Consider the following 60,948-nt stretch of genomic DNA (forward strand, 5'->3'; position numbering starts at 1 on the left):
AGGCAGACATTTCCTGAACTTGTGGCTGTGTTAACCACTGACATGCCAAGTCTCATCAGTTTTCATAAATAAGTTTGAAATTAAGTTCTTCTGATGATGCACATGTTGCTGTATGAATAGTATTACATAACTCACGGAAATAGGATTTATATCTTTTGATGTACATTGCTGATTTTTTTTCATCTGGATAGATCCTAGTAATAATCCTATTTTACAAATTGCATCAAGCGCACAGAGTTGGTCCTTCAGGTACAGCTAAAAGGTTCTCTGCTAATAGGAAAACTACTCCATAAAATGTTTAATCTCAAAGGTATGAGATTAAGAAAATGCTTCTAAAGCTATGCATATGTACAGAAATGATAAAAAATTTTCACATTTGAAAATAAAATCTTATTTCCTTTATGAAAAGAAAATTGAAAACCGCCGTCTCTTATTAAAATTTGTTTTATTTTCAACATTAAAGTGTTAAAATCCTGACGGAACTTTAATAGGTGAATACTCTTTACTTTGCCTGGTATCATCAGTTCCCATATTTTCTTTCTGACTTATTCTAATTACAACATATAGTACAATATTTTGCATACTATTTCTACAATACCATAGTGTTTTCCTGATTTCTTTCTTATTTTGGTATACAAACTTGCAATCAGAAGTATTAAAATATATTTCCTTTAAAGGCACTGTGGTGATGTGGATGAAGTATTAAGTTTCTGGATGTGTATTAAGTTTGACCTCAAAATTAAAAACTTTGAGTAACAGTGTTACATCCTCAACTTTGAGGCATATTTCAGCTTTTACAACTTTTTAAAGAGGTGTTGAAAAGCTTCAAACACTCCGGAGTCAGATTCTGAACTCAGACTCAGAGATGTTTGATGTTTTTCTACCTGCCCTCTTTAAATCACACAAACATTTTCAATCACATGAAATCTGGTGACTGGCCAGGCTGCTCAGGTCAAACGCTTGGCTGTTTGCGAGGCACACATACCTGTGGTTAATAACTCCAACAAGTTCCAGTCTGGTTTCAGCAGCCCATAGAGCTGTCTCCCAAAACCCCATACTCCTCTTCAAATCCTTGTGGTCCAAAATGGTCTGGGTCTTGGAGTCCAACCAAAGCGCTTTTTCTGTAGTGCATGTTTTATAGCTGCCCCAGAAGCCCCTCTATCTGCCCTTATAAAGGCATGTTGGACGTGTTTTCCTTTAACAGGATGTTTCTCTTACTTGTCCTGATTAAGTTGCTAAAAACTCTTGATTCATTATTTTCTACCGCAGCCAGCCAGGTTTGAATGAATTGTACATTTCCTAAAAATTGTCTCAATAGTCTTGAAATGTTTTTTTTTTTTTAGTTTTGTATACTCACGGCTCTTCCATTATGATTGAATACCATCCTCTCCCGGCTGTTTTGGCTCTTCCTTTCACCTTCATGATTTCAACTCACCCAGCCTCTCTTCATGCATGGTATTCGTACACTACACGTTAACTTCATTGACATCTCAAGAAAATGTAATGTGACATTGGCCCAAAATTCACCTCTAAGGCTACGATAACCTTTCTAGGAATGGATTTGTCAAGGTTTAAGAATGCGTTTATGAACATTTTTAACCATTCTTGGACAAAAAGCCTGGCTCAGAGTCTTTACTTTAATATAACCCTAAAATGGAGGTCAGTAAGGTATTTTTAGGAGGGGTCCAATATTTGTAGTTGGCTGTCTGCTTCCTGGGACTGGATTCTATACTTATGTGGACAAAGAATGATTGAAACACCTGAAATCACAGATCTGCAGGGTTGAGCAAAAACTTTTCAGTGTATGTTATCAAAAGCACATAGGATCATAAATGAATTCCTTAGTTATATTTTAAATTCATTTTAGACAATTAGAGCTGTCAAGCAACTTCAGATTAACTGATTCAAAAAATTGTAAACAATTGTGGCATGGCAATGTTAACAAATTTGCTATATGCACCCCTTAATTCTAACAGATATTTAGATGAGTCCTGATGAGTCCCTAACATTTTAACAAAGTTAAATATTTCAGATTTTATTTGTAGACTTTGGGACTTTAATCAGCTTTATTCAACTGAGATTTTACAATCCCTTCTTACTTTTATCTTACAAATATCAAACAGATATCTTACAAAGAATTATGATGGCCATGTATTTTTGATTGTTGTACAAGATTTAAACCAGAGTTCTGATTGACGATGACATTTCAGAAATGTCAGAAAGGTTAAGGAGGACTTTTGGTGGTGTCCTGTATTGTACTGTCTCTGGTAAAGACTTTATTTCACAGGGAGCTGTGTCAAGGTTCTTCATGGCAGGTGGGGAAAACAATAGCAAATTGCAAAGTCTATGGTTGTATTTGGGCCAAAAACTGCATGTTTATGTAAACCTGCTTAACTCTATGAATGTTAAACCTTAACCAAGGCTGAGCCTTGAAAACCGAGGGATCATTTTCCAAAGCTTTTGTGATTGTGACTTTTTGGCTACTGTAGCGCTTATGATCTTAGCTTATCTAAGCAATATTGAGAAGATTAACTTGCTACACTCCATGTGCGAGGTTCTGATCTTTATCAATGAATGGAAACTATTCCCATGTTTACAGTTGAAACCAGGATGTTTCTGTTATACGTATAAGGAAAAGTCAGTAAAGTCTATATACTCTAGTTTATGTCAAAATTTATCTCCACAATACCTGCACAATGCAAAGCATTCCAATTTATGAATACCAAATACCTTAATATCAAGATATGTATGAGATCATCAAGGCAGATAGATATGACATGACTTTCATTTTGCACTGCTAAGCACTATTGAATTTTGTTTAGATCTTTCATATTTCTCTCTCAAGTTAGATCAGATGTTTTGAGGATTTTTATTTTAATTTTTTTTTATCTTAATGCCTTTTCTATAATCACCTAATCCTTTAGATGTCACAAGACTGAATGAGAGACAGGGTACAGCCTTCACAGGTCACCAGGACATGACTAACAACCTTGCATATAGACATTCATACCGAAAGGCAATTTTGAGTGAAGAATTAATGTAAGATTGATGTTTTTGGAGGAAGAGAACCCACTTGAATAGAGAGAACATGCAAACTCCATGAAGGAAGCCTTTTGGCCAGGATTTCAACCCAGGATCTTCTTGGATGCAAGAGTGGATACAATCGCCACCATGCAGCCTGGGTTCCAAATGTTGGGAATAAAAATATTCCAATGCCATTCTTCTTCTTTCTGGTGTTTTCTTCAGGGGAGCCTCCATCTCATCTGGTCCTTTGCTTCTTCAGCTGTTGTATCATCATGTCGTCCTTCAGTATATGTCTATGAATCGTTTCCGGGGTGGTCTTCTCATCCTGCTCCATTTTCAATATCCAATTTTCCAATGTATCCACTATCTCTTCTCAGAATATGTCCATTCCATCTCAACCTCTTCGACTTTATCTCCAAACCACCCAACCTTAACTCTCTCTGATCAGCTCATTTCTAATCCTATTCACTCATGTTACTCCCAGTGTTTATCTCAGGATCTTCAAATCTGCTACCCAAAGTTATGCAGCTCTGCTTCCTGTCTGACGATTACATTGGCACAAAAAGGATCCTAATTTAACTAGATTTTTGTTGTTTTTTTGTTTTGTTTTTTTCTGTCTGTCATACTTTATGAATTCCAAGTTAAATTAAACTCATGTTGCTTACAATTGTTGGCAGAGCTGCTCACTAATGCTGACAGTAAGGAATATATCTCAGCTAAGCAGGTGGTGTTTTGTTTCATGTTAGTCACAAATTTGTGAAATACATGCTGAAAACCTAATGAACAATGACCTAATCCTTTTGCCCCCAAGGTATAACAGCTTTGATTTAGTTTCTGAACACTATTGTGTCAGAAATGGATACTTTGTATGTCGCCAAGCATTGAAACAGCACCTGTGGACTTGGGATGATAATCCTCTATTTCTTTATATTTGCAAAGCCGGTGAGAGTCCCTACTGGAAGGTAAAACAAAAACTTGTATGCAAGCTTTTAAATGAATGAGGTCTCATTCATTTACAGACCGTAGTCTTAAACAGCAAGACTATGGTTAAAGTCTAGTTTTAACTATGCTTGAGCTTGAGCTTGAGCTGTTTTATCCTAAAGACTATAGTAATCTATGTAAGATACTCTAGCAATCTTAGAGTATGCAAACTTCAGAATTTGACTAACAATAAAAATCATTCTCTGAAAAACTCTGATTATTCTGCTATTATGCAAATAGAACTACCTTTGGTAAAGCTAAATGACATTATAATCTGCCTGAAATAAAAATGGTTATTGTTTTTATTATTATTATTATTTTATCTAAATATCTGTTAACTGGCATCTTCTATTTATTTCAAACATGTATTTAGATATATATCTAAATAAACGTCAAGGAAGTACAGATTTTAAACTTAAATAGTTGCATTTAGGTGGAAAACTATGTTTGGTTAGGGAATCATGCTTTGTTTATTTCTGGTCAAGCCCCTGTTGTTAGAAATTTAATCTAATAACAAATTAAATTTCCCAAATGGCTGTGAGGAGGTGAAGCATTCAGAAAATAATAACAATCTATTAAAACCTTATTTGTCTGCGCTGTTAATTTATGGCTCTTGAAATGCATTTTTATCTAAGAGAAGAAAAACATCAATACAATCAATTCAAGGCTGCAATTTTTCCCCATCTCAGTGTATTAACTTGATAAGTTATTTCAAGGTAAGCTTCACTTACTGCCAACAACAAAACCTTTCATTTTATGCAGATTTCAGCTACTTCTGACTGTTGTAGTTTATTTTAGAGCCATGTGGGGGGGGAAAAAAAAGATTCCCAAATAAAGCATGTTTGTTTTTCCCAACGCAACTTGTAGAAATTAGAGTAGAGGACAACCAAAACAACTGCCGACATGCCCAGGTCTGGTTTTCCAATTGTCATCACAGGATCTCCCAACAGCCATCGCCATCTTCAATTACTCTTTGAAGAAGATGAATTAATGAGCTACAACAATATTTAATTTCTTTCTCTAAGGATTATTAAAGTATTTTTTAATTCGAATTTGTGGAAAGAACAAAAAAATATATATTTGCATTTTTAAGTGCAATAAAATCACTTAATTTTCAAGCAATAAATAAAAAAGTTCATTATAAAAATATTTCAATAATAGAAGTATTTAGTAGAATGCCTGAAACTTTTCACTACTGTATGTAGTTAGTTCTTTATTATCAACAATTAATAACATAATTAATAGAGCAATGTATTATTTTAATGGAATGCACCTCTTTTAATTCAACTGAAATTTGCATAAATGAGTTATATATGAATTCTACAAAGGAAAATAATGTCATGAAATGTTTATGGATGAAGTTTTGAAATATTCTACATGAATTTGTGCTGGAGTCCGCAAAGTGTTATTGCTCCAAATTTTTTCTTGAATCCTTCCCTTTTTCTAAGGTTATGAGGCCAAAATTACACCTATTTGTCAAACCAAAAACCTTTAAGAAGCAGATCACAACAGAGTTCAATGGTAAAATGGTAGACGAAAATGTATTTTAAAATTCAGAAAATTCATTCTCGATAGATTTTGTTTTCGTTTGTCCTGCGTATCTTGACCCAAGTAAGCAAAACACATACACATTTGCTTAGTCAGGAGCCAGGGCATTATCTGTTTGCAAGAGTCCAAGCAGAATACACAAGATAAATGATGAAATAAATGGTGTGTTAGAATATTGTTTCTTTGTATTGCTCTTTTCCCTTCCTTTCTAAGAGGGAGAACAAATGGTTATACAAAAAATAGCTTAAAATAACCAAAAGAGGTGTCTGTAAGTATCTGAGAACTTTTATTTAATACAACTCTGCCTCTGTTCAGAATCCACTGCAGGTTCCCGAACAGAAAACCCAGAATCATTCTTTACTGTCAAATATCTAATAGGCTCCATTCTGGTGTTGGTGAAAACTAAATATGTCAAATTTGTTCACTTCCTTCTTTGGCAGAAAAAAAACAGAGTGCAGCTTATAGCAATGTTCACTAACACAATGAGAAATAAAAGGGTACTACAGTCACAAACACAAAGCACAGCAGCTACAGGTAGACCTACAGCTTTTCTGGTTATTTCCTTTCTGGTCCAACAACATGTCTTTGCAGATAAAGACCAAAGACCTATATATTCTATAAACAGAGGTGTTATCGCTACAGCACAACAGCCTTGATGGAAACTCCTGTTACAAAGCTCTACAGTCTTGACAGAGATGGCAATAATTATGTCAGAGTTGTTTATGTACTTGAGCTGGAGGCATCTTTTGTAGATCTTTCTGGACTTGAAATCCGTGCTTCAGTTCAGGATGTGTAAACAAAATCTATTTTACTTCTGCTCCAGTATTGTGGGGAAATAAAGCTCCTTATTGAGCCAACTAAAGAGAGTGGGAAACTTCATCTTTTCCAGGGCAGTTAAAGCACTGAGAAGAGTGCAGACACAAAGTTCACTGGTTTTCTTCAGATATGTCCCTTTTCATTTAAAAAAAACAAAAATTTTTACAGATATATATTTAATCACATGGTACATTATCACACATATCTGTGTTATATGTAGCATTGTTATACAGCTGGGTTAGTCCATGAAATTGTATTTTAATTTCATTTCAGCTTGCTTAAACACAATGTACAAATGTACACACTGGTGCCTGGCTGCAGAAGGTTGCCCACATATGTGGAGGCAGACTGTTTTGACACAGAAATTAAGAAAAAAAAACTGTGCCACTGTTCATGTTTAGAAGAAGGAATAATAGCCCATGTCAGTTTTCTTCTGTTTCTTCCATCTGCTTAAAGGGTCCTCAGCGAGTTTCCCTGCAGCGTTTAATGTCCGTAGAGGCAATGGAGGAGCAACAACAGAATGCTGAAGGCAGCCTGAAGCATTTGGTTGAGAGGTGGGGCCAAATTTGGGAGACTATTGGAGGGAAGAGTGTCATGGCCCACCAGTAGTTCATTTCCCAGAGCCTGAAACGGAGAAAAATGTAAATATGGTATAATGCTGAAGAGGACAAATGATACAAAATTCATATTTTGCATGTTTTTGTACTTCCGTTTGGGTCTTCGCTACTTCTAAAAACAGCCCAAGTGCTGTTTTTAGAAGCCAATTTTTGGAAAAAAGTGAGGTTTCAAAAACCTCTGGAATGTAACGTCACAAATCAGCAGGTACAGAAGCCCTTGGGAAGCCCAGCCGGTTACCTAGAAACCCCAGCAAAGCTCAACCCGTCACCTAGCAACCTAAGCAGAGCTCCACGACATTCGGTCAGCTGGTTTTACTGCACAGTACAATGGCTGTTGGAAAAGACAAGTGTGCTTTTGTTGATTTACCATCCAGAAGCCATTAATTTATACACGTTGTTCTTTTTCTGTATTGAAACAGAGTTGTACAACTACCTAATATGTTTTGCTTAATACTTTATTAGATAATTATATAAAGGTTCCATGAGCTCATAAGATTATAAAGAGTAAATAAACGAGATATTCATTGAGTAATTTTGCGTCAGCTTTTTTTTTTTTTTCTAAAATCCCACTTTTTCTTTCAACAAACATTTTTAGTACTGTGTAATGCAACCAAAAAAACTCACACCAGTGATGCTAAAGTTGCCGTCTGCTCCTGAGTCTTCAGTCATTCTAAAGTAAAGCATCATGTCCGAGTTTTTAATGAGTATAGACTGCATTTGACCAAGTGAAAATACAAACACTGAACAAAGTTAAAAAATATAATTTAAGCAAGATTTTTTAAGAGGTAGTCAAAGATTTAAGATTTATGACTTTTTTTCATTTGACAGAATTTAATTTTGAGGATTTTCTTAGATTTTTTTTTGGCAAGCATAGAAGCATAAAATACAGTTCATAGACTTGTCTGACCTGGAAATTAATATTTAAATGTAGAATATTTCAAAGCAAATGCAGATTATTTTATTACTTAAGTAAATCCAAGAAACATGGCTTTAAGCCATGCAACAGTGACTCTTGAGGATATTCAGAGATTAAACGTATGCTTTGTTCAACAGATAACTTAGCAGCAATAATTCATTGTGCATATTTTTGCTGTAACAGCCAGTATGAAAACAAATTCATGTAAATGCACTACATGCAATGCATTTGTTGAAATAGATTTATGCTTTGTCTAGACCCGTGAGCTCTAGATCAAAATCTAGAATTACTTTTCATTAATTCTAGATTTTGGTCATGACATAGTGAAGAGCTGCTGCGGTGAATGTGACAGAAAGCGTGTGCACACCTGTGTAGGTATTATAGGTTCCAGAATGTTCCCCATAGTTTCAGTGGTTTGTGGTTGGTAAGTGCTGCTCTGTCTGTCTCCTCCACTGTGGCTCGGTGTGCTGAGAGGAGTCTGCTGCTCTGATTCTCTTCCAAACATTTTCAAAGCATTTTCTGAAACAGAATATAATAAAACATCAGAGTTAATACATTGATTGCCTTATTTACTCTTCCCCTAAAAGTTTAATTCAATAATTTCACCTCCAAATTTTTCTGATTTTAATTGCCAAAACTTCTAGTTGCCAAAATAATTTTGGACAGGGTCAGCAGCAAAGAAAAACAGTAAGTACTCAGTCTTAAAGTGTATAGACTGCATCTGCATCTTCGCATTGATCTCATTAAGTGTTAAACCACTGGGACTGGCGAAATAATGCTGAGATCCCTCTTTCTCTCTCTTTTCCAGGCAGGGGGCCCGGGAAGAGAGTTGCCAAAGATTTACCATCGCAACGCAAGCAAGGAAAAAAAGACTCACATAGGTCAGAAAGAAGGACATTAATTATTTACACTTTAGGGAATAGGTCATGAGAGGTTGAAAACTAAAGCAACTAAGATGGAAAATTGAGGAGATTCAGCAGAAGAACAGAAAATGCCACTAATTTACAAAAAAAAAACTTTAAAAGTTCAATAATTAAATTCAAATTCACCTTTTTTGCTAACTATGACATCCTTTGAAAATAGTTTTTCAATTGTGATAGCTAATAAAATTCTAATTAAAAGTGTTATTGTCTGTCAAATGAATGTTTGTTTGATCTTATGACATTATGTGTTATTCACAAATTCATTTTAGGCCTTTTCTGATCAGTCTTTTCCTCCATGCTCTACAAGATTGTTAGTTACAGCTCAAGAACAAGTGAAAGGTCACAACAAAGAATATCACGATCCACTCCACCTCAGTAGGTAGCTATATAGCCGAAACCACAATACACTGTAAGAAGGAATACTGAACTGCTTGGTACAAAGCAACAAAAAAAAAAGAAAAAGACAAGACAAGTCTATTGGAGCTCACATCGCAGTCAAACATTTTCTTCTTCTGTCTTGCAACCATATCATTTTCAATTAGAAATGCAAACTCTGGATTGTTTTCTAGACTAAAAATAGTAAAATAGTTGTTGTTTCTTCACAGTGAAGAGAGATATTTATATCTTTCATCACAACTGTACGCTGATGGGTTCCCCTTTAGTTAATGTTTCCTAGTTACCTGCACTTGAATGAATAATGGCTGCATCACCTGATGATAAAATGAGGAAGGTAGTCAGATTACTTCAGTGACATAACAACGGTTCCGTCCTTCATGTGGACGTTGTATAGTTAAATCATAGGAGCACACATATAAGATGACCTTGATTACAGGACGCTGTTAGTCATCATGATTTTTTTTTATTTTTTTTTATAGCACATCAACTATCTGAGACTCCCAAAGGTTAACTGAGCTAATGGAAAAGGTATGGCTTAAATTGCAATATAAAGATTAAAAGCAGCCCGCAAAGTTATAATACAAGGCCATATTACATTTGTTCCTTTCAAACATGTAAAATGAGACCCCCTGTTTTGAACCTATTTCAATCATACGTATCTATTAAAGTTCTGCAGCTAAGCAGAAACAGATACATATGGAATGGACAAAATGTTGTTTTTACACTGAATGCCTTTCATTTGTGGCTCAGTTTGGAAATGAATTGCATCTCATTAGAGCACAAAATTCTTCAGCAATAAAACTTTTAACTGCACATTTATATTGATGGTACTGACACACACCACCTTCCTAAAGACTGATGTGGACAGAGTGTTCCCCAATTCCTGTACCTTCGAGGCACCAGCCAGGAAATAATCTGAATTTTAAAAAATGTGCCAGTGCTAAACAGCAATCAACAGTATAAAGTGAAATGACCAGCCATTTCCAGCCTGCAGTTTAGCAAAAATAGAAACCAGGGCTTAATCAGACAAGATGTCTTTGACTTAATAAATGAGGGTAAAATAATGGCCCATTTGTTACTGTAATCATAAGTATTCAAATCAAGAGCAACACCAGCTTTTTCCAGTTTTCAGACAGACAAAAGATAACAAACTAACTCAATGACTAAACTGAAAAAGAGTTGAAATCACCAGGGATACTCCTGTACTTTTTTTTTTTCAAATAAAAAAGTAAAATCAGTACACTTGGTTGGAAAAAATATGTAGTGACCTCACATTTGCAGGGCCACTTACTTGTAATTCATAGGATCCGACTCTGTGAACTCTCGGGTAGCATTATCAAGGTAAGCAGATAAGGGGGATACTAATAGCGAGGACAAACTGGGCATGTAAATGGAAAACAGAGAGCAAGCGCACGCTGATAATGCTCCTAAACCCACAAAATGCCTGATTTAAATATATCTCGTTTTGCTTCTGTTGAAGCCTGCTGGGAAACATCTGTCTAGCAGAATCCAAACAACTTCGTCCTATCACTTTTTGCAGCCACAAAGCGCTCTTTGATTTTCACATCAAGTCTATTTGAATCCTTCCTGTTTCAGCTTATCGGTATGATTCACTCTGATTAGTGATTGTGATTTTCCTGTTTCCTTCAAAAAACGAATTTGCTCTGCAGTGCCGATTATGCATTTAAAATAATATCAGACAAAAACAATCCCAATGAGCTGTATGTTAGCTTTTGTCTCTGTGTAGCTGCTTATCATACATAATAATATGTCCAGAAGCTATACAGCATAAACAAATTAAATGCTTCATGCAGCTTTAAGTTATTTCTTTGTAAAATTTGATTAGGATAAAAACAGCAGGTATTCCGTGTCAATAATAGATTGGATTCCATTTTGCTTTCAAACCTGCCTTAATTCTGTGTGATATAGATTGACTGACGAGTTGGAAACGTTTCTCAGAGATTTTGAGTCATGACGTGATAGCAGCACACAGCTACTGCAGAGTTGTAGCTGTACATCATTGACACAAATCTGCTGTTCCACCACATCACAAAGGTGTTCATTTGGATTAAGACTGGGCGACTGTGGAAACCACTGGAGCACAGTCAATTCATTGTCATGCTACAGAAATCAGTTTGAGCTTTGTGACATGGTGCATCATCCTGCCAGAAGATGAGCAGACAGTCATTACGAAGAAATGGAAGGTCAGCAACAACCCTAAGATTGCCGATGGTCCTCACTTGGCGCTAAGTGCAGCACACTTGTCCACTAAGTCACCCACATCAGTACACCTTAACCAACAGCCTGAAGCCATGTTCTCAGACCAGAACATGGCAGGATAGGTTCATGATTTCATGCTGCTTATACTAAATTCTGACCCTACGAGCTGAATGTTACAGCTTTCATCTTGGCAGTGTTTTTGTTGTCTTTCATAGTCAACTTTCGGTGAATCTGTTTGAATTGTAGCTTCAGTTTGCTGTTTCTGTCTGCCCATTCTCATATGAACAGTGGCAACAAAATATGACAAATTTGTTCAGATATCTCCTGCTTATTGGAAACTTTCTCCTGACCATGCTCTGAACAGCCAAGACATGGATAAATCTTTCAGCTACTTCAAGTTTCTGGAATACTCTGACCAGAACATGTCAAACTCACAATCATCATGCCATTAAAATAATCTCATTTCTTCCCCTGTCTTGATGCTCAGTTTGACTGAGGTCTTCCCCATGCCTTGATGCCTTGAATGCATTAAGTTGCTGCAAAGTGATTGATCTGAAACAGTAAGTGTTTAGTCTGGAATCACAACTTTGGACAGTTGAATTACAGAATTAAATATTTATTTTTACGATAAAGAAACATAAATACACTAGTGCAATAAGCATTAGTTTGTGTTGCAGTCAGTAAGAGATTTCTCTGAAAGAGAAGTTCAGAAACAATGAGAATCAAACTGTCAAAGCATTTTTTTTTTTCACAGATCCAGACCGATTCAATGAACTAAAGCTGCAGAGCATGTCTAATGTTGGCTTGTAAAGTTGTTCATCACTTTGTCCTTGAATTTGAATGATCTTTTTTCTACACCGTATAACTGTAGAAGATGCTGTGACTAACTAATGCCCTGATTGCCTGTAAAAACAATTAGTTGCTTAAAATATCTGGTTTGAATGATTTAGCTGAATAATGATATTTAATCAATGTTATGCAATATGTGAGTTAAGTGATAAACTTTATGTGTACAATACAGTCTTATGTTCTGTTTGTGCCATACAAAAGAATGGCACAAATTCTTCAATTAATGTGATTCTTTCCCATGATGTACATGTCAGTTTCTTCTTAGTTGGTGTGCAAAAAAGAATTAGAATTAAATTATTTCACATTTCTGAATAATAAAATTTAGATTTTGGCTAATTTAGCAGTTATTGTTGAAGGGCTAATTATGCAATGATCAGCAGCAGATGTCCAACAGGGTTGGAATAATAGTGTCTCTGTAATATTCTTTGTGGAAAAATGTCTGATTAACTCTGCACCAGCCACAAAAAGCTGGGTAAGTCATTCAATATGACTGCAGAGAGCTTACAATGGAGTTCCAGTGAAGCAAAGTTTGTGAGGAGAGCTTCAACTTCAGATTCAAGGCCTTCTGAGTGTGGAAAAACTCAAGCTTGTCAAATGTTTTATACTCATAAAGTTGTAGTTAAGAAACCTGCTGCATATTTAAATCAGTTCAGGGCTGTTTTACAACATTTTTCATCTTTCATCACTTTCATCACTTCACTTTCATCGACAAGGTGAAGTGCCATTCACTTTGTCGACTTTTGTGTCTAACTAGTTAAAGCCAAAGGGGTTTAACCACAGGGGCCCGAGGCCAGAAAATAAACGACAGGAGTCAGAACAAAACAGAAATAAAACAAGTGCTAAATTTCTACAATTCATAACAGAACTAAGCTGTTTAAGATTGAATGAAAATACTAAAAAAAATAAAAAAAATAAAAAAACAGGGATACATGACTAAAAGCAAATGGCTATAACGGGTCAGACATTAGGTCCACAATTCTGTATTCTAATGGTCTGATGAAATAATATAATATTACCGTAAATGTTATGTTTTCATTACTTGTAAGTGGAAAATAATCATAATTAATAGAAATAAAGGTTTCCAAACATCTATGTGTGTATAATTAATGCATTTTCCAGAAATATATAGGCTTTTCTGTAATATTCTAATCTATTGAATGGATCTGTAGTCTCATTTCTCACCAAAATAGAGACTTAAGTAGAATCTTAAAATGTTTTCACACCCCAATAATGTTTTTTTTTTTTTTTGTTTGTTTGTTTTTTTCCAATTTTATCATGTTACAAATACACATAACTACATTTATTATGACAGACAATACAAAGTAGCAGGCAAAAAGATCAAAATCTGAAAAGGCTGCCATGCATATGTACACAGCCCTCCAGAGTCAGTTCTTTGTACAGCCACTTTTTGCTGTGATCGCAGCTGCAAGGTATGTCTTACTTTCTACTGACTTTGAACATCTCCAGATGGAAATCTTTGCCTATGTTTCATTGTAAAATACCTCAGGCTCAGTCAAATCAGAAGGAAAACATCTGGGAGAATAATTTTAACCGAATTTAGGTCTGGACACTGTCAGAGTGTAGCCTTACTTTTTGTAAGACTTTCACATAAAGTCCCTATAAACCCACTGCAATTTTATGGTTGCGATGAAGAATGAAAAGGCTTCCAAAGAACTCTAGATAGATGCTAAAAGTGTTCAGTTGCTATGGACTCACGGAGACAGCTGTTGTCTGTGAAAAATCCCAGGAAGCGATCGCATTCATCCCTCGTGCTTCCACTGGGTGAGCAGGAGCACCATGGAGCCACGTTGGACGTGGAGTTGTCAACATAGTTGGGAGTTATGGTGCTTCCTGCAGACAGACAGCACCAGAGTTCGATTAGTATTAAATATTCATTATTCTCAGAATTGTTACACTGCATTCATACTGCTTTTTTTTTTTTTTTTTTTCTAAACATTAATGGACACTGCATTTCCTGTTCTGTTGTGAGGAGATAATACCATTGTAATATTAGAAGTCTGAGAGTGTCTGCACTGGTTTAACACTATAATTCTACCTTTTTAAGTCTTGGTTGTGTTTTTTATCAGCATTGTGGAGGTGGGTTTCCAATTGCTTTAGTACATACAAGGCAGAATTGAAAATGCCAAGTGAGTGTTTCTGCTCAGGGGCACTATTTAAAGTTATTGGAATGCATTAGGTCATTTCTAGTGTGGAAAATGAGGCAGTCGTTCTTTTCCTTTCACAGAGTCTTATAAAACAGATTACACCTTACATTATATAAAAGGCCTTTCAACATATATATTTTTATCTAGAGAGATGCTCACGGTGAACTTTTGTTTTGTTTTAGGTTTTTTTAATCAAGTCTCCCGCTCACTCCTAATGTGTTTTGTGTACATTAATTCCCCTTCAAGCAAGCTTCTGCTCATTCCTATCTGTTAGCCTCTTTCCATCTCTCACACAACATATGGTGCACACCTCCGTTCATACATCACCATTTTCTCCTGCAGCATTTCTTATATCGCTTCGTTTTGCACATGTTTTCCTTCTCTGAGTAACATCTGAAATGTCTGCCCACCTATAAGCCCTGTGTAGGCGAGGAGACACGCTCCATAGTTCCCCTCCTTGCAGCCACTGGCAGATGTTTTCGAGGGTTCGCAGTCAAACCGAAACTGTGCCAGACGAGACCTGCAAAAGCACAACATGGGCACAAGTTAGCAGGAACATGACAGAAACTTGTAAAGTCCGTACAGAATCTTTCCAGATTTTTTTTTTCTTGTAATGAATTATGTCGCTCTATCTTTAATTAACATGACATGAAAGATATATTGTTTGCAATGCTAAAGAGACTGAAACTACTGAACTGTAGACAGAAAGTGATAGAAAGAATAATATATTTCATCCCCCAGACCTGGGATCATTAGTAAAGCCCTGTGAGTGTAATGGGGCTGAGGAAAAATAATGGCCATGCACAGGAGATAGCAATGAGCAATAACTCTGATCCATCTGTTTCTCTGTCTGAACTAAATATTTAACAGGTTATTCCAACAGCCTTTCTCCGGGGTGGTTAATGCAATGGCGGCAGAAAGCTTTAAGGTAAAATAGTCATTCATTCTGCTGATTGAATTGCTCTTTATTCAGTTACCACTTACTGAAAACAGCTGGGAATTGCAATTCTATCACAGCCTAGAATGTATGCAAAACAATAAAATGCTCCAATTTTCCTCTGCTCTAACCTGCAAACATAGTCTGCATCACACATCTTCTTCTGTATAATGCAATTAGGCTTTTCCCCACTTTCATAGGAACAGCTGGGCACAATGGTCTGTCTCCGACGCTCCGCGCACGCTGTGTCCGTGCAGGGGCAGAAGAGAAGCTCGTGCGTGTAGTCGGCAGGAACCCGGTCAAAAAACCTGCGTAGGGCCTTGTTGCATTTAGGCCGGTTGCACAAGCCAGATTTGGCAGTAGGTTTGATGCAAGCGGAGACGTATTCAGTGCGCAGCTTCTGGCACAAGTCGTCCACGTTGCAAGCCTTGGCTGCATCCAGGCACCGATTCACAGTTGTCATGCCAACGTCCGAGTCTGTGGATGAAAGCAAGCTCAAAGTCAAGAAGTCAGCGGAAAAGTAATAGCAATATATCAAGAAAGTTTTGTGTTTATGTAAATAAGTACGACCTGTGGCAGCTACTCAAATTATTCATCATTTGTGCTGAGATATTTTCCTTGAATTAAATATATTCATCCGAACTTTCATTAACAAAAGAAAAACCACAGCCATCCAAGACTCTTGCAGATGGTGCTGAGACATACATGGGAGCACAATAAAATTATTTCAAAACGTTTCCCACCTTTGTTGTGAAATTTATTCTGCACAATGAATATACAGGATAAAAATAAGACAAGTATTGACACCCTTAACAAAACATAAACTAACACTGAAGGTAACTCAGAAGCACTTTCTCATTTATTTTCAGCAAGAGTTCCAAAAGAAATCTTGCTAAATTGCCGTCTTCCTTCAGTGCTTTGTCTGGGATTTTTCCCATTGAGTTTGATTTAATAAAAACTCAAGTTTACCATGCTTGTCCCCGTAAAAACTCCAGAGATTTTTTTTTTTTTAATGAAAACTCATATTTCATAGGAATTAATTGCTCCAGAAAGCTTGAAAAGGAACTTTTATTAAATTAAATCAAGAAGACAATGTGATGCAGACAAAACTGTTTTGCTGGATGAAAATTTTGTGTGAAACCATCAAAGTTATGTCTCAAATGGTAAAATCGCAGAGCATCTAAAATGTTCATATCAAACTTGACTTCAGTGTGAGGAATTTATTATCACACAAATAGTTGAGAAGGGCTCTGTATAAAAACTGGGCTGGATCTTCATAGCATCCATTTTTAGGGCTGTTTGAGGGTGGGAATAAGAACTGGCAGAGAATCCTTTTTCTTTGAGGATCCCAGACATTATTGTAAATGAAAATAAATGCATACTTATCTGTCTGCAATCTTTGTCTCTACCAGAAATGGAATGTCCAATATTCTCTATTTTTGTTTTGGTTTCATTAATATGTTGTGTGATTATATTGTTTAGAAAGCCCTAGGCTACAAAGGAAACAAAATATTTAAAATACTGCATGATTCAAAGTTTGTTGGTTATACCAAATTCCCCATTAGCATGCTGTAACACACAAAGATTATTATGGTTTTTTTCGAGTCTAGAATATAAAGGAGCTTTGTATCCAAAAATACTCACAATCCAAACAAATAACTTTGATTTTGGAAGCTATACAAATATTTACACATTTTCTTACATGACTGCAAGAGATCTTTGTTTGTCTTAGGCATGTTCCCAGGGAAGTCAGTGGATTATGTGCCTTATTCCCACAACAAAATGTCTTTGAAGGATGAAATGCCATAAACAACAGGGGGAAAGGTAATAAGAGGAAGCTAGCTAACCTGCTGTAATAGAAGCCAAGCGGACATAATCATAATCCCTCTGCACTGTCTCGTAGGGATAACTCTCCACAAGGTTGAGTCCTGAAAGAATAACAGATGGAATAATTAATGATCAGAGGACGAAGCAAAAATGTAGAAAATAAATATGTTTATATTTAGTCACTGAAATATCCCAAAGGATGAATTCATAAATTAATCATTAAACTTGGTCAGTCACTGTGTCTTTGATTTATTAAAACATTCTTTCTAAAAACAAAAAAACAAACAAAAAAAATACAGACCATGAATGATGGACTGATGAAGACTCCAGTAGATGCTGAGGCAGTTCTTTTCCTTCTTCATCCCTCGTTTGCACTGGCAGCCGCGTAATGGGCTGGACAGGAGGGCGGACACTGCGTTGGCACACTGGCTTCTGGCGCCGGGGCCCAGCTTCATGCTGCCGTTGCCGGCCACACACTGCCGCAGAGTACGTAGGCGCGGACTACAAGTCTCATCACTGGAGCACGAGTCTCCAGCCACCAAACAGTCAGTTCCAGCCAGTAAAACATCTATCAGAGCTGTTAGAGAGGAAAAGAAATCATCACAGAGAGCAAATGGATTAGGATATTTAAGGTCCGAAGTAAAACGATAAGATTAAACTTAGGGAGACGAAAACAGAAAAAGTGAAAAGCTTTTTAAAGGATCAAATATGATCCATTTCTATGGAGATGCTGAACATTTTGTTAAATACGCCAACAGTTTACTGTGAAAATGAGCAAATTCGGCAGTGATTATGCCACTGCTCTCATACAACATGCTGAACATTTAATGTGTGCTGCTCAACTTTAAAAGCTGGAATATATCAGAGTTTTTAAACTTGGTGGAGCACTGAATCACCAGATCCTATTGGCTTTAGGTCAACTTGTTCAGAGTGAAAAAAGAAAAAAAAAATCCTGCAGTACTGTGGGATGATTGATTTTTATACAAGAACAGTACATTATATATTCTTCACAAATGTCTTACAAAATTGCTGGTTTTACCCACCATTTTTCATGCAATTTCAAAAAACTTTAACATTGGCAAAGATATTAAATGAAAATTGTGGCAAAACTTGAGTATACTATTCTCTTTGATTTAATTGCATTAGTAATTTATCCATAATTATTCTGAAAAAATTCCCATTTAGCTTTTTTAAGGACTAAACTTACAAACAAAATGAATGGATTTATAATATCTTTGAAATGATCCAAAGTATATGAGAAATAATAATTCTTGTATCATTCATTTATTTTACTTTAGGGTATGTTTGGGCAGCTATAGTCTTGTACTAATCAAATAAGAGAGATGAATAATGGCTTTGAACAACAGTTCAAAGAGAGACACATACATTTCTTTGTCAGTCTTTAAAGGTCTTTAAAGTTTAAAGACCTTCTCCACTAATCTCTCTTTAATGAGCTGTACTATTGATTCCTGAAAACGTCATCAGTTTATTTATTTGTTTGTTTAATTTTAGGCATGTCTTAATGGTATCCTGGTTATCATTTTGGTCCTGATCAAGGCATTTTATAAATGACTCAGGTATCAGGAGACTGACTCTCTCTCCTGATACCTGTTCATGTACAGTCTCCTAAGCTGGATTTGGGATAATGTGGCTCCCTGTGTTGAAAGACTCTTTTGTGCATGCAAACAAAATTGATAGTTAGAAACACATCAACTTCAAGGTGTTACATGCCTTGTTTACATGGAAGTTGACTAAGAAACAGTAACTTAAACGTGGGATCATTTCTGGAAAAAACTTCACCTATACAAAACAATAACCCCATAATATCTTGGTACGTATGCCTGTATGAGGCAATGCAATGCAGACTGAAAAATACCAAATTCAAAGATGACATGGTGCATTTATTTTCAGCTTTCTGCTGTTTGACTTTTCAAACTCCTTTTCAAAAGGATATCAGCATTTACATAAAAATCCAAGCATGTATGCACTGCAGCATACATACAAAACAACAAAACAATGTTTTGGGGCTCCCAAAACCTTGCAGCCCCTGTGTTCCTGCATCTCTATGCCATTTCTAAAATCTGGTTCAGCCATCTGTGAATTTACATCAGCTGCACCCCTAGCAACCAATGATTTCTACCTTTCTTTTTTTCTTTTAAGATAGTACCAGGAAAATGTAACCATAATATACGAACATGACCTAAAACAGAGGAAATGAATTTAAAGTGTCAAGTTCAAATATTTAATACGAAAGACAAAAGTAACTAAACCGAGTTTGAAATAAAATTTGCCATTTTTGTTTACAGAAAAACATTGCTTACTATTTAGCAGCTCATTAATGGTAAATACATACGTATTTACGACTTTACTATATGCCTCCTTTAAATTTGTTATATTAATAATTCAGATATCTGGTCTGTTCCTTTCAGTCAGCATAGCTCAACAGAGAGACAATTAGCCACCACTACTTTAAAGGTTATCATTAATACATTGAGTAAAATACTTTCATTAAATATTTATCATCTCCAAAATCTATATAGATCCTCCAAACTGATATTATGTTTTTTTTTTACTAATAAACTTAAGTAATAGAAGAAAAAAAGTATCAGAATAACTCAAAAACATGCAAAAAACATACAAAAATTGCAATAATATTAAAACAATAAACACACAAACAAACTACTTCTTGCTAAGAAGAAGTTCTGACAGTAAATATTGTGCACAACAAGGTAAAATTTGATTCCTATTACTTCACAGTAAAATAATTAATCTTTGAATAATTTTTAAAAAGTTTGATCTAAGCTGCGTCTTGCATGACACAGGTCAACGAAAAACTTTAATTAAGTTAAATATATTTGAATAATAGTGCCACTTATTTAATTTTTTTTCAGTACCATTGAACATCCTGTGCATTTATAACTTTGTTATCAGGATCAGTCGGTTGCTGTAAGACATAGCAATGTATGACACAATAGCTTGCCACACCTCCATCATTCATGTGCCAACAAGTTGCCAACTACTAACAAGATCACTGCATCGCTGAAACTTTTGCAAAACATACAGATTAGATTTAAACCTCCTGAATGCAACTGTTATCAATCTTTTGTGCCCTTCTGTTGTTCTGCAGTTTTAAAAGGTATCTTAAACTACTTTTTTTGTCATAATACCAGCACACACACACAAACACACACACCCACCCTCTTCTGATGAGTGATGAATACCTGTGGGTGATGTGTTTATCATCCTGCTACATATACCTGAGATTGTTGCCTTCATCATGAAGGTTTCCTTATATACATGCAGAATACCCTTATATATTTTTTCCCTCATGATTAATCGTGAGTTATTTAGTTCAAAGAGCTAGAAAGAAATTTTCACTACTAAAGTTATTTTCCCTCTGAAATTGGAACCTCTTTTTATTTTGCATTACATTTTTACCATTCCAAAACTTCTGAATTTTCTTGCATCAAGTTTCGTTTATTGTTAAGGTTGATGGGCAGACATTTCTCATGACTAAGAATATGAGAAGGTGTTTAAATGTTTGTAAAACTTGGGGAATTCTTGCTTTGACTTTGTTTTGTTTTAATCTATTTTGAGTAGTTTTGGTTCTGTCACTTATTTGCCCTGAGTCTCAGCTTTCCACACTTGTCTCCATTATTTCTTGAAGTTCCACAGTCAAAAAAAGTCATATTCCACTTATTCAAATAAGACATTAATTAACTGTACTGTTAATTATTAACCAGAAAGGCACAAATTAAGCTGACTTTATTTATTGTTATTATGAATAAAACGTTCAACTCTCCAATACGCAGATCCTGAGTGAAGATTACTGTCGCTGGAGAAATGCAGCTTTGTGCATTACCCACACTCCTGCAATTCTAAAAATAATTCTCATAACATATTCCCAGGCATTATCTGCCTAAAGCTGAGCAAATATTGAAATTGCATTTTATATTTTTGTTTACTTGAGATATTATATTTTTGCTTACCATAAGCATAAAGATTTCTGCTTCACACAAATCTCCCCCAAGATTACACTGTGGTTATTTCCATAGAGACATTCCTCTACTTACATTGCCTTGGATACAAATTCACCTCCTTTGCATATGTTCACATTTTGTCAAGCTACAACTCCAACTATCAAGTATCTGTATTTTATGTGATAGACCTACACAGAGTAGCCCTTAATTGGGAGGTCGTAGCACAAGATAACATACTTTTTTAACGTTTTTTACAAATAAAAATCCAAAAGTATAGCATATATTTGTACTCAGCTCCATTTGCCATGATACCCCTAAATAAAATCAGTGAAACTTAGGAAATAAACTCCTGTGCAGAGGATACTAAATGTAGAAGGAAACCAACGCTGCACACTATCCTGCACCCACCGTCTGCCCAACAATGCATGGAGGTGGCAGCATCATACTGTGCTGCCACCTCAGTCATACTGTGTTGTTGCTCTTCAGTAAGGACGTAGAAGCTGGTCAGAGTTGAATTTGGATGGATGGAGTTAAATTTCAACCTCTGAACAAAACTCAGTTGAGTCTGCAAAGCACTTTTGACTGACAGAAGGACTCACTTTGCAGCACTAAGATTTAGATTATAGCATATACATGTGTTAAATTGGCCAAGACTTAATTTAATAGAGAACCTTCTAGAGCCTGATGTGTTTTGCAGAATGGACAAACAGTTCAGTCTCTGAATGTGAAGCAATACACCCCAAAACATTTTCAGATTTGTCATCAATAAAAGGATGAATACAATGGGGGAGGGACTGTTGGCATACAATACTCTGCAGATTTGAATTACCAAAAAATGCTAAAACTATGTATAATTTTCCTTAGACTTTATTTTCATGCACTACCTATCACGTAAGTCTGAATTAAATACATTTGTAGTTTATGGGTGTAATGGGAGGAACACATGAATGGACCTTTACCAAAACCACAGGGGTGTTTTGAGTCAGTGGTAACACAGGTTAGTTTAGCAAATCCAATCCTGACAGGGAAGGAACCTATGCAAATTCGAAGGCCAGACGGTCAGATGAAAATCCATGACTGAAATCAAAGATCCTTCTTGTCTGGCTATATGTGTGTCACTTTGTGCTGCCCGGCCAGATGCTGCTATCAGCACCCTACATCATGAATGCAAATGAGTTGCTTGATTTGACATTTCCAATGAGATCGTCTCAATCTACCAGTGGGCTTAGCCTATTAACTGTGTCAGTAATCACTGTGTTCTAAGGTTCAGTAAGTCCTCAGCCTACCTGCCACATAAATCACTGCAAGATTAGCTGATCAGTTACCTCCATGCACCAACTTAATGATCCACTTCACCACAGATACTGTCGAATGACTCCTAATGAAGTCAGCTGGAATAGTACCTTCATGCACTCTTTGCCCACACAGATGTTAAATTGTGGATGAAAATTGGGTTTATTGTTTCACGTGGTATTTTTCTTTTTGTGCACTTAAGATTTGTTAGTTAATGGGGATAAATGGATCAAAGCAGACAGACACATATTAAACTGGCTATAGCTCCTTAGTTCAAGGTCTTATGGATACAAAATAAGTTATTGCATCACCTTGTAGGTAAACAGTTTCCCACATCAGGAATGTTTCACTGATTTATACTCTTAAGTCGTTGTAATAAAGCTCACAAATACCATGATTTATTGCAAAATAAATACTTTATTTCATATTAGATACACATTTAAAGACAATTTTATTAAACTACATATATATGTCATTTAAGTGTGTGTGGGGAAAGTTTTTCCCGATGATGAAATCTACTTAAATGTAATGCAGTTTGACAAGTTAGTTGAGAGATAACATGTTGAATGTGTTTAATCCACAGTGTTTGAGATAAGTGGATGTGTTTATTTGAAAATATTGCAAGGTATTAACATATCTCACTTAAATCATATAAGTGTCAGTAATTTTTCATCTGGTAAATGCAGATCTGTAGAAGAAAGCAACTATTTATTTATTTCAAAATTAGTTTGAGGTTGCCTCTAGACTGACAACAGACAAAAATGCAGCATGTTGTTGAAAATATTTAACAAATAATTAGGGTAAATGTTTCCATCTAAAATACTTTTATGATGTGTTTATGGTGAAGAAATAAAGACTGCAGTGTAGTCAGCCTTAATAGTCTGCAGAGCTCTGAAACTAGATTCTACATCTGCTACTATGATCCAACACTAAAAGCATGTCAGAGGCAAAAAGATGTACATGTGTTGTCCATTACATGATGGAGGAATGGATGAAACACAATCTGTTTGTTTGAAATAATTAAGTTATTAAAGTTTTGTTGTTTAACCAACTCCTTGTTCCTCATTAAAAAGACTTGGAAAACTTAGCAAACAACTGTATCTGTTACATTTTCCTGTTTGTTCCTAACTCCTCACCTGATTTCATACAAAATAATTGCATAATTTTTGATGCAAATATTACTACAAACTACAATGAAAGATTTTCAGCATTTTAAATATTTTTGAATACAGTTCAATGTGATATACCAACACAGATTAGCTCTTTACTGGTAGTGGAATTGAAATAATGCGGTGGTGAAGTTTCTTTGTGTGCGTGTCATGTGAAGGCATGTGAAGTTCATGAGGTATGATTAACTACAAGGTACTGTATGTAGAAGCATTTTGCTTTTAAGATGCATAATTCCTAATAACCAAAATGTAGCTTCGTTTGCAAAGACATATTGCTCCTGTTCTCTGTGTAGGACAATATTGTGTTTTTCTACAGCATAAATAAGCAGCTTTACAGATCAAAGTAAAGCAGATTGGGCTTGGAGAAATGAGACAATGAAATCTAGATCTGGCAACGTCAGCTGTACTCTTTCAACAAGCATCAAACAAATAGACGACACAGAGATCCTCTCCAATTTAACTTCAAGGTGTTTGAAAAGAAAAGCATTTGCACTTTCAGCAGAATATAAGGTAACACAGCTTTTAAAAATAAGTTCATTTTAATTTCTCCTCAACAGTATCTTATACAGAGGTACAATGTTCTCTGTAACACAAACAAATGAATTATTTAAACCAAGCCTCTGACAAAGCCAGCTGTCAAATTGTAAATTGAAATATACAAATATTACGAGCTCTAATGTAGACTGAGGTTTAATCCTGATATATTTTACCTCACCACTCCCCGACATACTTCATGTGTGCAAAGAGGAGAAAATAAAATATTAAAACAAACTATTTAGAGCAGGGACAGGATGTCAGAGGAATGACCAGTAGAGCTAATGAAGTAAATGAGATTCAGCGTTAGCAACCTGAGGGGTTTAATGTCATATTGTATCCTGACGAAGACTGACTGGTGTAAATGGATGATTAAAGAAGTCAGCTAACACTCTGGGCTGTCCAAGATGATGTGTCAAATACTGTCTTACTCCGACTGCTTCAATCCAAGCTGAGATTTCTACTTTTCTTTATGTTTTCATTGATTAGCGAAAATTTAAACTTGAGCTTTGTTAGCCATCAGACATTTGTGACTATTTATTTGTACATTTGGATCAACAATTGTATTTCAAAACAGCAGCAAATATGACAAAATAGAAGACAGTGGCACAACAGCTTTAGTTCATAAAGAAAGAAGCTCCCACTTAAATTCTACAATTCAACTTCACTTCATTACTTGTTATATTTGTTTAACTGTTTTATTAGTCATCAACATTCTCATTCTTTTATTGATCTTCAGCAATAAATATGCATTATTTTATACTTCATGTGATTGTTTCTTACTAATGCTTTAGAAAAAGTGTTTTTATTGCTAAGCTATTAGACTCGCTTGTCTTTGATCACCATTGAGATTGGTTGAGCAAGAATTACATTAAAAGTCATTTGAAGAGCCTGAAAATCATTACAAATGATAGTAGTGGCATCACTGTTTTCACGACGAAATCAGAGCATTCTTCCAGTCATTTATGATTAAACTCAACATTTAACACAAAAACCTGGTTTTCATGTTATAAATGTAAAATATCTTATTAGGTTTGTCTATATTTTTTACTAAAAAGATATATCCCATGACTAAAATCTCAACCAGTAAACAAATAAAAATCCTGTTTCCGATTTTGGTAGGAGTGCTTAATTAAATGTTTCTCAAAGTTTGCTACAGACTCTTTATATTTTCTGTCTTTTAAGTATTTTTCATACGTACTTGTTAATCTATTTTGGCCTCACTTTCTCCTAATAACACTGATGAAGTTACACCAAGCACCTTGTAATTAAACTGTGAATAAGCTGAGCTGTGATGTACTTTCAGCCCAGTATCGTCACAGTTATGTCGTATCCAGTTCCCAGCAGTTTGTTCAGAACCGCAGTGCATGCGCCCCATGTTGGAGACAGTGACAGATGTGCAGTAAATCTCTTAAAATGCCTTCATTTTTCTAAGATGCTACAGGTCTCCAAGATGGCATCAAATCCTAGATAGTAACAACGCTGATAACCATCTCAATTTTCACCCAAGACCAGTTTTTCAGAAATATGTGGCTATTTAACAGAGGTGTTCACTCAGAGGAGCTGCAGACAGAAAAGAAGACATTTTAACTTACTGAATCACTATCACTTATCTAAAAATGGCCTTTAAACAGGATTATCTGAGTTAAGCACAGAGTATCTGCTGGGAATTCAGCTTTCCTGAGTTGAGCACTTCAGAGCTCTGAGGAATAAACAAGGCAAATCTTGATAAAAAAAAAAAAACTCATGTAAAGAAGTTGGTTTTACATAAAAACAATTAAGGGCATAGTAACCTTTTAAACTGCTTTGTACTTTTTAAGTAAAACAATTTTACAACACTGAGCCCATATTTCGCCTTGAGGTCTAGTCCAGTCTTTGAGAGCCACTCTCCTGCAACATTTATTTAAAATGAATAAATGGCTCATTAACAGGCCTCTGCAGAACTGGACGACATGCTGAAAAGAGAATTCAGCTACTAATTCAGGGAAGTAGATTGCATTTTGGCATTTATGGATTTTGTCCCAAAAAATGAAATAAATCTTCACAACTATGAGAATTACATTGTGTAATCCAGATGTCAGTGGAAAGCCAAGATATGTGAGTTTTGTGATCTTTGAGTTTTGCTTTGTTTCGGTATTTCAACAGGTGTTTATTTTTTGCTCCATTGTTTCCTATGTGCTCTTTCTGCTACTTCTCCAATATCCTCAGTTCAGCTTCAGATACTTGCTTTCCCTCGCAGCTGCACCCTTTTTATAATAAATCACCAGCTCCTTGTTCAATAATAAACTCAGCCATTTTAATATTGCCGCTGATAACTTTTTGAAGTAAAGCTTCTTCTTCTATCTGCCTCCTCCCTGCATTTCATGGGCGTGAGATTTTTTTACTGAGGTGTCAATTTAAAGAAATATATAACTGATAAAGAGAATTTCTTCCTATAAAAATATTGAACTGAGGATGAAAACTATCTTTGAACTGCAGCATACCAGCATTGTAAATGTAGAAATTAGTAAAGAAATATCTGATGACAAATTGCAAATTCAGAAGCTAAAAAGGGAACCTGATTAATATTACAGATGTTTTAGCAAAGGTTTTGTTCAAGTGGAACTGCAAAAAGTATTTAAAAAAAACATAATGTAAATTTCCCTAAAAGTGAAGACTCCAGCAACATTTAAAGTTATAGGAAACAACTTTATTGAAAGCGTTTCAGCTTGTGGCCTTCAAGTTGTGTCAGAAATGGTTTGAATTTATGTAAATTACCCAAAGGATCTTGGTTTTTGTCTGCTGTATGAACGTTTCCCCATTTTCGTGCTTAATTATCCTTTGAGTTGCTTTAAATGTAGTCAAAGGCTTTTGTATTGACAAAGATGTTTACATTGTTTAATCTGCACTTTCTGACAACTGTTCTTTGCAGCATGGACATGTTTCATGCTGCGCTCTTTCTCCCTTCTCACATTATTCAACCGTAGATCAAAAATTCGCTAACTCAGATCCAGACTGCAAAAACAAAGAAACATGCAAATTGATCCACAAACTCAAAAAGCTGCTGTGCGAACGGAAAAGAATCAAAAACAAAAGATTATATCTGAATGAGCCAAAGACCGTGGTTGGTATTCATGACTTGTTCTGCTGCTTCAGGTGAGGATCTGTGCCACTTCGATCCAAAGATCCAATGCTGTAAAACAGATTGATAGTTGTGACGGTACCTTAGCATTATAGTTTGTTTGGCCTCTTTGAGGAATGACTTGACTATTAACAGCTTGTTTACTTTAGTCTTTAGAAAACCAGAGAGTGGTTTAATCTCTAAAAGATTAAACCACTTTTAGCAGTGAAGAGTTTGCTTCAGGCAAAGTTAGACCTAAAACATTTATTTTATAAAAACTCTACAGCAATGTAAGGTACGAGTTATGTCAGTGTAAGTCATATTAAATCATATCATTGAAGCGACGTCACTGCTACATAGGAAATATGCTACTAATAAACTGTTGCAGAAAGATTATGCCAGCTGATCAAATCTAATCACAGTGATTTTCTCCTGCCGAAGAGTTTCCCATGTTTTACGGACTTCCATGTTTTAATTTGTTCTGACTGAGAAGGACTGGGGCGGTGTGGTGGCTTGCGAAAGTATTTATACCAGTTTAATTTAGTTTACATCGTATCATGGTACAACAATAATGTTACAGGCATTGTAGTTCATAATTGTAAAATGAGTGGAAAATTATTCAGTATATTGTTAAGTTGTGTGTGTTTTTTACAATTGAAGAGCTGAAAAATGTGGTGTGCATTTGTATTCAATCCCCCTGAATCTAAAATTTGTGGAGCCTTTTAATGCAGTGGACATGCATGTTTATTGAGCCACATCTCTAGCAGCTGCACACACCTGGAGACCATTTTTTGTTCTCATATTAGTTCAAACTCAGTCAGATTATATTGAAATAGTCGGGAAAGAGGAATTTTCCTGCCTTGTTGCCTATCCTCAATTGGTTTTAGGTCTGGACTTTGACTGGTCCATTAGCAACACATGAACATGTCTTGATCTGAACCATTCTATTGTTGCTCTGGCTGTAGGTCTCTGGTTATTGTTTTGCTGGAAAGTAAACCTTTCACAACTTCTTGCAGATTTTAATCCAATGTTACCCTGTAGTAGGCCCCACCAAATTCATCATCAATACTGGCCAGGATTATATGCAATGTTAGTTTCTGACCATTTGTAGCATGTAGAGAATACAGTGAGATGCTGTCTCCTCCATAACTTGTAGCAAATATTAAGTATTACTTCTTTCAACATTTTTTAATAAAGGGGATTGAGGGACACATTTCAGATTTTATATTCTTACCTTTACCTGCCCCTTTGTGTTTGTTAGAAAATCTAAAAGAAAAAATCTAAAAAAAAGATATATATATATATATATATATATATATATATATATATATATATATATATATATATATATATATATATATATAGTCAGAACCAGTAGAATAAGGGAATCATGGCATTTCAATATGCAACCATGTTTAGATGAGGGCAAAGAGTAAATATGCTGTCATAGTAATATTGGTGAATTGAAGCTAAGTTAATGTCAGCAGCTATATTAAGTGTGTATTTCATTATTAAGCATGTTAAGCAAGTTTTATAAAGAGTATCAGACCTCTTAAGATGATTCTAAAGTAAATATGTTTTTCATTTTGCTTCTCAAACTGAGTGGATATCAATAATTTGTTTTATTTCTGTTATCCAAATTTGAACCAACATATAAAGTTACTTGGGTCAGGAGAATTGCTACTGAAAACGAAAATATGACAAAAAAAATATTTTAAAAGAAGTATTTTGTTTCTGGCACAGCCTCTTTCAAATTGAAGTTGTTTCTAAGATATGTCATGGCACAGAGTGCTCTAACAACTTTTTGAGAAAAGTTATCATAAAATACATTATTTGCTGAGATAGTGATGACAATGGCAAAAAGAAAGACTTTCTAATAAATACTAACACATTTGTTTGAAGTGTGGGAGCTGCAATTATCAAGAAGTGGAAAAAAAAGTAATTAAATGCAGACTATTTGTCAGTTTTCATTTGTCAGTGGAGACTTTGGGATGTGTTTCCTTATAGAGGTGTTTCTTTTGCTTTTTCAACAAACTGTTCCTCAGTTGTTGAATGCACTTCCATTTAAGCATCAGAAAAGTTTCTTGAAAATATAATTAAAGATTTGTGCATCTTTTGTTGTGCAACATGAATTCTTGGAAGCTTTTACCACCCCCCATCTTTGTCCAATATTTCTGAATCCCCTGAGGCTGAATTTCAGAAAATAAAATTGTATCACCACCAACATGCTGACACGAACACAACTACTGACATAAAACCTGTTATCGCTAGATGAGTCAAATGAAAGGCTAGGGAACAAAGACTCAGTAGGAATATGCTGACTTCACTGGAGATCTTAATTAAAGGCAGAATGCTACCTAGGAGAGATTATTCGTATTTCGATGCAATTGTAATGTTACCCAGTATGAGATATGTTATTTTTGTCTGAGGAGGGAAAGAGAGATGAAAACCTGAACCCAAAGTAGGACAGAGAGAAATGGATGCCTGTTGAGAACAATTAAGACCAAGCTGACGGAGGTTTAGAGTAATCTTTAGATTCTTTCCACAGATAAACAGCAAGAAGTTAATATCTCCACTGTTATTGTCTTCTTCAAACAGCAAATGTATGTTTTAATGAAACTGAATCTCAGTTCATTATAAAGTCATAAATAGACCTTGCTAATAGTTACGAATTCTTAAATCTAATTTTCTGCAGAGGAGACTTTTTGGTTCCAAACCAAACGAGAAGCTTCAAGGATTTATGTGTAGGTCTTAGGGCCACCTTGTTACCAGTAATGAGGCAAGAAATTATGAAAGGACTCTTTTGAAATGCAGAGTATTTTTGATCAGACTCACTCCGAAAAGTTAAACACTATTAATTTTCTTAGATCTCCTCCATTAAATATAGGCTGTGATTACTGAGAGGCAAAACTGAAGGAGTAAAAGTGTGCGTGCTTGTGTAGTTTTTACAGACTTGCGACACTGGGTGTATCATCTTGTTAACTAATCTATATGTGATTCATTGGAAGCATACAGAGAGAATGATTCATCACTTTATTCTTCCAGAGTTGAAGTATTGCTTGTTTGCTGCACTGAGCAGGACTTATGCCTGCCAGCAAGTGAGTGCAAAAAAAAAAAAAAAAATGGATCTTATCAAATAACGTGAGCAAAACGCAGCGCTGGAGACAGCACTAATCTGATTCGTAATATATGTCACACTACAAGACGGCTGCCAATTAAATCTTGGTTTAACAACAAGATCACAGAGTTTCATAAACAGCCTGTAGCTAGATAAATGTCTGTATTAATTAGTTCTCAGTGCTACTAGATTCTCTCTACTGGGTTTCACAGGAATAGATGAAACAACTAGAGGTTTCTTAAGTTAAAATTATGTCAGCACAGGTACAAATAAAACTCACAAACAGAAATAGTTGCTATTCTCATGTCATGTCTACCATACAAATTTCTTGTTTTTTTCCTACATTGTACTTTTTGATAAGATGTGTCAAGTTTTGTTGTCCTCAGTATAAGTTGCTAATTCTCAAAAATCAGTAAAGGAGAAGCAAATCACAAACTGAAAGAGTGGGGTAATGTTTAAGGTCACATTAACACGTCTTCAAGGGAACCAAGACCGACCTAGTAGACAAAAATCATGTCAATGTTTAATCACTCTACTACATTCCAGCACTAACCTATACTGTATTAATTTAATCAGCAATTTGCACATCTTACATAGAACATAAGAAAGTACATAAGAAACATAAATGATAAATCAACTATGAAGAGTCTATCAACTGACTCTTCATTGCATCTGTAAAGCAGATGCAATAAAAAACAACGTCTTTTATGTTTTGTCTGTCTTTTATGTGCTGGCCTTGGGCAGAACTTGCCATAGTCCGTCAAGAAAATGCAAGCGAAGATTGCCTTCTGATGCCATCATAAAATTACAACATGTTACATAATGCTGTGTTTTGGTCACAATGTCACGATCAGTTTAGTTGAATGCCTTGTTGGGTGTCCGGTGCAGATCTGTTGTCCTAAAGAGAAATCACCCAATAATCAGAATTCACACTAATGATGACAGAAAATTTCAAAGAGTGAGGAGGGTTTTTTTTTTTTAAATGCAGCTATGAAATAGAATATAAATATCCTTCATTGTCCCGCAATGGGGACATTTCTGCTATGGTTTCAATTTTAGTTTTAGTTTGTAGCATAATTTGGAGCATCTCAAGAATCGTCATTGAGCTTCATTTCTATATTTAAGCCGCATGTATCCATCTCTCTGAGTGTCTGTATACTGCAACAGGTTGGCAAGCACTGCCTACATGATGCCATCATCCCGTCCCAGATTTGCCATATAGGGTGTTTATGTTTTCAGGATACACAGAATATAAAAAGGCAGCCTATCAGTAATGTTACACCATATGTGCATAAATAATTAATCTTATTGATCAGTTAAGATCAATCCATACAGGCTTACCAGAAAAGGGATACATTTATTTTTCTTTGCAAAAGAAAAATAGTCACAGTAAAAAGGTAATATCTGAATATACAGTCAATACATTTAGTTTCCTGAACTGTTATCAGTATATATTTTTTTATTACCAGCTCAAGAAAAATACAAATAAAATCAGTAATCACTTCATGTGTGTTTAGCAGTCTTCTTAAAGCATAACTAGCCCCCAAATCAAGATTTTTTTTTCTTGCTCAGGACTTGCTCCAGTGCACCTCCTCTGTTTTCACTGTAAAAAGAAAAGTTGTTGGATTTGTTGCTAGTGGCTTTTTCAAAAAAAAAAAATAGAGGGGTTTGAAAAGCTGCTTAGCATAGTGACAAAGTGGATAAGTTGGCAACAGAGTATTTGTCATCCTATCCACAGCCTCACTCAACGCCATCGATCACCTACTGTTCCCCTCAGTGTTTCTTTGAATCGCCCACTTTGCGGGAATTTTTTCAAAATTTGTCAAGGGTGTTAGTTACACCTTAAGTTTATTTTTATATATTTGTGTTTTATAGCACTTTGCAAAAGTGCTGTAACATTTATCATCATTACTGTTAAGCAGCAGACAGTCGCATTTTGGCTCAGCTCTCTCCTCACCATGACAGACCAGTACAGTGCTTGCATCACTGCAGACCGCACACCAATCCACCAATCTAACTCAAACGCCTCCAGGAACAAATCGACATATTGCCTTTGTTCTAAAATATGTTTAAGATAATAGCAATATGGTTTTTGACATTTTACTTTTTTAGTTTATTTGTTATAATATTTGTTCAATTCACTAGTGATGAGGAAATGTTATTCTCTGAAATTGTTGATTTGAGGTTCAAATGCCAAAACAGTTAGGAACTACTGCTTTAATCTGTTTCAGGTGTGCGTCATACAACTGTGTTACATGCTGGGTTTTTTTATTATTATTATTATTGTTTTTTTTTACAACCTGGCAGCAGATTATATCACAGACTGATTTCAAGGCTATGTTTTACTTATATCTACAATACAAAACACCAGGAACTCTGTTTAAGAAAACATGAATTATTATTCACCTAAGGCCCACATTATGATGACAGGACGTGAAAAATGGGTCAGCATGACCCATTATTATAGACTCTGGAGCTGAAGACTCAATCATGCAAGCCCATGGGGAAGACAAGGAGATCTGCAATAGCTCAGCAACACAGCTTAAATGAAAGCCTGCAGAAGGATATGAGACAACAAAAGGCATAGACTAGAGATCTGAAAAGACATAAGCCTTCAGTGAACATACAAGCTTAAGATGGTACTGAACTAACACTGGCTACCCTAAGGACCCATTTCATCCTATGTCTCACACGTCTATATTCTACTTAATAATAATAATAATAATAATAATAATAATAATAATAATAATAATAATAATAATAATAATAATAATAATAATAATAATAATAGAGAAATGAAAGAGTTCTTTATAGAACATCTAAAACTTGGGAAAGCTTCTTGCTATCCTACCTTTTAAGATAATTTAAATAACTTAAACTCAGATGCAAGAACTACAGTAATACCACACAAGCAACTATTGTATCAGTTTCCAGATAACCCTATCTGTTGTTTCACAATTGTAATTTTTTTTTTTTTCAATTGTAATTTTAAGTCAACATTTTTAATAGATTAATATTCTGGTCGCTAGCGTGAAACATATACCCAGAGAATGACAGCCATCCATTGTTCGGACAAAAAATCCTGTTCTTGCTGCAAAACCACTTTGTATGAGATGATTAGAAATTTCTTTTTCAGCCACTTCAGTTCAACTTCCACTTGCAGTAAGCCATAACAACAGTCTAATTAATTTTAGCTTTGAAATATGCTGTCAAACAGACCGTCTGAATTATAGCTTGCAGGGCCAATCAGCAACCAAAGCTGAAGGATAATTAAACAAGTGACTTCCAGGAGTATGAACAAGCAGTGCATGAGAAAAACAGAAAAATTAATAACACAAAAAAGTGGCATCTCTAAAAGACTAGTGATCCTTCTTTTAAATTAATACATTTTCTGAAGTGTCATAATCATTAACTGAAATTTGAGAGATGAAATATAATTTATTTCTTTCATATTAAATATTTTATCTATTGTATGACCAATAGAAACTCTACAAAAGCTGCAAAGCTGCAATCGGATGAGACAGATTCTCTTTTTTTTTTTCTTGCAGAATGTGAAAGCAGGTCTATATGATCATGTGCTTCAGCAAAAAGAAAAGTTTTATCATCTTTCATCATCACTTCAAAACTATATTTTATAACTACTCATCCTGTCTCATTGTTTTTGACAATATAAACAGGTTTAAGTGTGAGAAAAGAGCACCTATTAAATTCACACTTAACAAAGTCACAAGAACTAAGAGTTACAACAAATAATACCTATTGGTTGTTGTGGCACCTGAAGGATACAAAATTAATATAATAATAGGTTTTGCATTAACAGCATTCACAAGTTTTTTTTGTTTTTTTTTAAGTAATTCTGAACATATTTTAAACCAAATGGGTGTTACCATTTGCCTTTTTACAGAATAAAGACGGTTCAACAATCTTTTACTATTCCAACATCATTAATTCATGACTGACATCACAGAAGATTTTTTTCTGGTTCAAAGCATTCAAGACAAAGCTTAAATAAGTGAAGATGAATCAAAAGCTACAACTCATATGCCAAAGTCGGCTCATAAAAAATCAGTGGCTACTTGCTAATTGTAATCAGCAAATCTGTAACTTAGAAAAATGGCATTCACTCTTAGAGGGTTTGCTCAGTGTAATTAAGAAATGTAAGAGCAATCTAAATGTTGATTAATGTAAACATTCATCTAGCCTTGTGTTTAATGCCAACTTTAATTTTCAGATGTAGAAGAGAAAGGGACCAGCATATACCACCTCTCTATGAAATCAGACAACAAAGAATTTATAAATGTTTTATACCCCGTTGAATTTACCTCCTTCAAGGGGGTCAAAGCTATAAGTAATAGATACAAACATAACTCTGTAATTTGTCTGGTGTTTAAGATACACTGAGAAACTTGTTAGACTTGGCGATAAAATGAGCTGTGGTTCATCCCATCACAGATGGACTTCTTTTCAGTGCATCTGTCCACATCTGGTAGTAGCAAGTCCCAAGGGACCACTTTAACTCTTCAAATCTGAATAAACATGTGGATTATTTACATTTCTAAAAACCAAATGGTGGAGCACTTCAAGTTCCTTTTGTGCATCCCGACATCAGATTACAGTCTTAAAGTTTTACAGAATAACTCAAAGCTTCTGGATCTAGTGAGCATTTTTACTATTTTTCATATTTACCTAGTATCTGCAAAAACCTTACAAACTTCACTTTGTTTACACATTTGCACACAAACAAAGTGAATAGTTGGACATGATGCATTTCTGAGATGAGCTAGAATTATTTTGTTATCCTCAGTTACCCAATCAGATTCTGCCTTGACCCTATACTGCTGTTATTGTTCACTCAAAACAATCGCATTATCAAATCTCCTGCATTGTGTGAACGTGCACAACAGAGAAAAACTTGAAGAGGCCAGTATAAATGCACTGATCTACTAACACAATGTAAACAACCTTGTTGAGTCTTGCGAATGTAAAACGAGAAAAAAAAAAGGGTTTTTTTCACGTAAAGAGCCCATGAAAACAGTTTTTACCAAAACATTTCCGTAATTCTTGGTAAGACATGATAAACCAGCAGCTTTTTTCTAGTAATAATAAAACCATGTTATTAGAATCTGTAAGAATAGCCCACAATAGGCCATAATGTCACCACATTCTACCAAGACTAAGCTATAACAAACAGTAGCAGATTGAACATGAGCAATATGCTGTGGATAACATGGAGAAGATTTCATGTATCACAAAACCTATTGTAAAGAACCTTTAATTGGTGTAGAATGATGCAGCCCAGGACTGAAATATGGATCCTCAACTTCCCCTCAAGTGGTCAGAAATTTATTAGCCAAATAAAAAGAAAAACTCAGTTTGAGTTTCAGTTTAAAGTATCCCACCTGCAGAGCTGAAAGAAAATTATTATTGGGTCACAGATGGAATATTTTAATCTGAGTTGAAGTGATTCCATAGTGCAGATGTACATGTGTTGGAGATCCGCCTTTTTCCTCTAAATGTTGGTGGTCAGCATTGGTCATTATGGTTAAAGAGCTTAATCAAACCACAAGACATGACTCCAATAATGGAGGTCTTTGTTCCAGTGTTCAATTGCAAACTGCAATCCGGTATTTCTTGTGTTTCTTTTGGAGTGATGGCTTCCCACTCACTGAATGGCCTTTCAGCCCAACTCGGTACAAAACATGTTTTACTGTGGATAATGACGAATCTTCACAAAGTCTCTGACGTTTCTTATAGGGTTGATTTGAACCGATTTGGACCTAAACTGTATGAGCTCAAACTATTTTGCAATGACGACAACAAAGTTCCAGTCTCTACATTTGCCGTTTTTAAACTCATACTTCAAAAGACTTGAAGTATTAGTTAGATGGCAGCAAAATTGGGTTCTGCAAAGTATTGTCAAAGGGGGCTGGAAACAAATGCATAGCACACTATTGATATTTCTATTTGAAGATTTTAGAAAAGTCATTACAGAACCTGAGAAACTTACATTCTGTTGCCATATATATTTAAGAAAGACGATGCTTTCTCCTTCAATGCCTAAAAACAAATACTTGTTCAGTTGTTTCCTGATTACCTTTGAATAAATCTACTGGAACATCAGCTGCTAAGCAGATTGGTAAATGTCTTAAATGTTCTCCATTTAAAAATAAATGTTCTCTCTGAAGAATGATAGACTGTAAATCTTTGAAAATCACTCTTCCCAGATTGATTGGCAACAACAATTGTTTCACTTGGGTAATTGTCTCTCTGCCTTGGCAGCTTGAGAATGAGCATAAAAATCACAATTGTGTATCCATTTCCCCCAACTTCCCAATGATTCACTACTTTATGTTAGTCTGCCACGTAAAATATCAGTAAAATACAGTGAAGTTTGTTTGCTAAAGTAGTTACAACCCTTCAATTTTTTCACATTTTGATATATTCACAAAGTGATATTTTAATACTGGCAACCAAACATTAAGCTGTCATCTATTCTAAATGAACGCCTACATTGTCATAGGTGTGTCTCGAAGAGTAAAATTCAAGAGTTTGTCGAAGAAAACAAGGCATGCTAAATTACATGAGTAAAACCGTTGAAAGTACTCTGTAACAGTAGCTAACATTGTTGAGTTATAGTGTGTGCTACATTACCATTTGTATGATAATCACATAGATTGCTTTTCCTGCTTTCTTTGTCCCTGAATACCAAGACTGTCAAGGCTTGCTCATACTGAATGCAGTGTGTGTCACCTCCAAACAATCTGTTCAAGGTCTCCTGGTGTGTTAATCTGCTGAAAAACCGAATGTATACTCTCACATAAAGGTGTTTATTTGCATGCATAATGAAAAAGCTCTTTTCTGTGACGATAGACCAGATTCAAGGAAGGTTAGAAAATAATGTTTTGTAAAGATTGTTATGTGTGCAAGGGCTGTTATGTTGTGTATTGGTTTATAGATTCTGTGACGACGAAGGTCACCTGACACTTTAATATTAACACACAGAAGAACACAGAAGCCCCTCAAGGCTGCAGTGATTTAGAATTGGCGCTTTAATAATACATTTATTGTGAAACCTGCTCTCAGAATCTGCAATGGAGGCAAAATAATCACATTAATCTCATGTTAATTTCCAAAACATTCCTAAAACCAAATAGAAAATAAAGAAGAAGAGGAGATAAAGAGGGGAAAAACTACCTTGGGTGGGGATAAAAAGAAAAAGAATGACCTATAATGTAAAAAACAAACAAACAGGATTTTATCACATTTAGAAAGTTTATTTGTTCAACAAGAAGCTGACTACATCAATGAATAACAAAATGAAAATAATATGTTTGCAGAAAAGTATTCTGTAACAGGTTTACCAGACTTTTGGAAAGGCAAATTCAGTCACAGCCTCAAAAATAAGACAACTATCCACCACACTTTTTTAATCTCTATATTATTTAATTGTCTAAGACAAAGGCTAAGCTTATTTTTGTTCTTCATGCTAACATTTATTCTCAGTAAGACATTTTTTTGTGACATTTTTGAGGAGAAATAGGTGCAATCTTAGTTCATTTGATCTACAGTTTTGGGATGTTTGTAGTTTTTTGGAAATAGACAGTTTTGTAGCTTTACGTTGTATTGATGGTCAAATCTAGGGAAGTATAAACTATTTACCATGAATAATGGGGTACACACATTTTCTTACCAATTCAATATTTACAGATACAGTGGAATATTATTTTAATCATAAATAGTACTACTTGGAAAACAGTTTTCATAATAAATGAATAAATTTATTATGAAGCATTTACCTGGATGTTACATCCAAAAATAGAATCCTTTTTAGAGGAATACTTTTTATTTTACAACATTTTATTTTACAACACTTGTTACCAACAGCATTAAGAAACAGTTTCAACAGAAACGCTAACACAATTGCTATTACAATTAGCATGTAGTAGCTCCTGATTGGATCTATTCCTCAGACCCTTAAGGAAATTTTCTATCTTTACATAATAATTAAGTCCAACCCCAGATTTTTAAGATAAACACCGATATTACTAATTTCAGTCCGTTTCCAAAATGAGGCTCATTCATCATTAGATTGCAAAATTTATAAAATACAATTAAATGTTATAAAATTAGTACTTCTGCCAGTAGTGTCTTACTCAAAAGGTCCAATAAGTGAATGTAGGATGTTTTGTTTTGCATAACGCAGAGTTCAGATTTAATCTGGCAACTGGATTATGATCGAGTCCTGAAGCATCCTCAGTTTTGAATCATGTTTGTGGCCTCACAAGGAGGAACATCAGCTTTTCCTGACCTCATGTTTCACACATCATCACCATATCCCTTCACTGTCTAAACAGGTGTTCAGCCTACTCTGAAGGATACATTTTTTAAAGTACACACACCATTCCACTAGTTCTCATTCCTCCCTCCTCACACTCCCAGCAGCTTATTAAGAAGCTTCCTTCCTTCTTCAAAGCCCTGGTGACTGATCCAGTAAGAGATTTCAAGCTGTGCCTTGTAATGATGCAAGCCATGTGAAGCGCAGAGCAATGGGTCAACATGAAAAAAGTTGAAACAATGCTCTAGATAGCATAGAACTGAAAGTTAGGAGCTTCTTAAACTCCCCTTTAATCATCTTTAGCAATAAAAACAGAAAACAATGTAATTTTCCACACATTAAATCACCACTTTTCATTGATTCCTAATTTATTATCGTCTCTAATCAATGCCTTCCAGAATAGCAACATTCTGTGATTCAGTCATCATTACAGGATGCAAAGACACAACAGCAGCTCGTTAACTGGGATGCAAATTACTATTAACCATGAATTTAAAATATGTAGAAAACACATACTGTATATCTGCTTCGTGCAGCAAATTATAGAAATACAAGAGTTTAGGAGAGTTTTTTTTTTAAAAGATGTTTTGTACAGTGACAAATTCTATAGTTTTCACAGTGACACATCATTTATTTTTAAAGCAAAGTTTGTAAAATTCAAATTATAAATAGTGCATAGCTGCTTTCTACGGAAACAGTTTTAGTCTCAGTTTTCACAGGAGACTTAACACCAGAAGGTTTCCAGAAGAAAACATGAGTGAGGAGGTAACCCTCTGTTTCAACTAATCAGGAGACAGTAAGAATGCATGAAACATCCCGTAGAAACCAATACACTAAAAAACCCTAGTAAAAGAGCATATTAGCTTGATTTTTGAGTTAATATAAGCACCACTGGATTTCCATCCACAAGAGCAAAGAGTAAGGTGATCTGAAAATTACACACAGAAGAAATTTTTGCAGCGAATGGAATGTTTTTTTTTCTCTTCAAACATTTAGAACTGTGTGATGAGCTAAACTGAAAATTTTCTGTCCTCTGAGGTGAATCTCAAAGTAACATGTCCTGAACCCTTTTCGTCTGGATGCATGAAAATGTCAAATGTCTCAAATTATCTTCACTTATAAACGTACATGAATATTAAAGTCATGAATTTTCAAACAGAGGATTTTATCTGCTGGGTAAAAGGTGCAGCATCATTTTCAAGCTCAGAACTGAATTTGATAAATTAGCAAATGCCTTGTAACTTTTTTTTTTTTTTTTTACTCTTTTTTTGTGTGATTTTATTTGGAGAGTTTTGTTGTTCAGTTCTACGCTTTAGTTCAGTTGTGAAAATGCAAGTAATTGCTGGTTCATGTATCAGCCAGAATTCATTTCAACTCAGTTTATTATTATAGCAAATGTCATCTTGGGGAACTTTACGAATAAATTAAATCACATTTTTACTCAATCACACATGCATTCCATTTGATCCTTATCAAACAGTACATTAAGTTCTGATATTTATTCAGAGTTTTAAAAAAAATTCTGTAGTAATTCCCTAAGCTCCTTCAGTGCTACTATTGAGGTCTTGGCAGCCTCCCTGAGCGCTTCTAACTTGTATTTTCAATGAAGAAATGTCCAGTGTTAGTCATGCCACGGTTAGATATTTCTAGTGTGCCAGTGTGTGTACACTTTACCCGGCTGACACCTTCGTACAACGACTGACTTCTGATCCTGCGTAACCTCTACAAACTCTAAAAACATTTCCAAATCAAACAAGAAATGATTCACAAGGAACAAAGTTTTGTAGAAAACCCGTGCTGTGAGTGAACAAGGACAAATTCTCAAAAAGGACTCAGGATTCTGCTTGACCTGAAGAGATCAGTGTAAATCTGGTGATTTTTTTTTTTTTTTTTGAAAAGCAAGCAAAATCTGTTCTTACACCAGTGGGATAAATGTGCTTAGGTTACAGATTCAGAGGTCTTTTCATTTTATTTTACGCATAAAACTTTTACAACTGCAAAAAAAGAGAGTCTATTTTAAAGTAAGGGTTATGCGTGTGCTGCATACTGTATGTCTTGGAACATCAATTTAATTTCTAAAATAAAAAAACAAATGTATTATAAAGTTGCATTTTTTCATTTTTTTTTCTCTGAGAATGTGCCATTTTCATTAAAGCTGAATTAAATTTAAGATTATTTTTACACTTCTTTATCAGGCCTGCCGAAAGAAAACAAAAAGACTGAAGTGTACTGGAATGGAAATAACTTCAAAACATGATCTCACACACACGCACACCGTTCTATAACAACAGCAGTGTTGAATCCCTCAGGAACCATTGTGGCATCGAGTCAATGGACCTAATATGGAGCGCTTTCTCTCTTGGGGCATATACATATGAAATTGGCTCAGGTTTCACTGCTATCACTCACACACACTTTCAGATGCTTAGTGGCATTCTGTTGATCCAATTAATTAGCTCCTAATAAGACATGGAGATAAAAGGGATTTGCTACTACTAAGCAGTGACAGAATCAAAGCCCTCTTCAAATTAAGCCAATGCTTTATCACAAACTGACCATTAAAGAGATATATTCCTTCTGAATAGTCATGTACACTAAGCAATTTCTCCCAAGAAGACTCATACCTTAAGCCTAACTTTTATTGTCTTTGTTTAACTTCTAAATGAGATCTATTTGCAATTTGCAGCAATTTTGTCAGTGTCACACCCTAGTCTGAGACGGTTAATCAAGCGGCGCTGAACGGAGGTGACATCCTATCCTGCATGAAGCAGATGTTGTAAATCTACTGCAGCTCACTCAGACAGGTGCCCTCCAGCTGGTTCCTCTCTGTTGCTTTGTGTTTCCTTTCTGAGCAACACTCGGTCCAGCTGTTATGTTCTCCTCATTATAAGGTTGTACAGCGAAGCCTGATTAATGACCAAAAGAGGACTCTCTGTAGAATAACATGTTTGTAGCCTAAATGTGCTTTGAATATTTTAGATAAAGTTTAGAAAAGATTCTGTCCCCTACATGTGACTTTCAGATACAACTTTACCATTTAAGACAATAAAAATTAAGACAGGGGTGCCCAAAGTCGGCCGACATCCTGCATGTTTTAGTTCTCTCCCTGGTTTAACGCACCTGGATCAAATGAAGGCTCATTAGAAGGTCTAAGAAGAACAATTGACATGCTGAAAAGATTGTTTCAGCATGTCAATGCTGAAACAATCACCAGGGAGAGAACTAAAACGTGCAGGATGTCGGCCCTCCAGGACCGACTTTGGGCACCCCTGATTTAAGATATTTCGGAAATAAAGACTCTGGATAAAAATTTCCCACTGGAAAATTAGTATTAAAAGTCAGCAAACATGGAGGAATAAACTGAGACCTGATGTGCACCCAAGTGAAATAACTAATCCATTTTGATATGAGTCATTTGTAAGCATACTCTATTACTTGTTAACAAAAAAGTCACTCAGAAAATCTCAACTTATAGCATTTAGAATGGAAATATGGTGAAGACAACTTCTGTAGTTGAAGTGTGATGTAGTTCAAACCTAAAATCAGAATGCTGAATGGTTGTTGGTGACAGAGAGGCTGGTTCAAGTATTTCAGACATTGAGGATGTACAACTTACCAAAAATGTATGTAATTAATTACTAAACTAGCTTTTCACATATGATTCATATGCTGAATCATATGTGATTACATAAACCTGTTCAGGGTCTGTGGGTGGAAATGGACATTTTTTTTATATAACCTATAACATCTTTCCTTTTAAAAAGTTAATGAAATCTTGTACATTGTCTCTGCATAAATAAATAAACAGCATAAACAGTGGGAATTTCACATATTATAATCTCTGGTTTACACCAAAAGAAAATACCCAGCGTGCAATATCCAGTGTGGAAAAGCCCTTGTTATAATGAAGTTTTATATAATGTGCAAACAACCATCACCAGTCATTTCTTTTTTTCTTTTTTTTACCGTTGTGGTGAAGATAAAACCATAAACCACTTCCTCTGAAGAGATCCTTCCAGACATGCCATGCCAAAATTATTCATAAATCAATTTTTGTATACAAGCTGCTAGCTGCCATAACTCAGCTGATACATACTTCAAAATGAGAACTATAACAAAATATCCAATTTGCAGTAATTCACTTGCCTCACAGTGTAAATAAGCAACTAGATATTAATTAAATACATTGCACTGCCGTTGTTTGAATTGCGTTAATTGCAGATGCATCAAACAGTTCAGTTTGTGAGCTTCTCCTGCCTGCCTGCAAGCCAGAAAAATAAAACCAGCATCCCTCATGTAAAAGCAATGCTATCATAGCTCATTTATGGCCTGTGAGACATGCTTTTTTGCAATTCATGCATATGGATATACTGCACCACAACACTAATAAAAATGAATAGGAATGTATTTTCCTTCTGTTTCACTCACTGGAGAACAGGAAAAGGGGACATAAGATACAAGAACATTATATTTCCAAGCTCAGAAAGAAGCCACTGTTAATCAGAGTCAAATTCAAATTTGTCTTAAAAGTATTACAAAATTAGAGCAAAATATGACTTCAACACAACTGCTGTTTTTGGTCCAAGTTACCACAAAGACACTCCACCAAAGAATATTTCACATGAGAAAAAAAAAATCTTATTAAGTCAACTAAATAGAGCAAATATAACAACAGGGTTAGTGCATTTCCAAAACCCGAACTCCCGTGGGATGCTACCAGTTTATAAAATGTGGCTCAAAGAAGAAAATTGACTACAGATATTGTCATGGGGAGAAAAGACTCACTGATGCACAAAGGGGCCAAACCCTGGCCTGTGCGGTCCGATCCACCGGATGAACTGCGGAAGCTTAAATAGCTGAACAGGTTAATGCTGGTTCTGATAGAAAGGTGGTGTCAGAATACACACTGAATCTCAATTGGTTGTTTCTCCAGCCCAGTCAGGGTGTCGGTGCTGACCCTGAATCTGAAATGAGTATGTTATGATCACAACTACACCACAAGTAATGGAAGAAGGTCTCCTGGATTTAATGAACTGTATATTACATGAATGGCCAGGTGTGTGTGTGTGTGTGTGCGGGTGTGTATCATTTAGCTGGGTAACACTTTACACAAGGCTGTACTATTGGAGAAAGGCAAAAGCAGTCTGGCAACACTCGGATAGGAAACCTTGGGTGGTGCCATTCATAGATGTTTCTTTAACACATTCCCCTTATCAAAAAGCTTTGTATTTGTTGCAAACACTTTTCCACGGAAACAGTGTTTTCTGATGACCTTTATCCAATTAGATCTAAAATATGAGAGCAACTACTGTGTAGTTTTTACCTCCTCTCTGAAACAGTTAAAATCATCAGGCTTTGATTGGTTTGTTGGCCAATTTGAATGATTCAAACGTAAGTGTCAGCAGTACCTGGATTTAAAATGCTAGCATCAAATCAATGCTTCTTGGTAGAGCAGAAAATGAAGTTTCTTCTTTATAAGGAAGAGTCTCTTCCCTTCCGCTGATGCTACATGCTTGCTCAGGAGGGATTGCTGAAAAATCAGTGACTTAATAGAATCACAAAAATGTACTGTTTAGCATAGTAAATAAACTCAGTTGTTTTCTAAACTGAATGCATGTAAATTAATGTATATATGTCTTTATGGTTGCACATCTGATATATTTCTGAATATTGATTACATATTTTTAAATTAGATTCCTTTTGAACTGGTGCTGCATAAGTACACTCAATTGAGAAATACAGAGAGATCTAAATCGCTTGCCAAAAAGCACAATTGGGTAAAGCCAGTTCTAAATTTCCATTAAATGTTCCAATATGAAATATTTATTCTTAGTGTGTATGCCTGAAGTTTCACTGTTTTATTATACTAAATCTCCACTGTCTCACCCTGCATAACAACTAGCAGTCCGAGGACATCAGCACGATCAGCATTACAAAGAATTCATGCAAACAAAACAGAATGTGCTTTTTCGATGATGCACGCAGAAACCACAGAATGTTCAGACTTTCCTACACATGCAGAACATTTCACCAGGAGCTCGACTGCTCTTCCAATTTTAACCACAGAGGCTGATCTGGCCAAAACATTTGTCAGTGGTTGTTGTTGCATGACCCAGACTTGATCCAACAAACTGCTGGCTTTGTTCAAAACCAGTCAAGGTTTTCAATTTTTAATTACAGGAAAATCAATGTGACCGAAGATCTCAGTACAACACAATAGACAATATTGAATAGGTGGTATGCTACTTTTCTGCTTTGGTGAGCCTCATGCGGATCCTCAGAAGTGAATTTTTCAAAACTTGAACAAAACAATTCATGTATTTTCAATGCTTTACAGATTCTAATTTTATGCACATAAATTTAGACTACTTGTTCTGTGATCAACTAAATTTGGTAGTTTATAGCTGAGCTAAAACCAAAACTACATTTTTTGCAAGTATTCATTTACATTTACTTTTTTTGTCCTATTACATCCAAAATTTACAATGAATTTTATGTGAGTTTTAAGTAGCAGAGAAACACAAAGTAGTGCCTAATTGTTTTGTGCAAACAAATCAAAAATGTGCCATACAAAATTATTCAGGTCTCTTTTCTCTAATATCTCCTAAATAGAAAAATTACAGCATAAAATATGTGAGCTGATCTGTTAGCAAAACAGGTAAGGCTTGGACAAAATGAATAGATAGCTGTGAGCGTCAAAGTCTTGTCACAAATATTCAATTTGAATTAGGTCTTGACTTTAGATAGGCCATTCTCACCATTCAACAGTAGCTTTGCATGCTAAGGGCATCACCCTGTTAGAAAGTGCACCCTAGACTGAGTCAAGGTCTTTTGCAGCTTGGAACATGTTTTTTATCTCCTACAGAGGTCAAAACTGGCCTTTTGGCTTTTCTTTGATAAATGTTTTCCTTTCCTGCCGGAATATCCGCTGCAGTGAAAGGCCATGCATTGGTAGGTTTGAAGTTGTGCTGCAATCTTTTCTCTTCAATGTGTATAAGTACTTTTGTAAGTGACCGAAAATTACTCTGTTGGTAATCAACTCTCCTGTGTCTCTTACAGCAGGGTGACATTTCTGTCCCTATATTTAGTTGAAATGTAGAGATTAATTTTTGACTCCTGAAAGAAAGAAAGGGTTACAGAAGGTTTCCCATAAAGGCTGTGAAATAACATTTGCATGAATAATAATGTGTGCATCTCTAATATTCACCGCTGTGAGGAAAATGAGCTCCTAAAACTTTCCACTGAGCCGTGCTTTTGTAACTTTATTGCCTGGTTTTACAATCCCATAAGGGTTATAAATGCATTTAGTAGATACCAAAAAAAACAAAGTCTTTAATTTGAAGTCTAGTCTCTGTCAGTGTGTTAGATGTAAATGGAACCTCAGCATTTAAATCACACTGATTTGAAGTAAATCTTCTGGTAATATCTAAACTCCTTTATAATTAGCTGTGAAATATCACCTTAGACTTTTTCTTTTTGGACTGGAAAACTATTAAAGTTCTAATACAAAGCCTTTAATACATTGCTGTATTAAAGGCTTTGTGCTATTTCTTTAGAAACAATTCGAATGAATAAGGTTTACTTGTCCTACTAAATGAAAATATTGGTTGCAGCAGATTTAAGTAACATTTAAAATCCTAATAAACTATGCTTTGTCCATCAGTTACCTTTTCATTTTCTTGTACTACAACATATTTGATCACATGAATCTCAAAACAGAAACACTCTCACTGATTAGCAAACAATGATTTAACTGACACTTTATTACAATAATGGATTAGGACAGAAAACCCATTTATTTTTACTACCATGCATCACTCCCAGTCAATAGCATGTCTATGGCTTTCACACACACTCCCAGCCCTATCAGTTTGTGTGTTTCATACTGAAAACGTGCAGCAGCTTCTGACTTCCAAAGTTTGTCCGCTTAAAGTTATATTTTAACATCACAAGCAGACAAGGAAGTGAGAAACTGAAAAATGTCAGCATGAAAGGTCAGAGACATCAGACTGATTGATATCAGCTGAATCTCAATGTGCAGATTCTAAAATTTCAATAATTAAAGAGAAAGGTAGGAAAACATGAGGTTCTGCAGAAACACTGTAGCAGCCAGACTCTTTGACAAGACCATTTTTTTCTCCAATGTGTCCTACAGAGGATTTAAATTTGAGTTTTACCTTTGTAGTCAATCGCTTAAAAACCTTTACCAAAAAAGTTGTTAGAACTGCTTAATTAAACTGCAGTTACAAGTATTCTTGCAGAAATACATTTCTATACCTTTTTCACTTTCTTTTTAGTAAAAAAGGTCCTAGAGACAAGCTGACAAAGGCCATCAAGCTTCACCGTGGGGTTTACACTCACAGCACATTTGGACACACCAATTAGCCTGGCATGCAGCTGTTTGGATGGTGGGAGACCACTAGTTCTTGGAGAAATCCCACACAGGTAGAAAGAGTAGCATGCATAGCACACAGAAAACCCCTCAGCCTTCATAAAGTCATTTTTTCAGGCACCTCACTCCACAGTGTAGATTCTATTTGTCCACAACATGTTAAGATTCCTCTTTATTTCTGCACTTATTTGATATTACTCAACATAGCTTTCCAGATAAAATATATATATATATATTGCAATTCAATCCAGTCTTAAACCAATCACAGTTTATTAGGTACTTAAGTACAAAAGTGTTGAATTTCCTTTAACCTTTCCGCTTTTTATTACAACCATTTACTTAACTGTATTTTACTGGGTTTCATGATATCAACCAGCACAAAGTAGTGCATAATTTTGTAGTGAAGGAAAAACAAATCGTTTTCATCTGCAAAATCAGAAGTCTGCAACCTGCAGCTCCGGAGCCACAAGTGACTTGCCTCACTTAATATGTTAAACACTGAAATGTTGCTGTTTCGTTTTGTTAGTTTGTTAGGTTTTTTTTTTTTTTTTTTTGCTTGTTTCATTCTTTTGCTTTGTGCATTCATGGAAAAAAACACAGGCACTACTCCTAGTCTGCTGATAAATAGGGTCTAGAACTTCTATTGTGGATGTTTTGCTTTTTAAAGTAACATACCATCAATTACTTGGTCTTTTATTCCAGATTTCTGTTTAGGTTGCTTTTAATTCATTGATTACAAAAGAGTGATAAGGAGGTCTGAATATAGACTTTATCAGACCAGCCAGGTGTTTCCACAAATAAGAAGAACAATGCAGTTTTTGTCTTGGAATATATCTGGATACAAGGATCTAATAAAATAAGAGCAGTGATGCATAATGTGAGGTCCAGGTGCAAACATGGCCTGTAAACTGGGATAATTAAGGTAGGACCTTCATCTTGGAATAATGATACAACACAGAACAAAGACACAAACATGAGGAACAACTGAAAAATGAACCAATCATGTAAGAGGACAAATTGGCAAAAAGGAGAAAAACAACTGGGAAAAAAGTAACTAATCAATGATAATTGGTTAAAAACCAAATTAGTAAAACCAGGAGGGAAGCAACCAACTTAGAAAGCAAGACTAGCTGCTATAAAACAGCAAAAGAGTTACAAAACAAAATATTAAGGCAATTCAAACCCTACAAAACAAACCAGAAATCATTATTTCTTGCATTGGTTCATAAGTTCTGCTAATTTCAATCACATAATCACTGAAATATGCCTTCAGGAAGGGAGCTGTGGCATTTATTTTTCATAAGGTCAAAAAGGAATCTTTAGAAATACCATTTACCATTAACACAAGTGTGGTAAATAATGGCAGCAATGATTTATATTCAATGTAGACAATGTTGAACAAAACAAAACACATTTAAGCCTTATGTAAGATGCTGCATAATCAGCTATTATGCACAGATTTAAATTAAGCGCATTTCTGAAATTCAAATGTTTACATATTCAACAAAACGTGGTTTGAAGGCTGAAAATGCAACCCGGTGTCATATGTCGTGGTTTTATAAAAGCAGAACTCTGTTTTTCCCCGCACGCAGCATGAGCATGTATTGGGTTGTGAAACAAAATGCATAGTTTAGATTTTGTAACAAATCTCCATGCAAGGGTTAGTTTATAATGAAGTACAAAGCCAAACAATGCCTATATGTGTTTATTAAGAGAAAAAAAAAGTTTAATCCAGCAACACCAACCAGCAGTGAAATAAATCAGCAGCATGGCTGAAGCAGAATGCCGTGACAAAGCCTTTTGTTGCAAAAATACGGGGTTAAAAATAGTGCATCTCATATCCTTAAGAAACACTGAAAGCACACTAAAAAAAAAAAAACTTAACAGTAAAAGGACTAATGATGAATGTAAACACTGTTGGCAACTCATAGAAAATATTCCATGGTTTTTGTGCCATTTAACAATATTCACTTTGCTTTTAGTTTAGATTATTGTGGAGTGTTAATGCAATCAGCATTGTGCTATGAGTAGGTCTTGCATTGTGATGTGAAACATGATCTGACTCTGGTGAAAGTTCTATTAAGTTAACGTTGCACAAAAATGCTTCATCAACCATAAAAAATGAGGTACCCTGAACAGTTGAACTCGATTTCAAACAATTATTAGCTTCAGTGTGAATCTGTCAAAGTGAGTCCCAGTGTAAATTTATCATGCGGATAAGATCAAAGACTGGGCAGTCCACTAGTTATCTCAGATTATTTGCTATTATTCCGTACAACATTGGATGCAGCGTTGATGCAGTTTGACACTACAGCTTATTTAAATAGACAGATTAACCCTTTAATGTCTTCTGGAGGACCCACAAACCTGGTCTGAGCATCATCAGCGCTAAAGTTTTCAGCTCCAACCACATCACACCAGGATGAAAACAACCATAACAAAGCAAATAGAGGCTCAAAGTGATGTAAATAAAGTACAATTCCAGATGATTTTCACTCCTTCCTGCAGCCAATTAAGAGATTAACCTCTATAATAGAGGAGTGCAGCTTGAATGCATGCTTAATGGATAATACTGGCATAGCAGCAAATTATTTTATTTGCTAGCTACATTGAAATACAAAAAGGTATAATCTAAACATAGAGAATGATCTCATAAGGTGTCCTACATGTGTTTGTAATCGACCTAAATTAGTTATGAAATTCTCATGATGAGCTGAATATGACAGTTTAAGAACAGTTACTAAAAAACTGAAAGGAGAACTGATTAAACATATTTTGATTCAGTGCCTACTGATGTGAAACTAATAACATACCATTTTTTTAGTTTTTAAAATGTTATTCAATATCATTTCTTTATTGATCTTTAATTGCAAGACAAAAGCTCACTATAATCAATGCATTTTTTTCTGGCATCACTTTAAAGCACTTAATTAAACAATGGGGATAGTATCATTAAAAAAATGATAACGATACTATTTTAAGATAGATAGCAACAATACCTGAAAATGTTTTATTTTGTTGATTTTTTGGGGGGGGCTGTTGGCACAAGTGAACACAGAGAAATCTTTGACTTTGTGCTCTCCTGAAAGGCAGTGCTCAGTACCAGCATTTAATGGACACTTTTTACAACAGAGGTCTTGATGTTTGCCTTCAGAGTTGGTTCTGGAAAATTGTGGTCATTCTGTTGTGGCCTGCAGGTAACTGAAGTGGTTAAGAGAGTTGGGGGTAATGTGTGATTTTATTTCATCTGTCCAGATAAAACATAGATTGCAGAGGAACTGCGCAGAAAGTGGCAAAAACAAGTTTGGTACTCCAGACAGGTTGTACAAACTGACCATTAAATGTTTTGTCATGGTAACTGATCCGAGTAAACGGCTAAATAAGCAGGATCATCGTATATACTGTGATTAAACAAAAATCTGCATGTTTAAAAACAAATACATAAATATGCCTCCCAAAGCTATTCATAACCTTTGAATTTTTTTACTTTTCGTACGGCTACATGCTTTAACAAAGTTCAAGCGTTGCCACAGTTTCTCAATTGTATGTTAGCTTGGATTTTTACTGACCTATAAATATGTTATAATTTAAATTAGTATGCTTTTGGATGGCTCCAACTGATAGACAAACTATCACCCTAAGATTAGGGTGATGGCTAAGAGCCCCACCAACCACCAATGAAAAAATGCAAAAAGCAGGTAAATAATTACAAATAGGATTTAAATACTGAAATGGTGATTTAAAAAAAGTGCTATTTTGTGTTATCTTTTCAGATATAGTTGTCAAATTTCTAATCAGAACCAAACTTGCAGGTTAAATGAAAATATTTTTAAATCTAAATCTGCCAAATGTATAAGTGTAAAGTCTCGTGACTTTCTTTCAACAATCATTTCACCTTTCCATGTTCCTATGAAGATTACATCTGTGGGAAAAAGGACAAACTGATGTGATAAGCTGTGGATCACTGCAGCTCTTCCACAGGTCAGTTCAGGTGGATCCCCATGTTTCGGCAGGTGTTGTGTCACACTCTTTTCATTTTCAGATGATGGATTGAACGGACAGATGGAAGATATTGAAAGTTTGGGAAATTCCTTTGAAACTCTGTTTTCTCTGTCTTCATCTGTCTGTTCGATATACCCAAACAAAGCTTTGAAGCATTCACAGGACATAAAAGAAATTATACGTAGGTGGACTCTTTGTAAAAACTTCTGAAGGCCATTAGTTGCACTGGCATTTATTAAAAGGTATCTGAGTAAAGGGTGTGAACACAAAGGCAGATTCCATTAAATAATCTTAAAATGTGAATAAAGACACATCTAGTGAAAGTGGTTCTCTGAAAAAGTTGACAGGTGAGAATACGTTTTTAAGGCACAGTAGGTCAAAGCACGTCACCAGAGATCATTTGTGGGTCTATCTTTTTCCAACTATTTGACAACAGTTAAAGCATCCAAAAAAGTTTTTAATTTGACTTCAGTTCACAGAGAGCAGCTGATTCAAGTAGTAAATCCCTCCATTCAGCATTTCTTGGAATATCCTTTCATTTATTTAATGAATGACTTCCACAAACAAAAAGCATTAATAATTAATGACAAAGATTAGAAATACATTAATGCATTTTCCAGCCTTTGTTAAGAAGGAAAGCTGGAGCTGCAGGTAAAAAGAAAGAAAAGAAGCCATCACAGTGGTCAGGCAGCAAAAACTTTATATTTCCAAATAAAACAGATGAAAATATGAACCAGCTGCATGTTTCTCTCCACCCAACTGTGTGTGCTGTTGCCACAAAAAATCAATATTCTAGCTTCATTCAGTTACAGAGCAATATTTCACAGATGACTGATGTACTGCTGCCAGTGGTCGCTTGTGAAGGATTTGCTAAATAATAAAGCAATTACACCATAAAATGTACAGCTGTGCACTTGATATTTAGTTTGAGTATAAAGAACGACAGAAAATATCTTAGGACAAATATTTCTTCGAGCAACTCATTCAATTCAACAACACACAGTCGAACCATCCCTGCACACAAGCACCCGAGGCGGACTTGCCCACTCTTCAGCATATGCACTTGCAAGTAAACTATTTTTGCGTGGTTTCCCATATTGCGCTGTGCCATCGGATCATTATCACAGATTCCTCGTTTTAGCGACGCATCTCAGCGCAGCAGCTATAAATTTGCATTAATACAATTTTAAGCTCATGTTGCCAAATATTTTTCATTACATCCGAATAGAGCGGGTTACAAAGCAGGTATAAAAAGAGAAGTTAATACTTACCAAAAGTTAGGAGCATAGACAGATAAACTCCCCACTGATCCATCACTGTCGGAATTTCAGGTTATACCTCAGAGCTTAAATCTACAGCGGGATATTCCTTGTGCGCATTTGGGTATCCTTGTTTGCGCAAATATATCTCTTTTTTTCCCCCTCCTCGGCCACTCTAATGTAATTTGTCGCTTGATTTTGTAAAAATCGTTTTATATCTCAGAGTCCCACCAGTTCCTTCCCAGCCGCTCTCTCTGTCGCGGTTTTGCGCAAAGGTACAGCCATGCGTGATGCTGTGAGAGAAAGTTGTCCTGTGCGCTGAACAGTCCGCTGGTATTGGAGAGCCTTCTGTTGCGCGTCTACGTGGTCGCTGAAGTCCTTGAGTCCGCTGCTGAAGAGAAGCCGAGCGCAGGGAGCAGCCCAGAGGGAGGGGGCAGAGAGCCAGGGAGGGGGGTGGAGGGGTTGTTTGTGCAGGAGAGGCATTAGGCAGTCTGGTCACACAATGATTGCTTAACCGCGATTTTCTTTTTTGATCCAAAAAGTAGCTTTTCTTAAAATTCCTGAATTCTGCAGTTCCGCTTTAAAGACTTCCAACCTTCGACATGTGCTATTACTTGGTATACATGAGATTCTTAAAGGACGTGGATCATTTTGCAATGCCTTATAAGTTATCATCTACAATTAAGTCATTTCTCCTTTTTGTATTGAGAGGCATTTTTTAAGTCAAAGTAAAAAAAAAAAAGTTCAAAAAAGCTTAAAAATTGTGCTTTTTGTCAAGGAATTCCCAAAGCAACTTTTGACAAAGTCTGTGCTGATAGTTCTGCTTTATCTTGCGTTGTCATTAATCATCTGTTTAGTTTTCTGGGTGCCCTGTAAGACCTCTGTCAGCACAAAGTGCAACATTGGGGGCTTGGGGTCAAATAGCAAAGGAAAACAAATGTGCACAAAAAATTATGTCATCGAATAAGGGTTTTGACAGTATGTATATCCTTATGCTTACAATGTATCAACCATTTTTTTAAATTTCTTTTGCAATTTTTCTTAGCAAAAAAATCATTTTACGTAAGCGAACTGAATGACTTGTGGTGGACCTTGAGTTGACGACGGAGATAAAAGAAGGAATGGCAACGATAATGAAAAGGCAAGCCTCTATTAGGGTTTCAAAACATGTCTGAGATGAGAATACAATTACAAATGTTTGTTCAAAAGCTAAGGTCAGATTGTAAAGTGCTGGAAAGTAGTTTTTTGCTCCCTTTCAGGTCTTGTGCTTTTGCTTTTTTGTTACACTTTCAGATAATCAAGCACATGTTAATATCAAACAAAAATAAACTGAATAAACAGTTTACTTTTTTTGTATTTATTAAAGGGGGAAAAAACATCCAAACCCACTCTTGCTCTAAAAGCTGCTTCAACGCACAACTGCTACCAAGTGTGACAACTGACAATGATTTTTTGGGTTTTCAGAGTGGTTGAGATTAATGCCACACAATCTCTTCCAGACTTGTATTTTTATTCATTTTATTTTAAAGAACTATAATAAAAAAAAATCCAATAAAATTAATGAAAAATTTTGGTTGTAAAATTAAAAAAAAAATTAACTGAGCAAATACTTTTGCACAGCACTGTATACATAAATAAACATTGCTCTCTGCAGGTCTCTATTGAGAAGGGGACAAATCTATTGGAGAAGCAAGAAAATATTTTAGACACAAACTAAATGATGGAGCTTCCATTATTACATGACATAGGCTACATATTTTTTGTTGTATCACACAATGGTTTTTGGCGTATTCCTTTATGGCATCTCAAAAAGTTGATGGCCAGCGGAGTTTGTAAATGTAAACAAAGCTGCTGAGGAGCAGATAACAGCTGGTCTCCATGTTGGATCACCCAGGCTCAGAGTGTGTGCTTTGCTGTATGCATGTGCATGTTGCCTGCAGATCAACCCAGAGGCCCTAAAGGATGATCCAGCTTTATCCAAAGACAGACTAAAGACGGCAGAAGAGCCATTTCGGCCTGTCAGTTGTATCGTTATTCCCACATCCTGCATTGCTGCTCTGCCGTATTTTTCCATTGAACAACTTTGGGTACGTTATGTCAAACCGTTTTGCTCCTCTTATCGTTTGAAGTTTTTGTTTTACTTTTTGTTGAGGAATCAAATTGGGAGGACTGTAACTGTACAATCTTTTTACGCCTCAGTAGTTGTAATTTTCACTTTAACAAGCTCTCTGAAAGAATATCGGAAACAATATATTAACATCTCTGTTGGGACTTGAAGTGCTTAAACAAGGGGAGATAGATCTTGAAACTGCTCTTTGAATCTTAAAACAGCAACTCAGTCCCATTGGGGGATCTCCCAGAAAAGCACATATTTGCACTGTGCATCTGTAATTTAAAACATTAAAATGTGCAAAACATTGAAAACGCACATATAGTGAAAACTAAAGAGGAAGTTTTCATTTGCCTTCAACCTGTTAAAAGACTTTGGCATCTTCCCATCGGATTTGTGTTGCAGAGAGCTGCAGAACAGACGTGGTCTGAATAACCTCAACTTTAAGCTTTTTTTGCAGGATATTTATTAAGCAGGAAGTTTGAGGGTTTTAAAATAAACATTTTGTTATCCATATGCCAGCATATTTTCTTCCTCTCCTAATGATTTCTCAATTAAAAAAACAAGGTGCTCTATAAATGAGGGAGATAGACGATTCTCAGCTCTTGCTTTAGGCAAACTCACATTGATCATCTATCTCTGTGAGCCACAGCAATAAGGAGAGAGGATTAGTAATTTTACATATTTTTAAGTGTTCAACCACCAGAGCAGGAAACAGTAAATCTTCCAGTGTTTTCATACGTTGATTCCTCTCGAAGGTTTGACAATTTCCTAAAAATCAGTCACTTGAAATTGTTTTTCACATTTATTGCTCTTCCTTGTCCGGATCCAAATATGTTCTTCTTCCTAAATGAAAGAGTCACATTTTTGTAGAAGATGCACCCTTTTTTTCATGAATCAGGACAATGTTAGGATGACCTGAGGCACCATATGGCTCAAGCTGTAGATCCACCTGGAAACCATCAGTATTTAGAAAAGACAAACACAAACTAGATGAAACGTGTTTAATAAAAGTCTGTCTCTGTGAGATGTAAGAATAGTACATTGGAGATAAAATCACTGAAGACAGAAACTCTTCCGATGTGTTTTATTAATTGGCTTTTTCAATGCAGAAGTATTTCCACTGACTGATTTAACAATACATTTATCCTTACTATTTCTTTTTTTTTTACCATTTATTTTTAATCTCACCATCTATTAACTTCTCTGACTCTGACTGATACAACACCCAGCGTGTTAAATTTCAAGATGGCTAATTGTGCATAAAAAAGTCAAGGACAATCTGTTTTTTGTAGAAAATGGATAATGCTACCTACCAACAGATGGTTGGTCACAAATTGCTTAGCAGTTGAATCACACACAGCACCATGGAAAACAATCCATATCTTTTGAACTTTAATGCATTACAGCTACAAACTATAATGTAATGCCAACACAAAGTTGTGCGACTTATGAAATAAATGGTAAAAGTATGATTCTTAAGACATTTTGCAAGTCAAATATCACCCAAATGTGCTGTACCTATCACATAGTCAGTTCAGCCTCATTGACTCAGTAATGTCTAAATCAAATCAACAACAGCAAGTGATTGCTGTCAGAAGTCACCTGATCAGTGAATGGAGCCCACTTGTAATAGTACATTAGTGAACAAAACTGACAGGAGAGTATCAATCAGAGAATCAGGTAAGAAGACCATGGTAACTTTGGAGGAGCTGCAGCGATCCAGAGTTCAGGTGAGAGAACTTATTGACAGGAACTATTCTTAGTACGCTCCACAAATATGACCCTTATGAAAGAGTGGTGAAAAAAAAGGAAAATGTTGAAAGCTATAAGAAGTTTTCTTTTTTTCCCCCCCGCCTACATACCATATAGCACCATACCATATGGCTAGAGCGTCAGTGGAATGGATTAGATGTTTGTTGTTTTATCATGTAAATATGAAAATGTTCGAGGCATATGAATATTCTTCAAGTTAAAATAAAATTAACAGAAAAGCACAGATAAAATCAATAAAACACCCACCTTAAAAGACGAGTCTTATATTGCATCTTGGTCTATTGAATAGACAGTAGATGAAATGGTAAAAAGTTCCAGAGGGCTAACAGCAGCAAACATAAAACATTTAAATTCAATTTTTTACGTCCAAATGAGTAAGTTGTCGTCATTGATCCTTTATTTGTGAGAAATAAAAAAAAACATCATTAATATTGATTGAAATGGTTAGTATTTGAGTTAATAATCAGATACAAAAATGTTTTGGAGGATTTTTTGGGTTTCTCACACTATTGCATGATTAAACACTCCACAGGTCAAATTGACCCAGGAACATTATTGCTGTGCCTCAGAAACGAACATAGCAGGAGGGTTAATTTCAGCACAGATTAAAACACTCTGATCAGATGATTGCAGGGACCTGATGGTAACATGCAGCTAATTCAGAAATGAATAAGAGAACAGGGCAGGGCTTTAAAACTCAAAACCAGCAAATTAAACTAAATTATGCACTGAACAGAGAGATGGTGCAGAGAAATCAGTAAAGGTGTAACATGGGAGCGCTTAAAGGGCCTCAACAAAAGCATATCAGCTGCATTTGGACATGCTTCAAGGGATCCAGAGAAGTTTTATTGTGGCAAATAAAAATTTAATTACAATAATGTATGCAGGAGAAAATAAAAGCATAAATAATACTTTTACACCCCCTGCGTTGGCTGTTGTAGCACTCAGTTGACCAGTATTTCCTGGCCAATAAAAACAAGAACAAACAACACTTTGGCATATTAATCAAATGATAAATTACAACCAAAAGTCAAGCCTTAATTTTGATTGGTAGTTGTGTCTTGTGCACAAAGCAAACCTATGTTTCCAGCAATGTGTTGCTTTAGTATTACAGAACAAGTGACAGCTACACCCCCCCCGAGCTAGATATAGTTTAGCCAACGTAAATGTTGCATATCATCCTTTTAATTAGTCAGACACAAGAAAGCAGCGGCAGTTGTTGTTAGCATGAAAATGTGTCTCTTGAGATAACTGCACGGAGCAGCAAGCCCACACAGTGATCCGAGAGGCACAATAGCGCATCTTGAAATTAAAACACATAACACCTCTGCCTTTAACACTGCATCACTGACAAGTTCCTATTTTACAGTGTTATTCCCACCTCATCTGCAGTTTACCACTTAGTTGCATTTGCTATCAAACATATAATAACATTGGATTTTCAGCCATAGTCAAATATACTAATAAGATACAAGCGTGTCATTTCTATTTGGGGGTTTTAATGGTTTATTTTCTTCTTTCTTCTGGCTATAGGCCGTTCTGCAAGATTAATTTGACTTGATTTAGCTGTTCCAGAAGCAGTTTTGATGTGAGCTGTGGTTGTCATCTTAAAAACATCAAAATGTGTCCAAATTCCAACTGCAAAATCATCAATTTCAGAGGAAAAAATAGAGGCACAGTAGTCCTTCAATCATTATTCTCTCTATTTTGTGCAAGCTATCAGTAGAACTAAAAGAGAACACGCCCGTGAGCATGACGCTACCACCACCATGTTTGACAGTTGGTACACCAGTCTTAGGATTTCAAGTCTCACCTTGTCATTGTGACCAAGTAGCTGAATGTTCGTCTCAACGTTCATGAAGGCACAAATTGTCTTGTTTTGTAGTTTTACATAAACTACAAGACTCAGGAAAAAGCCACAAATATTCAAGGAGATCTAACCAGTTGATGTTGGCTACAGCAATTTATTAGGATGCACAGTAATGTTTTCATTAGGTTTATTCATTTGTTTTTAATTTATAGTAGCTGTTCTTAATGTTTAATTTCAGAAATAAGGAACCTCTGCATGACAAAAGATGCAAGTTCTACAGCTTTCATTTCGTCCCAAAATGTGCAACATCTAATATATTTTATAACTTCTCATTTATTGCAATCCTTCAACTTTGCTGTGTGGAGAAGTTTTAAATGATGGCGGCTTTTCCACTGACAACTATCTGATGTTTACTTGAAAAAATGAGAAATTTCAAGCTGGGAATTACATACCAAAAAAAAAAAAGTTACTTCACCTTGTATTAGTTAATCTTGCCATAAATAAGGCACTTCTGTTGGCTGTCAGGGAAAGGGAAAAAAGTAGCTCAAGGACCATTCTCTTAAAGATCTATAGGTGGGTTACAAGTGATTCATGCTACAATAATGACGCCACTGACGTGTGTCCAGGACTTGGCTGCGCACTCCGAAACAGTCACAGCGCATGCATGCAGCTCCCAGGGTGGTGACGTCTTGTCTACGCTTGATTGCAAACAGAGTGGTAGTTGTTCCCCCAGCACCCTTGTAAAGCTTCCTCTTTCCCATTCAGTTCCTCTTGCAACAGCTGAGTGGCTTCATGTTGGTCAGACTTGTAAATAAATGGTTGATTTATGGAATAATCAAAGAAGTTTCATCTGGCTAAGTAGGAATTAATGTAGAATTAGCTGGGAGTTGTTGCAGCGATCAGATAGGTTCCATGCCAAGCAGAACAATGCTCAGTTGGAGCTCGCCTGTGGGGTGGTGTATATGTGCACAGACAGCGACTTGGTTACTTCTCACAGCAACAGATGGTGATGCAGACTCTGTGGAAGAATGTGTCATTACCCTGTGGATTCCTAACTTAATTTGGAGCACACAGGTGCAGAGACACATTGACGCAGACACACAAATTGATGCAAAAAATAATAAATGGAAACATCCTATATATTTGCATAAATTAGTCAGCGAGAGGACAGCAAAAAAAAAAACATGTTTTGTCTCACCAACTGTGTGAGATTTAACCCTCAGTCAAGCCCATAAACTCAGATGTATTGTTTCGAAGGTGTGTTTACATGTATTAAATAAAATGTTCATGTCACATTACAGTTCAGGCATTACTGTTCAGTGGAGCAGAGGAATCGGCTTCCTTTGACTTCAGCAGAATTTATGTATCCATTCCCACTTTTTCAGACTGGACCATCCATCTCTGTGGTGGGTTTAAGGGGGTGATAAGGTTATCCAGGAACATCTATCACTGATTTCCTGACACTCCCAGCGGACAAAAACAATTAGACAGCACCTGGATCAACAGCTTTCTGTTTTAAGTTATCTCCAGGGGTTTGGTGAATGTGAGTGAAAACAGTAAAATGTGTGGGTGAGTGCAAGTGCATGGGTTGAAGTTTCTTCAAAACTTTTCCAGGGTGAATTTACAGCGCCTGTCTTTTCAAGTTAGAGGCCCTCAACAGATGTTTATAGGAAGAGTGGGTGATGTGGAAATAAGCTGTGATACAAACTACATATCGACACATTCTCGGAGTGTGTGCACTATGTGTTTGGGATGAACTCAATAAATGCTCGCTTCAAAACAAATAGTTACAGATTTAGAAAGCAAACCAAAGTCATGTTTGCAGTTTGAAATAAGACATAAACGACAATGCCACCAACTCTGATCCACAAAGACCTCTCTAAAAGAAATGCTTTACATCAGAAAATGTTCATGTGTTAGAATAGTCCAGTCAACATCCATACCTAAATCCAATTTGGAATAAATGGCAAGAGTTGATGATTCATGTTCACAGATACTTCCCCTGCAATATGACTAAGCATGGGCTATTTTGTAAACAAAAGGTGGAGAAAAATTTCTAAGTCTAAATGTGAAAAACTGCCAGGTGATTTTACAATGTAAAGATGGAGATGGGAAGGTGGCTCCACCAATTTATTGCCAATATTGTCCATTTAAAAAAATTTAACTAAGTATGCTTTTCCATTTACTTGACAATTCTAAGCTACTTTGAGTTGGTCTATTTAATAAAATCCCTTAAAAAATAAATTGCAGTTTTTAGTTTTAATGAGAGAAAATGTAGGGAAAAAAGTTCAAGTGTTATGAATACATTTGCAAACACAATTCTGCAAGTATCATTGTTTTTGGTCAAAAACAACAGATTTGTTCCTTGATTTAGGATTCTATTAGTACTATCTGCACAGCAATTCAAGTTCTTAAAATATGCAATTTATCAACTAAAAGCAGTAGAATTTTTAAAGGAGTTAATAGCATGCTTATTCAGTTAAAAAAAAAGTGATGTCCATTTCCCTTTCACAGCATTCATTTGGCTGCACTTTAAAGTTGTACAGTTTAGTGGTACAAGGTCTTTTCCTTTCTTCTGACATATTTGCAGCTGTCCCAATTTTGTTCTTGCCTCCTGTGTGGGGGGGTTTGCTTGATGTCTGATCATCACAGAATGCCATAAAAGATGTATTCCATCTTTTGACACAGTTCAGCTTCCAGACGGAGGCATTCTGCTCATGCTCTAACATCAAATTACAACATATAAATCCAGCAGACAAGTCCATATGGTTAGAACACATTGCAGAACACGCTGGAGCAGACAGAGAGTGTTGCATGAATTTTGCTGATAAAACTTATGCAACAAGGGTCA

The 60,948-nt window shown here is 35.6% G+C and overlaps 1 protein-coding gene across 1 annotated transcript; it reads right to left on the reverse strand.

The window, feature by feature from the left end:
* Positions 1–5,820: 5,820 nt before the first annotated feature.
* gfra4b (GDNF family receptor alpha 4b) lies at positions 5,821–52,784 on the reverse strand. Its single transcript, XM_015000323.2, has 8 exons — positions 52,414–52,784; positions 17,521–17,796; positions 17,240–17,320; positions 15,524–15,869; positions 14,866–14,975; positions 14,007–14,141; positions 8,270–8,421; positions 5,821–6,993 (listed from the first exon to the last, which is right to left on the reverse strand). Exons 1-8 carry the CDS (start codon positions 52,454–52,456, stop codon positions 6,853–6,855), a joined length of 1,284 nt encoding a protein of 427 aa, XP_014855809.1. The 5' UTR covers positions 52,457–52,784; the 3' UTR covers positions 5,821–6,852.
* Between the last annotated feature and the right edge of the window lie 8,164 nt (positions 52,785–60,948).

This window comes from Poecilia mexicana, unplaced genomic scaffold (genome assembly GCF_051168715.1).
Source record: "Poecilia mexicana isolate PSO_F unplaced genomic scaffold, ASM5116871v1 scaffold_10, whole genome shotgun sequence".
In the NCBI taxonomy this organism is placed as follows: domain Eukaryota; kingdom Metazoa; phylum Chordata; class Actinopteri; order Cyprinodontiformes; family Poeciliidae; genus Poecilia; species Poecilia mexicana.

Bases quoted from the DNA above. Each gene is read 5' to 3' on its own strand.
- gfra4b (XM_015000323.2), bottom strand. From the start codon at position 52,456: ATGGATCAGTGGGGAGTTTATCTGTCTATGCTCCTAACTTTTG. The intron at 17,321-17,520 runs GTCTGTATTTTT...TTATTCTTTCAG, and splicing joins TCATCAGTCCATCATTCATG to GACTCAACCTTGTGGAGAGT. The intron at 14,142-14,865 runs GTGGGCAGACAT...GTCTGTCTGCAG, and splicing joins CGCCTACACAGGGCTTATAG to GAAGCACCATAACTCCCAAC.